Source organism: Hibiscus syriacus, unplaced genomic scaffold, assembly GCF_006381635.1.
Source record: "Hibiscus syriacus cultivar Baekdansim isolate YM2019G1 unplaced genomic scaffold, ASM638163v2 tig00113124_pilon, whole genome shotgun sequence".
NCBI classification, from domain to species: domain Eukaryota; kingdom Viridiplantae; phylum Streptophyta; class Magnoliopsida; order Malvales; family Malvaceae; genus Hibiscus; species Hibiscus syriacus.
In genome coordinates this window covers 1615913-1683655 of record NW_024063444.1, presented here as the reverse complement: position 1 = coordinate 1683655, position 67743 = coordinate 1615913, and the positions used below count along the sequence as shown (strand labels likewise).

General features: G+C 34.7%; 4 protein-coding genes and 1 pseudogene across 4 annotated transcripts; 3 read left to right on the top strand and 2 right to left on the bottom strand.

Annotated features, from left to right (window-relative positions):
• The first annotated feature begins 19060 nt into the window (after window positions 1–19060).
• On the top strand, window positions 19061–29774 carry LOC120185822 (U1 small nuclear ribonucleoprotein 70 kDa-like). The gene is made up of 10 exons (XM_039189928.1): window positions 19061–19251; window positions 19525–19639; window positions 19717–19796; window positions 20269–20344; window positions 26636–26700; window positions 26789–26851; window positions 28085–28166; window positions 28253–28403; window positions 28647–28715; window positions 28906–29774. Exons 1-10 carry the CDS (start codon window positions 19147–19149, stop codon window positions 29501–29503), a joined length of 1404 nt encoding a protein of 467 aa, XP_039045859.1. The 5' UTR covers window positions 19061–19146; the 3' UTR covers window positions 29504–29774.
• Window positions 29775–35729: 5955 nt separating this feature from the next.
• Window positions 35730–36351, top strand: LOC120185601 (annotated as a pseudogene).
• A 1236-nt stretch (window positions 36352–37587) lies between these two features.
• LOC120185730 (leucine-rich repeat extensin-like protein 3) lies at window positions 37588–38774 on the bottom strand. Its single transcript, XM_039189873.1, has 2 exons — window positions 38545–38774; window positions 37588–37657 (listed from the first exon to the last, which is right to left on the bottom strand). The coding sequence occupies exons 1-2, from the start codon at window positions 38772–38774 to the stop codon at window positions 37588–37590; spliced, it is 300 nt and encodes a 99-aa protein (XP_039045804.1).
• A 10781-nt stretch (window positions 38775–49555) lies between these two features.
• Window positions 49556–51900, bottom strand: LOC120185599 (splicing factor 3B subunit 4-like). The gene is made up of 8 exons (XM_039189774.1): window positions 51667–51900; window positions 51533–51581; window positions 51317–51405; window positions 51173–51229; window positions 51013–51075; window positions 50856–50921; window positions 50020–50106; window positions 49556–49852 (listed from the first exon to the last, which is right to left on the bottom strand). Exons 1-8 carry the CDS (start codon window positions 51769–51771, stop codon window positions 49658–49660), a joined length of 711 nt encoding a protein of 236 aa, XP_039045705.1. The 5' UTR covers window positions 51772–51900; the 3' UTR covers window positions 49556–49657.
• Window positions 51901–61737: 9837 nt separating this feature from the next.
• LOC120185655 (zinc finger protein GAI-ASSOCIATED FACTOR 1-like) lies at window positions 61738–64591 on the top strand. The gene is made up of 4 exons (XM_039189821.1): window positions 61738–62187; window positions 62286–62682; window positions 62776–63008; window positions 63433–64591. Exons 1-4 carry the CDS (start codon window positions 62058–62060, stop codon window positions 64212–64214), a joined length of 1542 nt encoding a protein of 513 aa, XP_039045752.1. The 5' UTR covers window positions 61738–62057; the 3' UTR covers window positions 64215–64591.
• Window positions 64592–67743: the final 3152 nt, after the last annotated feature.

The window sequence follows — 67743 nt, the reverse complement described above, 5'->3', positions numbered from 1 at the left end:
TGCATCGATGCACAAGCCATGCATCGATGCACTCAGGCTATTTTGAAACATCGAATGCATTTCATGCATCGATGCACTAAGGGTCCAACGATCAAAATATTTGAATTTTACACTTGATGCACCTTGTGCATGCATCGATGCACTGACGCTCCCAACTGATTTTATTAATTGTTTTCACACATAAACGGCTCTGTTGACTCCACTAAGTATCCCCAACGTTCAGAATCAATTAAAGGAGTATTTAAACAAGTTCTGAAGCCATTGATCAATAAGAAACAACGAGAAATTATTGAGAAACAAGAGAGAAAGCATCAAACATCAAGTTTGTGCAAATCAAGCCAATTTTCCTTTATTATTCATTTTGCTTTCAAGAACACAATCTGTGCTCATTTTTAATTATCTTTGAGTGTTCTTATCTTGTTCTATAATTGTGCAAACATATTACCTTGTGAGGTTTTCCTTGTAAGTTTGCAAATTTGTGTATTTTCTCTTTGAAAAAGAGTGCACAAGAATTGGGGTATAATTCTTGAGGGAGTTGTAAGGTTACTCTTTGTCCTCAAAAGAAAGAACAAATTAGTGAATTTGTTGTAAAATCCTTAGTGTGGATAGCTAAGATAGTGGACGTAGACTTTGGTTGAGAAAGTCGAACCACTCTAAATCGCTATGTAACTTCTTTCAATTTTCTGCAAAACCTTCCACCAACTTTTTAATTGTCAATTCACCCCCTCTTGCCCGATTCCGTCGATCGATTAACTCAACAATTGGTATCAGCCTCACTCATTTGAAGGTTTAATCGCCTCTTGAGTCGATTCGGGAAGAGTTAAATCGATAAAGATGGTGTCCACTTCCGGTTCATTCTCCATGAAAGAATCCAGACCAATTGGCGTGCCTCCACACTTCAACGGAACAAATTTTTGTCGTTGGAAGAGGTTTATGATGATATTTATCCACGCATTTGATATGGAAGCTTGGATGATAATCGAGAAAGGGTATTCATCTCCTACGAAAAAGTCAAAGAAGTGGAGTGATCAAGAACGGAAGAAAGCTCAACAAAACACAAAGGTTATGCACATGTTATGCTGTGCAATTGATCCTAATGTATATAAAAGAGTTTCTTCTTGTTCAAGTGCCAAGGTAATGTGGGATAAGCTTGAGGATATCTATGGAGATAAGGAAGAAGAAGAATCAATAAAGGTGATGTGACCATGAACTCCAAATATAGGAATTTGATTCCTAAATTTATAGCTAAAATGATCTTCTTTTGAAAGCTAAAACAGACTTGGAAAACAAAATGAAATGTTGAAAAGGAGTTAGAGCTTTCAAAACTAAAATCTGAAAACTTTGAAAAAGAAATTTTCAAATTAAACAAACTTCTTCTAGAAACGAAAATGGATTTTGAAAATCAAAATAAACTCTTGAAGAAGGATTTAGAGCTTTCAAAAATGAAATTTGAAAGTATTGAAAAATAAAATTTTGATTTGAAGGTTAAGCTTGAATGCTTAACAAAAGAAAAGAGATCATTTAAATAATTCATCTAGTTCATAATGACAATGTTCACATTGTCATTATGATGGTCATAAGGAACATACTTGTCCTTTAAAGAAAGGAAAAAAATTTAAAATTAGACAATTATGGGTTCCAAAAGGAACAAGGGGCATTGAAACTAACATTCACGGATCCAAAGCAATTTGGATACCAAAATCTACTTAAATGTCTCTTGTAGGTGTATGGGAGCAATGGTGATGAAGATGATGATATTCAATATGCTCTAGCCACACATGAAAAAGGAATGAGTAACCTCTAAACTTAATGTATTTATTTTTATTTGGTTGCTCATTTAGTTTATGCATGCATGAGGTTTTAAATGTTCTTAATGATTATGTGTTATCTCATGTATGTTGAAAGATATTGTATGATGAACATAGTAATTTTTTGTAATGTTTTATAAACTCTAGTTCATTATATTAATGTTTTGTCAAAATTATTTTTAAAATGTAATTGATATCTATTTAACAATTGATATCGATTCTTCAAGAACTTTGGTTTTACAAATTTTTGACCTTAAACTTTTTAATGTTTATGCATAGATTTCAAATTTTCAATGATATCAACTTTTAATGCATAACGTCTTTAAAACTTTATGCATATGCACTTAATCTCTATAATCACCATTGCATAATATTTTATATGTGAATAGATTAAAGCATAATCTTTTGAGCATTAGTCAATTTTGTGATAAAGGATTCAATGTCATGTTTGAAACTAATGTTTGTAAAGTTATTGACACTGCATCTAATCGGATTATGCTTGTTGGTCATAGAATAGGAAACATTTACATGGTGTATTTAGATTCCATAGATATGACTAATTTATGCCTAGTTGCTAAGGATGAGCATGATAGTTGGTTATGGCATCAGAGACTAGGACATGCTAGTATGAGTGTTTTACAACGGCTAATTCAAGGAGATTTAGTAAGAGGGTTGCCTAAACTAAAATTTGATAATGATAAAATCTGTGATGTTTGTGCTAAAGGAAAACAAAAGTGAATTTCTTTTAAATCCATTAATGACGTATCCACTAGTAGAGTATTACAATTGATCCATTTAGATCTTTTTGGGCCATCTAGAACTACTAGCTTGGGTGGAAAACAATATGCATTTGTTTTGGTAGATGACTATTCTAGGTATACTTGGGTTTTATTCTTAAGTACTAAAGATGAAGCATTAGAAATATTTATCATGTTTTCAAAAGTAATCCAAAACGAAAAAGGTTACTCTGTAACTAGTGGTAGGAGTGATCATTGAACTGAATTTGAAAATCTTGGATTTACTGAATTTTGTAATTCTAATGGTATTAGCCATAATTTTTCAGCACCTAGAACCCTTCAACAAAATGGAGTTGTTGAGAGGAAAAATCGAACTTTAGAAGAAATGACTAGAACCATGCTTTGTGAAAACAATTTGCCAAAATATTTTTGGGCGGAAGCCACAAATACCGCTTGTTATGTTATTAATCGAGTAATGATTAGGCTTATTTTGAAGAAAACACCATATGAACTTTTTAAAAATAAGAAGCCTAACATTATATATTTTCATCATTTTGGATGTAAATGTTTTGTTTTAAACAACGGTAAAGATAATATTGGCAAATTTGATGCTAAAAGTAATGAAGGAATTTTTCTGGGTTATTCTTTAAATTCTAAAGCTTATCGAGTGTTTAATAAAAGAACTTTAGTTGTAGAAGAATCTATACATGTTGTTTTCGATGATAATCTCCTTCCGAGGAAAGATTCTTGTGTGAATGATGATGTAGGCATTATAAATACAAATGACGTTAGACATGACGTTGGAGAACCATCATCAAAGGAAGAAACGAAAGATGAAGAAACCCATGATCCTCTCCAGAATCCAACTATTGAAGAAAGGAAAATATCTTATCCAAGAGAGTACAACTATGTCAAGGATGGTGAGATTATAGGTGATCCATCCAAAGGTGTAACAACTCGATCTTCTCTTAGAAATATTTGTAATTATGTTGCATTTATCTCATGCATAGAGCCTAAGAATATTAAAGAAGCATTAAATGATGAACATTGGATTATGGCTATGCAAGAAGAGTTAAATCAATTTGAGAGAAGTAAAGTATGGACATTAGTTGAAAGGCCTAGTAATAAATCTAATGTAGGTACTAGATGGGTATTTAGGAATAAGCTTGATGAGAGTGGTAATATAGTGAGAAACAAGGCTAGACTTGTTGCTCAAGGGTATACTCAAGAAGAGGGCATAGACTATGATGAAACATACGCTCCCGTAGCTAGGATGAAAGCAATTAGAATGTTATTAGCATTTGCATGTTTTCATGAATTTAAATTATATCAAATGGATGTTAAAAGTGCATTTTTAAATGGTTTTATAAAGGAAGAAGTGTATATGAAACAATCTTTTGGTTTTGAAGATTTAAAATTTCCAAATCATGTTCTTAAATTGACAAAAGCACTTTATGGTTTAAAACAAGCTCCTAGAGCTTGGTATGAAAGATTATCAAACTTTTTAATTGAAAAGGGTTTTTCAAAAGGTAAGGTTGACACTACATTGTTTTTAAAGCATAAATGTAAAGATTTATTAGTAGTTCAAATTTATGTTGATGGTATAATATTTGGTTCTACTAATGATGTTCTTTGCCAAGAATTTTCTAAGCTAATGCAAAGTGAATTCGAGATAAGCATAATGGGGGAGCTCTCATTTTTATTGGGACTCCAAATCAAGCAAAGAAAAGATGTCATCTTCATCAATCAATTTTTAAAGCATAAATGTAAAGATTTATTAGTAGTTCAAATTTATGTTGATGGTATAATATTTGGTTCTACTAATGATGTTCTTTGCCAAGAATTTTCTAAGCTAATGCAAAGTGAATTCGAGATAAGCATAATGGGGGAGCTCTCATTTTTATTGGGACTCCAAATCAAGCAAAGAAAAGATGTCATCTTCATCAATCAAGCTAAGTATGTCAAAGATATGCTCAAGAAGTTTCGACTGGAAAATGGGAAACCTCATGACACTCCAATGAGCTCATCAACAAAGCTTGACATAGATGAAGGAGGTAAATGTGTGGATGTTAAATTATATAGGTCAATGATTGGTTCTTTGCTTTATCTAACTCCAAGTAGACCGGACATTATGTTTAGTATTTGCTTATGTGCTAGATTTCAATCATGTCACATTTACTAACTGTTAAGAGAATCTTTAGATACCTTAAGGACACTCCTAGTTTAGGATTTTAGTATCCTAGAGACTCTAGTTTTAGCTTGCATGCCTTCTTTGATGCGGATTATGGAGGATGCAAATTAGATAGGAAAAACACCTCCGAAACTTGCCAATTCCTTGGAAATATGTTGATTTCTTGGTTTTCAAAGAAATAAAATTATGTTGCAGTATCTACCACTGAAGCGGAATACATTTCAGCCGGTAGTTGTTGTGCACAAGTTTTATGGATGAAACAAAAACTTTTTTATTATGAAATTGAAGTATGTATCATTCCTATCAAGTGTGACAATACTAGTGCTATTTGTTTCACTAAAAATCCCATCCAACACTCTAGAACTAAGCACATTGAAATAAGACATCACTTCATTAGAGACCATGTTGCCAAGGAAGATTTAGTTCTAGAATTTGTTGATACTTTGCACCAATTAGCGGATATCTTTACAAAACCTTTAGACAAGGAAAAATTTTGGAAACTTATGAGAGAATTAGGTTTAACTGACCTATCTTCACTTAGTGTTTAAAATAATTTTAGCACTTTTAAGAATAAATGAAAAACACTTATAATAGTAATTTTTTATTTCATTCGTTGCTATTAGTTAGGGGGAGTTTATGTTCTTTGGTGAAAATTAATTTTATGTTCAAATATAGTTTAAGGATTAATTTGATTAATTGAACATGATTAATTTTCAATATATGAGTTGCTAATACCACTAGAGCTAATTAATTTAGCATTTTGAGTGTTTTAAAACGGATTTTTTGACATTTTTGTGCTTCATGCATCGATACACTTAACAGTGTATCGATGCATCCCTTTGAATGTGCATCGATACACCATGAAGGTACACCGATGCACGCCTTGAATGTGCATCGATGCACAAGACCATGCATCGATGCATCCGTCGGGTTTTGGGTTTAAAAATGCTTATTTTCTTATTTGTTTCAAACCTTAAAACTAAACCCTCTCTAGCCGTACGCCTCTCTTCCTCTCTAAATTCTCTTTTTTGCTCAAAATCAACGAAAATTTGTCAGATTCTTCGAGCTTTTCATCTTTTTATCTTGCTACTATCATTAAATCGTGCAACACAACATCACATTCCTTTCAAATCCAAAATTTTCAAGGTAATATTTCAAAAACCTCTGTTTTATTGATTTTTGAACTTAGAACTAGTTTTGATTAGTTCTAGGATGAACATTATATCAGACATTGATTGTTTGATGATTACAAACTAGAGTTTACAACTAATTTCATAAAAAACTTACAAATTTTCAAAGAATCTTTTGAATTTTTGAAATAAAATAAAAAAGCGAAAATCTAAATTTAATTTTTAAATTTGATGTTTTGACTTAATTATGTTATTTTTCATGAAAAATATACATATTATGATTTTTCAAAAATTATTTTCAAATAGTTTTCAAAACCTTGCCCATTAGGATTCGGTTTAGAGAACCTTGAATTATTAAGGACTCAATTGAGTTTTGGGACTGATTATTTTGCATACATGTGTTTTAAAATTGCATGTTATATTCCTTATTTCATTCCTTAATCATGTCAAACCCTAAACGTCCTAGGACTTCATCGAGTCATTCTAACCGACCTCCTAATCTCGTTCCTCCTCTACCTAATACTCTTATAGGATCCAGTTTTAATATGCTTGAACGTCGTAGAGACGACTTGTACCATAGGTATATAAATTCTTTCAAATCTTATAGAATCCGGGAATAGCGTATTCCTTCTCTTCAAGCCATGATTAATATTGACTTCGAATACCTTCCGATTCTCAAAACATGGAAGTTTGATAAAATGTTTCACCTCAAACCTATCGTCTATCATTAGTTAGTCCGCATTTTCTACTCTAATGCAGTATGCATTCAAAACCAGACTCAATGTGGAACTATAGCAATCAGATCCTACCTTTTAGGAAAATATATTAATATTGACCCAGAAACTATAGCTTCACATTTTGGGTTAGATGAAGATGGTCTTTATAATGAGAATGAAATTGTGGATTATCCATATGTTTCAAATGCTAGTGTTAGTACTCTACGATCTCATCACGATCGTTTTCTTTATTTGATGATCTCTTGGTGGTTTAGACCATCTGGAGGTAGGTACTCAACTCTTCGTATTAGGGATTTGTGGTGGATGCATTATCTCAAGAATAAGAACAAAATAAATTTGTCACACAATATATTTAGTCAGCTAGTGGATATCATAAACATTGTTCCTTCAAAACATGTCGAAACATTAGTTTATGGATGTCTTATTAGTAACCTTTTTATCAAACTCAGTCTAAACGTCTCTCTTGACAATCCCATCCTTCTCCAAAACCAAATCAATCTTACCTCGCTAAAGAAAGCTGATTGGAAACAGGACGAGGAAACTGGTCTATGGGTCTTTCGACCTTCTAACTAAACTCCGGGAGCTAGTTCTTCTCGAGCTTCTCCTAGCTCCTCTCGTACTCTTCCGGCACCGGCTGTAGATGATGATCCTGAGCTTCAAGGATTATTTCAAGACATTGAAGATCTTGCCAATGCGCTGGCACTACAAGAGGATCAAGTGCCTCCATATTTTTGTTCATTTTTGGAGACATTTGATTTACGGTTTGCTTCCATAGAATCCCATTTGATTGCTAATAACAAAGCAGTGAATCATCGCTTAGGCGCTTTGGAAGATCAACAAATGGAGTTTCAATGACAGATGCTTGCACTTATAGATGATCTTTCTCTTGAGATACAAGCTCGATTTCCTCCTTCTCCCGATCCTCCGATGGAGTAGATTTTTCCCTTGTTATGCTTTCTTGAATTTAAAACTTGGATTGATTTTGATGTTTCTGGATTGTTTATTTTGGATGTCTAAATTTTTTGGTTGTTGGATGTTTGAACTTATTTGATATTTTATGGATTTTGAACTTAATATATATTTGGTTTGGTTGAATTTATTCTTATTTTTTGCATCATTAGACATATATGACCAATTATGCCATTTCACATTTGATTATGAATATTGAATTATAACTAATGGCTAATCTCTCTTTTGATCTTTGATCTTAGCAGCTTAAGCTATATATATATATATATATTTAATCAATTGGCTATGTTTTTCAAAACCTTGTTTAAAACGTTTTACAATCTTTTTGATTTAACAAAAAGGGGGAGAAGTGTAAAAGTGTTAAAGGGGAGAAGTGTTAGACTAAGGGGGAGTAATTTCAAACTTGATTTCAAAATCTTAAAATTACTAAAATTTTTTGTTATATCAAAAAGGGGGAGATTGTTGAAAACATTTTGATGTTTCGATATAACAAATTAAGTATAAATGAATTTTAAGATTTTACAAATGATTTTCTAAGTATATTCGATTTAATTACTCGAATATCAAAAATATTACTCCAAGTCTTTCAAGATCAATTTCAAACTTTACTAAATGTGTAAAATTGTGTTTTATACTTAAACTATTTTTTAAACAATTTTTACAAAGTATTTTGAACTAAAATCAAGCCTAAAATCAATTTTTCAAAGTGATGCACCGATGCACCAATCCATGCATTGATGCACCAATGAATAAATTGAATATCGAATGCATTTTATGCATCGATGCACATACCATGCATCGATGCACTCAATGCATTTGATGCATCGATGCACAAGCCATGCATCGATGCACTCAGGCTATTTTGAAACATCGAATGCATTTCATCCAATGATGCACTCTTAATGCACCGATGCACTAAGGGTTCAACGGTCAAAATATTTGAATTTTACACTTGATACACCGATGCACCTTGTGCATGCATTAAGGCACTGACGCTCCCAACTGATTTTATTAATTATTTTCACACTTAAACGACTCTATTGACTCCACTAAGTATCCCCAACGTTCAGAATCAATTGAAGGAGTATTTAAACAAGTTCTGAAGCCATTGATCAACAAGAAACAACAATAAATTATTGAGAAAACAAGAGAGAAAGCATCAAACATCAAGTTTGTACAAATCAAGCCAATTTCCTTCAATATTCATTTTGCTTTCAAGAACACAATCTGTGCTCATTTGTAATTATCTTTGAGTGTTCTTATCTTGTTCTAGAATTGTGCAAACATATTTCCTTGTGAGGTTTTCCTTGTAAGTTTGCAAATTTGTGTATTTCTCTTTGAAAAAGAGTGTGCACAAGAATTTGGGTATAATTCTTGAGGGAGTTGTAAGGTTACTCTTTGTCCTCAAAAGAAAGAACAAATTAGTGAATTTGTTGGAAAATCCTTAGTGTGGATAGCTAAGATAGTGGACGTAGACTTTGGTTGAGAAAGTCGAACCACTCTAAAGCGCTGTGTAACTTCTTTCAATTTTCTGCAAAAGCTTCCACCAACTTTTTAATTGTCAATTCACCCCCTCTTGGCCGATTCCGTCGGTCGATTAACTCAACAATTAGTATCAGAGCCTCACTCATTTGAAGGTTTAATCGCCTCTTGAGTCGATTTGGGAAGAGTTAAATCGATAAAGATGGCGTCCACTTCCGGTTCATTCTCCATGAAAGAATCCAAATCAATTGGCGTGCCTCCACACTTCAACGGAACAAAATTTCGTCGTTGGAAGAGGTTTATGATGATATTTATCCAAGCATTTGATATGGAAGTTTGGATGATAATCGAGAAAGGGTATTCATCTCTTACGAAAAAGGCAAAGAAATGGAGTGATCAAGAACTGAAGAAAGCTCAACAAAACACAAAGGCTATGTACATGTTATGTTGTGCAATTGATCCTAATGTATATAAAGGAGTTTCTTCTTGTTCAAGTGCCAAGGTAATGTGGGATAAGCTTGAGGATATCTATGGAGACAAGGAAGAAGAAGAACCAATAAAGGTGATATCTTTATTAGCTCTCACAGAGCCAAATGTATCTTCTAACTCAAATAAATTAAATTCAAACTCTTTTAATGAGTTACAAGATGCTTATGATGAATTATTTTCGGAGTTTGAGACCATGAACTCCAAATATAGGAATTTGATTTCTAAATTTATAGTTAAAAATGATCTTCTTTTGAAAGCTAAAACAGACTTGGAAAAACAAAATGAAATGTTGAAAAAAGAGTTAGAGCTTTCAAAACTAAAATCTAAAAACTTTGAAAAAGTAATTTTCAAGTTAAACAAACTTCTTCTAGAAACGAAAATGGATTTTGAAAATCAAAATAAACTCTTGAAGAAGGGTTTAGAGCTTTTAAAAATGAAATTTGAAAGTATTGAAAAAGAAAATTTTGATTTGAAAGTTAAGCTTGAATGCTTAACAAAAGAAAAGGAGATCATTTTAAATAATTCATCTAGTTCAATAATGACAATATGTTCACATTGTCATTATGATGGTCATAAGGAACATACTTGTCCTTTAAAGAAAGGAAAAAGATTTAAAATTAGACAATTATGAGTTCCAAAAGGAACAAGGGGCATTGAAACTAACATTCACGAATCCAAAACAATTTGGATACCAAAATCTACTTAAATGTCTCTTGTAGGTGTGTGGGAGCAATGGTGATGAAGATGATGATATTCAATATGCTCTAGCTACACATGAAAAAGGAATGAGTAACCTCTAAACTTAATGTATTTATTTTATTTGGTTGCTCATTTAGTTTATGCATGCATGAGGTTTTAAATGTTCTAAATGATTATGTGTTATCTCATGTATGTTGAAAGATATTGTATGATGAACATAGTAATTTTTGGTAATGTTTTATAAACTCTAGTTCATTATATTAATTTTTGGTCAAAATTGTTTTTAAAATGTAATTGATATCTATTTAACAATTGATATCGATTCTTCAAGAACTTTGGTTTTACAAATTTTTGACCTTAAACTTTTTAATGTTTATGCATAGATTTCAAATTTTCAATGATATCAACTTTTAATGCATAACGTCTTTAAAACTTTATGCATATGCACTTAATCTCTATAATCGCCATTGCAGAATGTTTTATATGTGAATAGATTAAAGCATAATCTTTTGAGCATTAGTCAATTTTGTGATAAAGGATTCAATGTCATGTTTGAAACTAATGGTTGTAAAGTTATTGACACTGCATCTAATCGGATTATGCTTGTTGGTCATAGAATAGGAAACATTTACATGGTGTATTTAGATTCCATAGATATGACTAATTTATGCCTAGTTGCTAAGGATGAGCATGATAGTTGGTTATGGCATAGGAGACTAGGACATGCTAGTATGAGTGTTTTGCAACGGCTAATTCAAGGAGATTTAGTAAGAGTGTTTTGTATAGTATCAGTGCATTTGATGCATCGATGCACAAGCCATGCATCGATGCACTCAGGCTATTTTGAAACATCGAATGCATTTTATCCAACGATGCACTCTTAATGCACCGATGCACTAAAGGTTCAACTATCAAAATATTTGAATTTTACACTTGATACACCGATGCACCTTGTGCATGCATCGATGCACTGACGCTCCCAACTAATTTTATTAATTATTTTCACACTTAAATGACTCTATTGACTCCAATAAGTATCCCCAACATTCAGAATCAATTAAAGGAGTATTTAAACAAGTTCTGAAGCCATTGATCAACAAGAAACAACAAGAAATTATTGAGAAACAAGAAAAAAAGCATCAAACATCAAGTTTGTACAAATCAAGCCAATTTTCCTTCAATATTCATTTTGCTTTCAAGAACACAATTTGTGCTTATTTGTAATTATCTTTGAGTGTTCGTATCTTGTTTTAGAATTGTGCAAACATATTGCCTTGTGAGGTTTTCCTTGTAAGTTTGCAAATTTGTGTATTTCTCTTTGAAAAAGAGTGTGCTCAAGAATTGGGGTATAATTATTGAGGGAGTTGTAAGGTTACTCTTTGTCCTCAAAAGAAAGAACAAATTAGTGAATTTGTTGGAAAATCCTTAGTGTGGATAGCTAAAGTAGTGGACGTAGACTTTGGTTGAGAAAGTCGAACCACTCTAAATCGTTGTGCAACTTCTTTCAATTTTCTCTGCAAAAGCTTGCACCAACTTTTTAATTGACAATTCACCCCCTCTTAGCCGATTCCTTCGATCGATTAACTCAATATTAGTGTTGTACCACCATTTTGCTAAGGGTAGCCACTTCGCCCAACTGCTAGGTTTGAGAAAACACATGCTCCTTAAGTATTGTTCTAAACACTGGTTCAGTCTCTCAGTCTGTTCGTCCATCTCAGGGTGATACACAATACTAAATAGGGTTGTGGTCCCTAATTGCCTCATTAATTCCTTAAAAAAAAGACTTATAAAAGTCTTATCCCTGCTCGAGATAACAACCATATGGGCTCCATGTAGCTTGTATACTTGATCCAAGGAGGTCCTATCTATATCAGTCACAATATACGAGTGGGATATGGCTAAGAAATGGCCATACTTAGAATACTTATATACTATCACTAGTATATAATTGGATTTCAGGAAAGGTGGTAATCCCTCGACAAAATCCATGGTAATAACTTTCCACACTTGACTAATTACTAGAATAGGTTGCAGCAACTTTGGGGTGGTTAAGTGCTCTTTTTTGTTCTCTGGTAAATCTCACACTGCCATATATGAGTCTTTACTTTAGCCTTGAGTCTTGCCTAGTAGAAATAAAGTTTAATCATATGATAAGTGGAATGGATTTCGGAGTGTTCTCCTTATGGGGAATCATGCATACTCTCCAGAATTTTCTGTCTCAATCCTCCATTATCCCCCATATACAACTTGTTTTATATCTAAGTATTCCCTTAGCAAACTTCTAACCCAACCATTCTTCTTGAAGTTCAACTACTGAAGTAATAATGTACTTCTATGTTAAAGGATCTGACTTATAGCTTCATTTCACTTCTTTAACCCATTCTGGTACTAACACAGTCGTAGTCACCGTTAATTGCCCTTGTTGTTTTGTTCCTCCTCCCATAATTTGTTATTATTCAAATTGCCTTGATAATGTGTCTGCTACTACATCAAGCTTCCATTTTCTGTACTGAATCATATAATCTAATCCCAATAGTTTGGATATGCCTTTTTTTTAATAGTAGTAGTCAATTTTTACTCTAGCAAGTGTTTCAACGGTTAATGATATGTTTTTATTACAAATGGATCATTATCCAAATAGTGTCTCCATTTAGATATATACATAAGGATGAATATGTGTTGTTTCTCGTAAATAGACATGTCTAAGTGTCTAGAACCCAACATTTTACTCAAAAAGGCTATCAATCTTCCCTCATGGCTCACAACAGCCTTTATTCCTCTAGCAGTTGCATCAATTTCCAAGTAAAAAACCTTACTGAAATTAGGAAGGACTAACACTGGAGCTTGACATATAGCTTCTTTCAATTGATTAAAAGAATTTGTTGTCTCCGTATTCCAGCCAAATAAATCCTTTTTAGCAGGTTGGTTAGGGGTTTTCTTATACTTCCATAATTCTTCACAAGTTTTCTGTAATACCCTGTCAACCATAAAAATCCTCTAATCGATTTGAGGTTCTTGGGAATTGGCCATTGTTTCATAGTGTTCACATTGGAAGGGTCTATAGAAACCATTCTCCATAAATAATGTACCCCAAATATTCTACCTTGGGCTGTCAAAATTTTTTCTCTCATTTTTGTGAACAAATTGTTAGCCCTCAAAATCTCTTATACCACTTTCAAATTATTTATATCGGTTGTAATATTCGAGTTGTAAACTAGTATATCATAAAAAAAAACACTAAGACTAACTTTCTCAAATAAGGACCAAACAACTCGTTCATAAGAGATTGAAAGGTTACAGGGGCATTAGTCAGCCCAAAAGACATCACCTTGAACTCATAGTATCCTTGATGCGTCCTGAATGTTATCTTGAAAACATCCTCTTCCTTCACTCTGATATGCCAATAGCCTATCCTCAAGTTAATTTTAATAAAGTACGCAACCTTGAATAGTTCATCTAATAGGTCCTTAACTACCGATATTGGAAACTTGTTCTTCAATGTTAGGGAATTTAGTTGTCTAAAATCTACACAAAGTCTCCAACTTCAGTCATTTTTCTTTACTAGTAGACATGGAGAAGCAAATGGGCTACTACTATTCTAAATTATAGAAGCAAACATCATTTCTTTAATTTGTTTTTCTACCTTTACCTTTTGTGAGTACGAGAATATATATGGCCTTAAATTTACCGGTTGAACACCCTCTTTGAGTACCATCGCGTGATCATGACTTCTCTTGGGTGGTAAAGCTTTAGTTCCCCGAATAAGTCCTGATAGTATTCTAATATAGGTTGTTTCTCCCTAGGAACATTATTATCTAAAACTTCAATATTCAATAGATAGGCTTCTCCCATCAACTCTGGGTCCTTTTTAGTCATCTTTTGCAACTTAGATTCATAAATAAGTCTAACAGTTATATATTATTTTCCCTTGTAGAATGATGTCTTGGTATTCCTTCTTAAATCTCATCATCATATCATTAAAATATAGAATTATGGGGTTGTACCTCTTTATCCAATCCATTCCCAAAACTATATCATTGCCCCCATATCCAGCATTCTAAAGTCATACTTGAAACTATTTCCTTGTATTTTCCAATTTAACAGATTGCTTCTTGCAGTGCTGTAAATTTTTTCTCCGTTAACTATGGTAATGGAAAAATGACTGGTTTGTACTATATCTGCTCATTCCTTTGTCCTTCTAGGAATAATAAAGTTGTGGGTGCTCCCATTATCGACCAGAATATTCAAAATTTTACCCTTAATCAGCCCCTAAATTCGTAAGGTATTATACCTTATATTTCCAGTGAGAGCGTTGATAGATATCTTCAAATTCCCTTAGGTTTTTTCTTATTCTTATTCCAGTTCCTCCTTGTTATTTTCTTCAATTTTTGGCTCCTTTCTTTTCTCCATCATGTTGAGTTGTTTTACCTTGCATTGATGGCTCAGACTGAACTTCTTCTCACACTTAAAACATAAATTGTGTGATCTTCGATAATCGATCAAGGTTTGCTTTTTTTAGGGATTGACAGTATTGACATTAAGGTTTGTTGGTGGGTTATAGGTTTTTTGGTTTGGGTTGTGCGATCCTGTGAAATGGGTTTTGATGGCACATTGTTTCCTCTTACTTTCGATCTCCAAGGCTAGTTCACATAACTTAGCTTTCCTGTAAGCTTCATCCAAGCTTTTAGGTTCGTACATCCTCACTCTATATTTGATCTCATCTTTTAACCCACTCAAAAAAATGAATACAAAATAATTTTCCCCCAAATGCTATAGTATAAATGGTTTGAGCTCTTCAAATTTTTCCTTGTAACATTTTACTGTAGATTTCTGCAATAATTTACTGGACTCTTTGATCACATCAGTATATGCTTTGTCACAGAACCTATGACACAAGTTTCCTCTAAACTCGTTCCATGTGGCCTTACTCTTTTGCATGATATACCCATCATACCAATTCTCAACTTTTCCCGTTAAATACATTGTTGTTATCTCCATATATTGTTCTTCAGGAATAACAAAAAATGGAAAAGTATTTTTGGCATTTCTTAACTCAGTTTCTCAGGTTAATTCCTTCAAACATTTGCAACTCGATTTTGGGTCTCAGTGTGTATGTTTGATTTGGTAGATTTTTCTCATACATGTATGTTTATTTAGTGAGTGATGCTTCTCCAGGTTCTTGACTATTTCCCCCCAGTTTTAACTTTTGTTTTGATAGTGGTGGTGTAAGTGGGTTAAGGTTGAAAGTTTGGTCCTTAAGATTTTTGCATAGATTTAGCAGTTACTTGGTCAACCTTCTCAGGGGAGTTTTGTGCAGATTCGTTATTTTTGTCTGCACTACTCAATATTCATTGTAAAATCCCTTGAGTCTCATCCATCATTCTCTCCAGGTTTCTCATTCTGTTTTCCCAGTCATCCTTTTGGTCTTCCCACCATTTAGGAATCTGAGATTCGTTCCTTATCTCTTCTTGACTGGTTTGTATGGTTGCTGGTTCAACAGTCTCACCCATTTGTTGTGTTTTTTTTTGTTTATTCAACTTGGCGTTAGATCTTTAAAAACAACTCTGATTACCAATTGTTATGAATAAACTTAAAAATTGAAGAAATTAGGGATTTAAGAAGTTGAGGATGTAGATTCAAGAAGAAGAAAATTCATTCAAATGCCAAATAGGATGTTTATTACATTCTCATTCATATATATGCAGCTCGTACAAATTCTAACAATATTTTTTTTTATAGCTGGCAATACTACTCCAAATAGATCAATCCTTCCCAAGCCCACATCCAGTTTCCTTCCACCTAATAACTTCAACCTCTTTCTCTTTCTTCCTATGGTCAGTCTGCTCTAATTTTAGCCCAAGCATGTCTTGTAATTTAGTTCTAACTGAAATCAAATTAGTCAATCCCTCTTTTTCGTTTAAAATCCCTAAATCATTATATATCAACCCTAATTTCCCCCTTTCCATCAAGAGCCATAACAAAGAGTGTTGATGAGAATGAGTGGAAGAAGAAGAAAAATAATGGTGTTGGGGAAAGAAGAAGAAAAAGAAAAAGAGTCAACGTTTTAAGACACATGGTTTTTTCTTATTTTATTATTTTTTAATTGCCAACTCAGACTTCCGTTAATGGGTTAACGGAAGTTAACAGCTGAGGGACCTGACCTGGATAAGTCGATAACATCAGGGACCAAGCGTACTTAATTTAAAAACTGGTAACTAAAGTCAATTAAACCGAAAACAAAAGAGACTATTAGCATAATTTACCCCAAATAGAGATATAATTTAAAATAAAGATTTTTCTATCATAAACTCAACTCCACCCCTACCCTAACTCTCTCCTTCATAAACACATCTTGACCTGCCTTAAGTATGATTTTTAATAAACAATCTCATAAGATCTAACTGATTCAAATAAAATAAAAACTATTGAATTCAAATATTTTAACTATCCTAGTATAGGTAAGAAACTTATTCTTAATCAATAAACAATCAACAAATGCAAACCAATATAAAAAATGTCTTTGAATGCAAAAGTGGCACCAAATTAAACTTATGATAGGGATAAATTATTTCATTATTTTTTTGAGATGAGAATTTCATCCAAACATAACTTGGCACAGTTAAGTTTTTTTTTTTAATTTGGATTTGAGTTTAGTTGAATAGGATTTTTAAGGTAAGATCAAGTTAGGTCATATTTTTTTCTTTTAATTTCATTTTCCTCAAGAAAAAAATATCTTAAGATTTTAAAACTTTTCTTCCTTCAAGTTGACACTTGTCGCTCTTCTTTTGTCGTCACTTTTGTCATTGTTCTATGATTTGTCCAATCGAAAAGATCATTGAACTACTCTTCTTCTTCTTCTTGTATTTCTTTCTCTATTTCTTTCTTTTAGTTCAAACTCATTTAAAAAGCCTTCCAATCTCATCAAATCTCAATTGAAATTAAAAGTTATAACTTTTTGATATGTCATTTTAACCGTTGGATCAACTTGAAACTGAATTATGTTAATCTACTAACTAAAAGAAATTTTTTCATCATTGAAATTTACCGACGACTGCTCTATTCATCAAAAACTCCCTAAGACTGAGATGAGTAGTTTTCTCTTTCTCTTATTTTTCTTTACTTCTTTGTTTATTTTTGTTATTTTTTATTGTATGATGCTAATAGTGGTTGTGGATGTAGATGATGATCAAATGATGCTATTAGTTCGTTTGGAAACGGATGGTGATGGTGTTCCAGTTGTGCTAGGTACTTGGATGAAATGATGGTGATGAATAGTTCGATGATTGTAGGAAGAGAATTGTGAGTGTTGTATGTGTTTAGTTACAACAATGATCAGAAGAATACTCGATGGTGATAATACACATGATCTGGACATGACTGACAATTTGAAAGCTTGACTTTATATGGTTTTTAATTAACAATTGGTATTTGATCTATTGATTGACTAATCTAGACCGAATTTTGCAGAGGCCCATTATGGGTGGGTGATCATCCCAACCCAGTTTGCTCTGTTCGCAATCGTTAGGTTTCAAACTTCTGACCTTAATTAAGGAATCTAGTGCCTCATCTCACTAGAACAACTTCTTTTTTTTATTTATGTTTTTAGGAGTTTTTAACGTGCCACGTTAGTTTTTCTTAGTGATAAAAACGAAAATGATTGCAACGAAAGCGAATTAAAGGTTTAATGATTATAATGTAAGTTTTAAAAGTTTAGATATTAAAAGCATCATAAAAGTTCAATGACCATTAGGGGGTATTTGGTTCGCGGAAAAGAAAATGATCTTTTCTGGAATTATATTCGCATGTTTGGTTCACGGAAAAGATCATTATCATGTAATAACTTATCATCAATAGTAGTATTTTAGGGTTAAAATGGTGAGAATGTCATTACCTCGAAATTCTTAGGTAATGAACAATTCCAACCACTTATAACATAAAAACCCCTGAAATAATAATTTTTTCCACATAGATCCTTATCAATTCTTATTCTTCGTGTTGTACTCAAAATTATAAACTTAATAATAATAATATACAAAAAGTTTAATTTAATAAAATATTAATAAATTTGAGTAGTTAAAATTATTTTATATTTTCAATATTTAGTATTAATTATTTATAATTTATGAGTTAAAATATTATTATTATAAAAATGTAATTATTTAAAATAATATTTAATTTTGAGTTATTAAAAAATAGATCTTATACATTAAAAAATAATATATTTGTCCACTCGAGATCACAATATTATTTTACATATTATATTATATTTTATATAAATAAATATGATGCTTATGAAAATTATTTAAAATTATAAGTTTGATATACTAATTATATTAATTATATGTTAAATTTATTTTTTTAAAACTTAGACAGTGTAATAATTAAAATATTTGTATAAGTTTTCATTCAAATATTTATAATTTAATATTAAATTTTTACTTGTTAAAATATGCATCTAAATAATCTTATATTACCCCAACCAAATACTGTAATCTTATATTTTTCTGTTAACCAAGTGATACAACATTTAATCTTATTCCAAAAAATAATCTTATATTCTGTGAATCAAACGTACTCTAATTATTTAATCTTAAACTTTTCCTTTATATTTAAATTTATTTATTTTGATCATTCTAATAATGTGCCATTAGACACATTATTAGTGTCCCTTGCTCGGAAAAAAAAATAGTGTCCCACGTCAATATTGGAAGGACTAAAACTTTTAGAAAAAATTATCAAGCTTTAAAAATTTGAGGACTAAAATAAACATATTATGGAATTCAAGAACTAAAATATAAATAACTGTTTCCTATTATATATATGTAACAAGTAACTACCTAACCCCTCGATTTGTTTCGGAAAAGAAAGAGACCCTAGCTAAGCCTCCTTTGATCTTCATTCAACATGGGAGATTACAACGATGCCTTCATGCGCAACCAAAACGCCGCCGTCGTTCAGGCCCGCGTTAAACCCCCTCAGAATCGCGCCAATATTCAACAGCTCAAGCTGGTTCGTTCTTTTAGCGCTTGTTTTTAAGAGCGCGATCCGATTACGTTTGATCTCGACTTGTTAGCTTTAGATTATTGTAGATTATAATTTTATGTGTGCTACTTTCCGTTTTCGAATTCTATTTGGTTAATTTAGTTTTATTTTAGTCTTTCGAAATGAAGATTTGCTGTGATTTTTGAAATACTGGATGCGGGTAAAAAATTAATGTGATCTAATTCTGAGGGGTGGGGTGGGGGATTAAGATGATTAAATACGATTTTGTTTACTTTGCAGATTGGGCAAAGTCATCCTACTGGTTTAACAGCCAATCTTTTGAAGCTCTTTGAACCACGACCTCCGTTGGAGTTTAAACCGCCTCCTGAGAAGAGAAAATTGCCTCCGTACACAGGTCATTGTTGTGTATTTTGTATTTGAATTCGAAAATTTTCATTTATTGGTTTTTTTGGCTTTGTTCTTCTTTCTTAGGGATGGCACGGTTTGTAAGTCACTTCGCCGAGCCAGGAGATCCTGAGTATGCCCCGCCTGTTCAGGAAGCAGAAACACCTGTAGGATACTTATTCTTAAGTAGAAGTTATTGTGTTTTTTATTCTGTGAAATGCTTTGCATGATTAAATTGTTTTTGGTACCGTTTCTTATGTTTCTTTCTTTTATTTTTTATTGATTTTAGAATTAATTGTCAGTGATATGATATGTCATTGGAATTACGAAAAATTAGGATTTTTAAGATGTATTTCTAACTTAACCGCCTGAATTAACCGAAATATTTTGGCTGGTTAAGTCTTGATTTTTTTGGGTAACAAGGAAAACTATAAAATTTGGTTAATCTGTTTCAGTAATAGTTTTACACTACTGAATGAACATTCCTAGACTTTAGTACTATTAGCTGATTAAACCTGTGTGAGTGTGTTGTGAAAATGAATTGTACATTGCATTATGGCTCACTGACTTAATTTGATGGAAGGATAAGGTTTTAACTTATGTTATATTTTGGAACGATTTTCTTTCTTTCTGAATTAGGCACAACGAAGAGCGAGAATTCATAAGTTGCGACTAGAGAAGGGTATGGAGAAGGCTGCCGAGGAGTTAAAAAACTGTAAAGTCTCATTTCTTTAAGTTTTTTGGATAGAATAGTGGCCTCATTAAAATCCCCCTTCTAATCCTCCATGTTATGTGAGTAACATGAAGGATTAAGGAAGAAGGAAAAGAGTGCCTAGAAAATTTTATTCATAAAAACAATAATACATAGGTAGAGCCTAATAGACTCCAAAACCACCAAATGAAGAACATAAGACTTAACTCCAAAACCTTACAACACAGAATATAACACTTCCTACAAAACAACATAACCAATATAAACCAAGAATCACCCTATCCCATCTTTAGCTAGTTTATCAGCTTCCCAGTTTGCCGCTCTCAAAATATGCTTTATAATAATATCCTTTCTTGCCAACAGCGCAACTATATCGTTCACCAAGGATAGAAACAAAGGGGGGCATAAGCCCGGATTCTTGATCCACTTCAAAGCATTAATTGAGTCAGTTTCCAGAATAAACCTCTTATTAAGAACATAACCTTGCTCTTCCATAAGACACAACCCCATTTTAATCGCTAACAACTCTGCCATTATAGGACCTCCCCCTACTGGTTCAGAGAACCACTGAAGCAACACACCTTTAGTATCCCGAACCAGACCACCAATACCTCCTTTATCCCAACCCGAAACCATCGCTCCATCAACATTTAGCTTTAAGAACCCATCCGGGGGAGGAACCCAGCAAGAAGATTGAGAGCAGTCCTATCGTTTCTTTTCCCTCGAATCGGCAAGTTTTAAATCACCTACTAGTGAATCTAAGGAATAACCACATCGTTGAACCTTGCAACAAACCAAGAAGCTACTCTAAATCGAATGATGAAAAACAGTCTGACCAAATCCAGCTTTCCATTCTGAAAGATAATTTCATTTCTACATTTCCACACTGACCACATCACTGCCCTTGGAATGAACTTCCAGATCGAATATTTAGGCATTAAATCATCCCACAAAATGAAAAATATCAATGATATGCTTTGGAATCACCAAAGACACATTCCACATTTTCAAAAATGTTGACCACAGGCCCCACACTATCTTACAATGCATAAATAAATGTGAAACTGATTCCAATTCACTACCACACAATACACATAGATGATCAATAATCTCGGTCACTCCTCTCTTCACTAATTCCTCTTTAACCGGCAATCTCTGATGTGGTACTTGCCAAACAAACGTTTCCACCCTTGGAGGTGCAATCCCTACCCAAATATATATGCTTATCCCAATTTTGCTGATTCTGCCCAGACTCGTCTTGATCAATGAAGGTGTTGATACAAGATTTCGCTGTATAGCAGCCCTCTCCATTCCCTAACCAAATCCAACAATCATCTACATCAGTAAATAGGGAGATATTATTCAACATAGCAATCAACTATAACCATTGCTTAAATTCCCAATCAGCCAAATTTCTTCTTAATTGGATGTCCCACACCCACCCCGAGTCATTATTCTCCCCAAACTCCATCACTTTGCCCTCTTTATTGTTAGAAAGAACAAAAAGTCTAGAGAACAAAACTTTCAAAGGAACTTCCCCCAACCAAACGTCATTCCAAAACTCCACAGCTACCCCATTCCCTGTCTTCAAACGCATATTCCGTCTAACACAATCCCCAAAACCATCATTGTTGAAGAAGTTTTTAACCACACCTTTCCAAATCCACGATGCACGACCTGTCCAGGAATTCCCCATCATAATGGAATTTGAGTCCAGATTATAAACACCACACACCACTCTCTTCCACCAAGACCACTTTTCTGATGCAAACTTCCATACCCATTTCCCTAGCAAAGCTCTGTTCAACAGTGATAAGTTTGGGATCCCTAAACCCCCCAATTTTTTTGATTTAGTAACCAACTTCCAGTTGACCCAATGGATTTTTTTCTTATCCGCCGAACCCCCCCACAGAAATGCAGCCATGATAGAATTAAGTTTTAGTAACACAGAAGCTGGAATTCTGAAAATGGACAGAAAATAGACGGGGAGAGAGCAGAGTACCGATTTAACCAACACTACCCTTTCTGCTAACGACAAGGAATTAGCCATCCACCCACTCAATTTCGCAGTAAATCTCGTCACTATTGGCTCCCACATAGTAGCCGAGTTCCTCCTGTACCCCAAAGGTAAGCCTAAATAATCTGATGGAAGATAACCCACCGAGCAACCAATATCATTTGCCCAAGTAGCCAACTCTCCATCCTCAACATTAATACCATAAATCCTACTTTTAACTAAATTTAACTTCAACCCCACCAAAAGCTCATAAATTAGTAGAACTCTCCTAACATTCCTCAAATCACGGGTGGAACCCTTATTGAAGATTATAAGATCATCCGCGAATTGTAGATGTGATAACTTGAATGCCCTGTCTTGAACTCCTAAATCAAAACCCGAAAACAGTCCCATTTCTACTGCTTTAGTCAACAAGTGCAACAACTCCGCAGCCAAATTGAACAGCAAAGGCGAAAGCGAACATCCCTGTCTTAGTCCTCTAGTTGTTTTAAATTTCTCCGTAGGTGACCCATTAACAAAAATCGAAATCGTGGCTGTTGACATACATTGAAACATCCAAGACCTCCACTTGTCACCAAACCCCATTTTGCTCATTACTTGCAACAAAATTGACCAATCAACCGAATCGTATGCTCTCTTAAAATCCACCTTGAAGACAACTCCCTTCAACCCTTTCTTTCTCCAATAGTCGATACTTTCATTTGCAATAAACGAATGGTACAATATGTTTCTACTCGGAATGAAAGCGAATTGAGACGGACTAATAATATCATTAATACACAAACTCAATCTTCTCTCTAAGACCTTAGAAAGAACTTTATATAATCCCCCCACTAGGCTAATTGGCCTAAAATCTTCCAACCCCTCTGGATTTGCTCTCTTAGGAATAAGGGAAATGAAGGAATAATTCACCTCCGACTCCCACTCCTTTCCCTCAAAAAAATCCTTAAAAAACAGCATCACATCTTCCTTCAAGAAATTCCAGAACTTCTTAAAAAACCCTAAATTCAGACCATCCGGACCCAGAGCTTTATTACTATCCGCATGAACAATCACTTCCCAAACTTCCTCTTCAGTAAATGGCTTCTCCAATGCTGAACACTGACCTTCTGAAAGTTTAAGAAATTCCAGATTTAATTCCTTTGCCCCCAGTGTATTTTTTTGACTAAACAACTTCTTGAAGAACTTCAGCACTTCGGCTTTAATTAATCTTGGATCTTCTATGACTTCATTATAAACTTTGAGGAATTTAATGCAATTTATCCTCCCTCTAACTGCTGCACTATGATGAAAATACCTAGTATTCTTATCACCCTCCGAACTCCATTTCAACCTAGACTTTTGCAGCCAAATCGATTCTTCCTTCTTTTGTAGCTCCCATAATTCTCTCTTTGCTTCCACAATAGCTTTCATTGACCCCCTGGAAATCCCTTGTTGCAAATCCATTTCCATTTCCTGAATAGCTTTCTCCAACAATCTGATTTGCCCTGGTAGCTGAAGATAACCCTTACTAGACCATTTCTTTGCCTCGTCCTTCACCCGATTAAGAATTTTGGAAATGGACAATGCCTTCTCCTTTGTACCGAATTTGAGCAGCTCCTTTGTACCGAATTTGAGCAGCTCCTTCTTCACCATCTCACTAAAACCTTCCTCCTCCAACATATAATTAAACAAACGAAACGGCTTTGGACCCCAATTACATTCCTTATTCTCCAACACAATAATATTGTGATCAGAAACGAACCTTGGTTGAAAAATTTGACTCATCTTGGGAAAATAAGAAAAATATTTCTGATCAACCAAAAACCGATCCAACCTCTCAAAAGTGGCAGTTTCCCTATTATTACACCACGTAAACTGTCCTCCGACTAAAGGCAAATCAATCAAATTTGCTCTAGAAACAAAATCTCGAAAAAGACTCATTGATACCGAATTCACAACACCTCCCCGTTTCTCTTCCTGAGTCAAAATGGCATTAAAGTCTCCACCTAAGCAAACTAGACATTCCACCTGATCCAGAAAGGAAGTTAGTTCCCTAAAAAAACATCTCCTTATCAGCCTCCACACTTGGACCATAAACATTTACAAAACAACAAATATCTGGTCCACCATCCATCCATCCCTTTATTGCCACAAATCTACTATGGATAACCTCTTCCTTAACCATAAATACCTTCTGATTTCACAGAGTTATTAAGCCACCAGCAGAACCTACAGCAAGCACAACCACCGAACCAGTAAGAATTTTGCCTCCCATTTTCCTTACTAACAAAGAATTGACCTTTTCCAGTTTTGATTCTTGAAGAAATAAAAATATAGGTTTTTTCTCCTCCACAAATCTCCTAATAGCTCGGGCTTTGACCTTCCTACCCAAACCCCTAACATTCCAACACATAATAGACCACTCTACCATCATACTTAACTTATTACCATAATCCCATGATCTTACCACCTCCTCTTAATCATCTCTATCTTTCACCATAGAAGCAACTTTGGACACAATCTTTTTCTCCTTTAAATTTGACCCCCAATAATTTCGAGACATTCCAACATTCCAATGCTTCTACCACCCCCTGTTTCTCATTTTCAGAATCATAATCAGCATCCTTACCACCACAACTTTTAACATCCCACCTCCTAGCATAAACCTTGTTATGAAAACCTCTATCTGCTTTACTAACCGACGCACTTCTCCCAGAAGGATGTCGCTGAGTCAAAGAAACATGTCCAGTCTGTATACCAAATTCTTCCTGTGTGACTTTTTTAGAAACTGCAGTCTTAGTCCCATTTGTATTTGATATTGGACTTTCCTGCTCAGGCCCAAACACCTGTAACCCACCCTTGCTGGAAATCAGCCCATCATCTTGGACAACTTTATCTTGCCCCAAGGTGTCTCCTGCTAAGCTAGACACTCTTTTTCTCCCTTCAGAAAAAACCCCTGACATTTTCTGATTACTGTAACCTTCCCCTAGTTCTGTCCCCTCACTCCCAATGTCAACATTAAAACTCTCATTGCCTTCAACCTTATTTTTCAAATTTCCCTCGTTAAGTGAACCACTCCCCTGTGAAGTACCTCAAACCCACTCCTCAACCCTATTCAGAGATTCTGACATCGGCTGGATATTCAACTGCCCTTGCAGACCTCCTCGATCATCCCCTTTGCTTCCTTCCGACGAGGACTCCTCCCAAGGATCCACTGTTCCTCCTCCAGAACCGTCTTCTCCATCCCCATCATCAAGCTGAGGAAAGAAGTCATCGCTACTTTCCACCTTAATCTTAATAATAAAAGACCTTCCATAAGTATTAATGGTTACTTGGGGAGGAATGTCAAACGGACTCTCCCTTAACAACATCTTAGCCACCCTGCAATCTACTCTTTGTGCCGTTTGCTCTTGAATCTTCACTAATTTGCCCCATCTCGACGCCAAACTGGTAAAGAATGAAACTGACCAACAATTTAATGGAACACCGATCATGGATACTGCACAATAAGGTAATGGAACACACTTCTCCTCCATCACAGGCTCCAACCTTTCAAACCAAAAGGATAGGGCCTCCCACTTAACTTCCACTGCTACATCCTTCTCCTCCACCAACTGGAATACTATCAAATATGCATTTTTTGCATATCCCCATCTAACCACCTTGACATTAATTCCTTCATTACTTAAAGCCCTCTGCACAAATTCGACCTCAAAAATCTCTTTGCAGATACCAGTTAAAGACGATCTCAACCATGACCTTTCCTCCATTGGAATGAAGACTTCCAAAGGCTTCTTCTCCTCCCTCTTATCTCCAAAACTTCCAACTGTATTGCCCTCAACTTTTTTCACACCCACTACCGTATCCTTGTATGTTCTACCATCATGGAACCTGTTCAGCATCTCTTTCTTTCCTACCTCAGCCTCTAGACATACTGCACTTTTCCTTTTCAATATCCCCACACCTACACTTCCAATCTCTGCAACACCATTGCTCTTCAAGTTCCCCGGAAAACTATTCCTCTGATATTTCGCAGTCGACACTGATATTTTCATCCCATCAACGAAGACGTTGTTCATCTTCTCCTTGGCGTTAACCAAATCCTCCTTGCTTGCAAAGTGCACAAAGGCAAACGTCTTATCCTTATAATTCGGTCTCCTATTAACAAATGGAATGAACACTTTAATCACCTTGCCATGAAGGCTAAACGATCCCATAATACACTCCTTTGCACTCTCCTACTAAGATTATCTACGGATGCCACCCACGATTTTGAATCTGTGTCCTCTATGCAGATGATCCAAATAACGACCCCAACATTTCAGGTGATCCATACAAGACATTGTTTGTTGCTAGACTTGTAAGTGAATTTGCCTAGTTTCACATCTAATTTCACATATCAATTATTACTGCTTGAATAAGTTACTAGCTTATATTATTTTTTGCAGAATTATGAGACATCCGAGAGTAGAATTAAAAGGGAGTTTGAGTCTTATGGACCGATTAAGCGGGTAGGTATTTTTGAGAACCCTCATGCGGTTTGGTAAGAGGTTATGCAGCTGCTTTATCCTCTCTGTTCCCTTGACAAGATTTTAGTTTCATGATATAAATTTAAAGCCTTAAAAAGTTTTTCGTTTGCAGTATTTTCAAAACAAAGATATACCTTTTTGTGTAAAAGTTGATTTTTTGACATATATGCATATTTGCTTAAGCATACTAAAGACAAATTCTTTATATGTTTGCTTAAACTTGGTATGCTGTAATTTGTCATTGTCTATCTTTTTAATTTTTTATGGTACTTTTAAATGCAATGTATGCAACTACTCATTAATATTTACGAGTGCACTGAGCTTCTGCCTTTTCCGTAATGTATCATGTTTGAGTGTCTGTTCAAGTTGTCGAAAGTAAAACAGGTATCACTGGTAAGGGGGAATTTGTAAATTTCACTTGACCCATTGACAAGTTGCTTGAATATGGTAGGATGTAGAAATCATCTCCAGAAATAGGTGAACTTTCCACACTTTAGGTATTGTTCTACCATTAAGAAGCTTCTATAAAAGGTACCTATGGTAAGGGGCTGATTATTTTGTTTCTCGTTCCCCACTATCTTACAACCCTATTCCAAACATGTTTTTTCATTCCTGGAAAGCAAAGTTGAAAAGCTATGTTGAACGGAGCTGTCGTGCATTGTGTACCTTTTGGCCTTTATTTTCAAGCAACAAAAGATGGCTGACATCTGTTCTTTTCATGCCCTGGGTAAAAAATTGGGAGTATTAGCATCTCTTCCTTTTGTTATCTAAGTTTTTAGCTCATTCTTTTCCTGCTAATAAAAGCTTTACTTTTGGCTTTTAAAGGCTATCAAAAACATATCATCGGTTGAGAAGGTGTTCTGGTATTTTCTAGTCTCTTAACTATTTTCTATTTTTTTTTAAATATTTCCTGGTAAGGGGAGTTTAGTTTGTTCAACAATTGGTAAATATGCCATGATACATCGGTTTATCTGCAACTCTAGCAATGGTGGTCATCGTCTCACAACGGCAGCCCTATGATTAAAAGGTGAGCACGGCTTTTGAGGCATAATGCCTGCCTGCCGTGCCATTTAGGAATTTTCTATTTCTAACATTTTGTACTGCTAGAACTTAGCTGTGGAGATCAAGCATCAACAATTATAATTATGTGATTCCCATGAGACTGTTTTTCTTCTGTACTTTCAACCGTGTTAATTATTTCTTTGTTGTGACCAGGTTCGGTTGGTTACTGATAAATCCACAAATAAACCAAGAGGCTATGCTTTCATCGAGTACATGCATACTCGAGACATGAAAGGTTTGCTTTGCTTTGATTATCTTGTTTTCTTTTGAGCCGGAAGTCATAGAATGCATTTTTAATATATGCTTTCAAACATCTCTCAGCTGCTTATAAACAAGCTGATGGGAGGAAGATTGATGGAAGAAGGGTTCTTGTGGATGTTGAGCGTGGTAGGACAGTCCCAAATTGGCGCCCTCGGAGGCTAGGTGGTGGACTTGGAACAACCAGGATTGGAGGTGAAGATGTTAGTCAAAGGTACTTTATATTGGTGGTTATACATCATATTGTAATGCTGATGAATAAATGTTGGTAGGCCACCTTCAATTCAGGTTTCTTCGGAGAGGTAAGCTGAACTCCAAAATTTTTGCTTGGCCAATGTTCTCATAAAACTTGAAGTCTACTATTATCAAGCTTGGACTGAAATACCTGTTTATTTTCCTGAGATTAAATGCTATGTTTGTTTTTTCTTGAAATTTAATGCTATCGTTTGCTACTCAGGGAACAAGTTCAATCAGGACCATCTCGTTCCAAGGAGCCAAGGATTCGAGAGGATCGACCTGGTGACCGGTAAGATTTAGCTTTGTTGTTCCACCAACTTTTATCTTTACAATCTCTGGTAAATTTAAATGTTGCTGGCTGAATACTTATTTCAGCATAATTGGGAGAATTCATTTTGCCTTGAACCATTTTCTAGGCTTTTGTGATTGTGTCAATCATAATTATATTATAATTATCTGTTTTATCTTGGAAATCTTAGTGAAAGGGAAAAATCCCGTGATAGAGGAAGGGAACGGAAGAGGGAGCGTGAAAAGTCTCGTGAGCTCTCCCATGACAGACCGCGCTCCCATGACAAACCAAGGGATCGGGATAGAGAGGATAGACACCACGGAGATCGTGAAAGAACTAGAGACAGAGATAGGGAAAGAGAGAGAGACCGTGGTCGTGATCGTGGCCAAGCACGTGAACGAGGCCGGGATCGTGGTCGTGACTATGAGCGTGATAGAGAAAGAGATCGTGAGAGGGATAGGGACAGGGATTATGATGTTGGCGACTATGACCATGACCGTGGGCGTTCCAAGGATAGGGATAGGGAATCTGATTATGACCTTGTTGAGTCCAAACATGAGAGAGAGAGGCACAGCGAGAGGGACTATGATCATGGTGAGCCAGATGAGGATCTCGGATGGTATGAACAGCATGGTCATGGGCGTAGGCGTTCAGATGTAGATAACCAACACTACTATGATCATCATCGAGGTAGAGCAGAATACGATTTGGATGCCCATGGTGATCGTTATGATCAATATGGTGGCCGTGATCGTTATGATGGGATGGAAGAAGATGATCACAGGTGATTTCGATAATAAGACAATCAGGTTCTTGAAATTGAGCCACTGCTTTCTCTGTCATTGCACCTGGTTTACTTTATATCCCAACGGAACTGTTTCCAATCTGCTTTCAGGAGTGTTTCTGGAGTTGGAACCTTATAATCGTATTCTTATTTTTATTTTAATTGCTTTGTTGGTTTAAGATCTATGCGACTGTCCTACATTTTGTTTGCATCCGTTTTGCTTAAGATGCTTTAATTGGGCAATTTAATGTTATTGTATTGTTGTCGTTTTGATCGATGTACTCGTGTAGAGTTGCTTTTTGGATCCTGCAATCGGTATTGGGCTTAATTTTTTGGCGAAGGAATTATTCTAGGATTGATGTAGAGTGTAGGCTCAAATTAGTTCTTAGACAATGTACTAAAAAGGATAAAAGTGGTTGCTTGGGATCAATCTATGCTTTTAGGGTCCGATATAAACCATTTTAAGGTTAACGGAGAAGCTTCTTCCACGCAATTAGGGTTATAAATGAGATGAAATATATAACGAGTTATATGAATTTGACTCGGTTAAAGTTTGTTGAACACTTAAATTGAATGGACTTAACTCGACTTGAGTTCTTGATAACTGAATATATGATATTTGACTTGAAAAGTTTGCTAGTAATTAAAAAAATAATATATGAAAATCTTAATTTTTAAATTAAATTATTAATGATATTAACATTTATATGTATTGCAATAAAAGGTTTTTATACATTTAAGGTTCATATTCGAAGAGTTTCAATTGAGTTAAGTTTGAAAATATTTCAAGTTTTTTTAAGTTAAGAGTTTAGTTTCAAATTTTGATTTCAAGTTCGAGTTGAGTTTGATAATTTTAAGCTCATGGATTTTTTAGATGAATCAAACTCAATTTTAAACTTTTTGAGTTGAATCGAGTTCAATATTACTCGAATTTGATTTGATTAGTTTACTGCAATTAACTTGGGGTGATGGAAATATGGATTCCAGCTATGTGAATTGCTTCATTGGCTTATGTGGTCAATATATACGAGGCAAGGACATGCTACTAGAGATGACAATTTGTAAATGAAATGAAAATTCAAAACAAATATTACATCTGTGTCCCATAAGAAATATGTCTCCAACGTAGAGGTGGTTAGAGGGTACGTTAATTCAGTCGTGGACTCCCATGAAGAATAAGTGTTGACGCCTAGCCGAATGCGTATTCTCCAATCCAAATAATATGGTCACAGCCAAGCCATGTGGACATGAACACACCAGCTAATGCTATGAAGATGAATGCGAGGTCACAAATCTAAGCCATTTGAAAACATTGTTTACCATTAGAGATGCCAAATGAACCTAAAAAAGGGATAATAAACTAACCAAATATGTTGATCCCCAGATGTAGAAATATCCATCGATAAAATGAATGAGCCACAACGTTATATACGACGTAATTGCTGTAGGGAGTTGTAAAATAACGCTACAATAAACAATGTCATCCATAAGTCAATTTGATCTGATCTGCAATAATGCCGGCTTAATAGGAAGACATACATATATAGAGAGAGAGCTTTTACTCAAGTAAAAGACAATCGGATTATTAGAATGTGAATCTAAACCATCTAATCAAATGATCATATTAGATTATAAATGGAATTTAAGTTGCTCATTTTTGGTAATTTTCTCACGACTGGAACATATTTTAAAAAAAATCAAAGTTAATAATACAGGGATAGACCCACGTAACCTGCTAAAATTTAATTTATTGCTAGCTGGCTATATCCACTTAGTTTTGCAGTCATAATAATCCTACTGCTAACATCGTTACTAAATCATTATAAAATATTTTCAACGTAAACATTGAACTTTAATTTTAGGTTCAATTAGCGTATTGAGTTATTAAATTGTTAACATCATGGTGACATAATTATTTCTTTCCCATACATTTTAATTTGTGTATTAATTTTATCATTATACTTTAAATGGCTTCAATTTTAGGGACTACATCTTTTTTAAGTATTAGTTTGATTTGCTAAAAAAGTTGTTAACTTTTTTTACCATCACGGTTGGTTAGTCATAATCCGACAACAATCGTCATTCGTGACAATATCGGAGTATCAAAATGTTCACAAATCAATAATCTTTCTTCTCCTCATATCGAATTTTTCATAAAATCCACTTAAAATCGATAAAAAAATCACTTAAAGATTCGATATTCTAAAACTTCGATCTCCTCCGACAATCATTTGATGAGACTAATATCAACGTATGTTGTAAGTCTTTTCAAAAATATCTCACTATTTAGATTTTGGAATAAAGAGCCGAAACTCTAAAAAGTAATAGATTTGTGAATTTAAAAAAGATTATGTGAAAATCTAAATCAGTAAAATGATAGAAAAATATAAAACTAGTTCATTAATGTTTAAAATAGTCATAAAAAAAGTCAAAGGATATGATTTTCGATGACGACTAAAAATTAATGAAAAAACCCAACATTGATGAGAGAAGACGATGGGATAGAAATATAAAATATTTTTTGATTTCTAAATGAGTATACAATTACATATCAATGTCAACCTAACACATTATTCGATTATTAATAATTTAATGATTCAATATTTTAATTAAATTCAAATTTTATTATTTAAAATAAAATATTAAAAATCTTATTAAATTCTAAATTAAATTTTAATTCTACCTAAATGAAGGGGAATGGAATATTCTAAGAAAAAAAAAGTATTTCTAATAGATATAGATCTCATTATTGGGGAAATATGAAAGAATAAAGTTGGAAAATTTAATCAATGGACAAATGTTATTTGCTCATAGATATTGGGAGTGCCTGGTCTAGCTTATTATAAATTCAAAAGCATTATTTATGCAGAAGAACGAGCAAGGTGAAAAGGGGTGACAACTGTTGTGGGCATCTTGTCGATATCCTCTTCAACCCCAATCGGAGAGGAACATTCAGCTACTCACCTCAGTCACTCCAAAATCATTGAGAATTCACCGTAAACGAAAGCGAACCCCGAACTTCACTGCTTGCTCCCCAATCCTCCGCTCCTTTCCTGCCTTTGATTCAATTTATCATACAGTTCCAGTTTCGGCAATACCCAAACAAGGAAGACACTCTGGTTCGAGCGATTGCTTACAAAGATCGGAGGAGAAAGATACCCGTTTTTCACGAAATGATAACTCGGTCTAAACTCGTTGAGCAACTCAGAGATTACCAGATCCGATCTCAAAACACCTACCCTGCTCTTATCTTTTTCTCTCCCAAACCCCATATCGCTTCCCGGTACGTTACTCTTTTTATCTTCCTTTTCATTTTCGTTTATTTATAAGTATTTTAAAGTGCAGATTTTGCATTTTATTGTATTTTTCAGTACACGAGTGTTTGTTTGATTGATTTGTAATCAGAAAGAGTAATTTTTTTTTCATTTGTCTTGATAAAGAGAGTAGTTTATGAAAACTATTTGCTTTTTATGTGAACTCCACGAATAATTGAGTTTTTAATATTGGGAATATGTTATTGTTCCAAGTTACAACTTCAATGATCATTTTGCTGGTTAATAGCTAATTTTGAGTTCAAGAAATCGACAAATTTTGCAAATTAAGCTTCTAAGAGTTCATTGTCGAGAAAATTATTGTGCTCTATTCAGCAATTGGATAGAATTTATATGTTCTTCAAATGCATTTAACTTGAAACAGACTATGGAATCTGGTTTTGAAGTTTACTGTTATATCCAAAGAATGGCTTTAAGTTAATCATCTTGAAGTTTTCTGTAAGAGATTTAACTTTTGAGGATTTGGGGTTGTCTAGGTAGGTTGAATAAAAATTTCCTCTTAACATTCAAAACAAACCATCCAAAATTACTGTTTTTGTTAAGTTATTAAGATGGATCATTGCACGTAATTTCTTCAAGCTTTAAACATTGTGAAAGAATCATTGTTTTGTCGCCGTCCATTGATGGATTTCATGCAATTGAATGAGGACTCGAAGGGTGTTAGGTCATTTCTGCTATTTTCTAGTTATTGTGGTTTTATCTTCTAAGTGTTAATCGAGTCACAAGAGTTTCAATTGTCACAGATGTAAATTGCTGTCTTCGTTAAGTAAATATCCATTGGGTTTTGCAGTCGCTTTCACTGGTGAAAAACAACTTAATAATAGCCCAGGAAAAAAAACTAGACCTGCCTACATTGGTGCTACTGAAATATATGGGAGGAATGAACTTATTTTGAAGACAGTCGAAATGGATCACCCGGATTTCTGTTGAGAACACTGGTCTTTTCTTGATGATATCTCAATGTGCCAGAACATACAATTCATTGCTTAATCTTACACACTGTCCTCATCTTTCATCGGATTTCATCACTGATATGAAAGTATTGTCACTGTCCTCTGAATTACACTGGTTATCCTCATCCCCAGAAAAAGGGTTTCATGTTATTCACACAAAAATTCCTCATGTGAACATTGTAACATATCATGTCTCCTTTTTGCCTTTCTCTTGCGTTACTTCGGTTGCAAAATGAACTTTTACATGTTCTTGATGTGATTCTGTTCGCTTTATGCAGGGCAGATGTAGCTGTGGCTATTTTTTGTGCCTTTGTATTTAGTGTGTTAGTCCTATTGTCCTATTTGTCGCTTTATTTTCGGCACTTCGGGCTTTCCTTGATCACTATATGTCTTGGTATATTTCTTCCAATATGCTTGAGAGGTTATAGGCAGGCTCTGGTCAAGAAGAGGGAGAGAAAGTTTCTATTACCCTTGTCTATGTGAGCCTTTTATGGCACTGAAAGTAGTTTGATTCATCATACGAGCTGCTGGCGAATGGCTTATTACCTGTTTCCGCAAACGGGGCACATTCGGACATCCTGTAAATTGATCTTGGTCAGCGAACTAGATGGTACAACTTCACAACACCATACATGAAAGCCCGTGGTAATTTGGCAGACACTTTGAACCTGTAACATTTCACAGTTCTTTGTACAACGAAACAAACAGTATGCCTATGAAATGAGGGCATTGAAGAAGAAAAAGAAACCAATTTTAGATTGAAACGGCAATGGAGAAATAACTCCATATTTTCGGCCAATATACCTTGTTTGGTGTGAAAGGAAAAGAGAGAATAAATTTTATATATTATATTCAAGGGTGCATTTAGTTTTCTTTGTCCTTATGTTTTTGCTTACGGTTCTTTTTTGTGTTTATATGTTATTGTCATATAACTAGTCGTTTTCTCAAACCATCTAGGTTAGTACTCATATGGGAAGTTTCATCACGAATTAAACAATCTCAATGTTTAAGAGATTTATTATAATTCTTTACAATCTCAGATTCGAACATTGTATACATTCGAAGTATGACTATTTATTGTTAAATGATATGAATACTGTACACGCCAAAAGTATGTGTATTCCTTAGATTATAGGTTCTAAATTCATTAATAGTATCCTCTTCTTTTATCTAAAATCTTCTTTTCTCTTCTAAGTAAAGGTTTGATTTAAAATTTATCCAAAAAAATTTAATAATTTAATAAAATATAATTATAAAAATAGTTAAAAAAAATTATATATGTGTGTGTGTATTACTCTAAAATCTTAAAATCTTACTCTAATTGGTATGGTTGATATGCACTAACACAATGTTAATCGAACTATATCCAGTACACTAAAATGATAGTAAGATACTAAAATTTAATGGAAATAAAAATTAAACTATTTGATATCGATCCAATTTAAACCCAAAATAGTATACATTATAAGCAACTATTCACATATAATTATTTTTTAAGATTTAGAATTTGAACACCGTAACTATTTACTTTTTTTTTTTTTTTAATTTGACTAGGACATTTTATCTTAATCTTTAAAGATTATAATAGTTATCAGAATACTACAAAACAAAGTCATTGTTTTAACCATTAGAAAAACAGAATTTATTACTCAAACTAGTTATTACTACTAAGCCAGGCTATTTTTTCATTGTATATATATATTTTGCCGTAACCTTTGACATGCACGACTGAATGGTGTCGAAATCATAGAGGCGTATGAATAGCGGCAAAGTAAAGCCATTTGGTTGTCCCTCGCCGATTGGTGGGCCTCGTCGTCCACCTAATCAAAGCTTTTACCGTTGCCGGTGAGAGAGCACGGAAGCTACGTCCCACTCCACACGTGTCCACCAACATTTTACACTTGTCTTCAACTTAACAAAGGCACAACGTTTCTGGTATCCTCTCAACCCCTTGCTTAAATTTCACAACCCGAATGAGCAGTAGTGCCAAAATGATCGCAATCCGATCAATTCGAGCTCAGCCACCTTCAGTTTTCACCCCATCTCTGAAATCTTCTCTAAGCCACCGCAGAAACTCGTTGATCAGCTTCAGGCCTACCATCACCACGAGCTGTTCTTCCAAGCAACCAGAAAGCATGAACCGGAAAGACGACAACCCTAAAGAGAAACCCGGGTTAGTATCAACCAAACATCATTTAGTCAAGATTTTGGTTTAAACGGTTTCTTTCTTGATGAGCTCCGAGTTGTTTTGAACTTGTGTTTTTAAGGGACGTGATGTCTGATTCATTCGGAGAAGGATATGCCACGAGGTCAGAAGAAGAAGGATTTGGAGGGATTTATGGAGGGAATTATAGGTTATCTGATAAAAAAAACAGAGAACGAGATCCATGCAAATCATCCAGGTAAAACTTATTTCAAGGCTAGGCACTAATTTGATTCTTCCTTGTGTGTTTTTAATGGAAACGAGTTTTTTTATTTTGTCTGTGCATGGAGATTATGACAAGAGTCAGGGGAGTGAAGTGAAGGAGAAGGAGAAAGCCAGGCATCAAACTCACATACCCAATTAACTTGGTGGAAGGGAAGATGTAATAGTTGTGATGAATTTCTATTATGTTTTAAGCAAAAAAAACATTTCACTTTCTGTTCACTCTTAATCTTTCTTTATATGTACATTAATGGCCTGTTGCCCATAAAATCTTTATGTTATAAGTATATTATTAATTATATGTTATCAAATTAGAGGCCGTTTATCATATTATTATTACTTAAACTTTAATTTAGGACCTTTTTTTATTAAATTTTGAAATGACGTCTTTTTTTATGTAGCGAAGGGCAAAGGAAAATAATGTACTAAAAATTATGAGAAATGTTGAAGATATGTTGATATGAAATGTGTGTACATTTCAAAGATGTGTCAAACATCAATACAAATCAAACATTTTAATGACGATATCTTGTTTTCCATTATTTAGATAATGTGATATATAAAAAAAATTATCCACATAATTCAATATGATAGTCGTCTAAAGTAGAAAAGTTCAACAGATAGATCAATCATTAAAATTATAAATAAAAAATAATGATATTTTAATCGGTCTTTCAGATAGTAATGTCATCTTAATCGGTCAAGAAGAAGGACAACGTAGATACCTGTTGCGCTGAAGATAACGAAAATTTGGCCACGACTGATTAAAACCGAAAAGCTCCATGGTTTCATGTCAATGACCCATGAGGAATGGTTGGTTACAAACTTGAAGAACCAAGGTGGCTTTGAGTTAAATGAGATGCACTGGGAGAAGCTATTTGTTGTCCATTGTTGGAAGATTTGGAAACGCCGGTGCAGGATGCTGTTTCAATCGGAGCATAATGAGCATGATGATTTGTTGGTTTCAAGCTTTCGTTTTCGGGATGAAATAGTGGCAGCTGAGGGAGCAATCCATAGAGGTAGAACGCTGCACAGGGAGATGGTTGGTTGGAAACGACCGCCTGGGGATTGGGTTAAAGCTAACACTGACGGGGACGTTGCGGGGCCAGACGGTAGGGCTGCAGTAGGTGGAGTGATCAAGGATGCTGTGATTTTTTGGTTTCTCAAGCAGCGTCGGTATCTGCTCGGTTTTAAACACTTATGGGTCATTTATGATGTACTTTTGCATGCTTGGGACCTTGGTTTCAAGAAGGTCCTTGTGGAAATAGATTGCCGTCGATCTAATCAACAGGACTGGCCGGTCTGCGGATAATATGGTGATCTTGATGCTGATTCGCACCGTTATTAATAGAAATTGGGAAGTTAAGGTCGGTCACATTTATCGTGAAGCCAATAAAGTGGCAGATAAGCTGGCTGCCATGGCGACGGATCGCTCCATTGGAGTGACGCTGCACAGAGTTAAATGAAAAATAATGGTTAAACGGTTTAAAATACATCAAAAGATAAGGGATATATCAATATATAGACAAACACGTGTAATAAATATAGATAAAAGTATGTCATGATTAAAATCATAAAATAGACTTATTAAAAATTAAAAATGAGGAAAAAATAAAGATTCAATATAAAAATAAAATGATAATAAAAAACTGATCTTCGACAATTAATATCAAGGTTAAGACTATTGTTGATAAACAAAAATGAAAAAAGAAAGTATGAATGACACATTACAAATGAGAGAAGCTAGAAAAATTAAGGTGTGAGGAGCTAAAAATGTAAACAAAATAGAACTTTTGATTAGATTTTTTAATATTATTTTCTTATATTTGTTTGTATCTATCCTCGATTACATTTTGACAAGATTTTTTTTCTTATATAGGGTCTTTATATATGATATTAAATTTTTAATTTAATTAGAGACTTTTATCAAAATAATAATAATGTAAGAGTTATTATAGGCTTGGTAATTTAAATTTTATATTGTTTAGATTTTTATTTTTTTCAAGTGTTTATAATATCTTTTAAACATTTATTTATTACTGAAATAAACAAAAGGTGACAATTGAGAATCATTGCTTTAAAAGAATGTTTCCTGTGAATTATTTTTCACTGGAGGGGAGAAAAGAACGGATATGGATTGGGAATGATAAACGATGACGTCATTCAACAAACAACAAAATTATGCAATCAAGGAAGAGGGCATCCCATTGAAAATCTCGTTTTCAGATATTAATACATCAATAGAGTACAATATCATATGTATCACCACAACAAACAAAAATGCACATCATCTGGTTAATCAAGAAAAATCAGATATTAGGAGAATTCAACTTACAGATGGAGGTGGGGGAGGGGTGCCATTGACCTTTGTGGCATAGGAGGCCTTCCACCCATTTGCTGTTGCGGTGCTGCTGCTGCTGCATATTGTGGCCAGCCGTGTGGTGCTCCCATCAACATTGCTGGTGGAGGCCTTGAAAGACCGGACATTGCCTGTGGAGGTGGAGGCATGTTCAGTGGAGGGGGCCTGTACTGCATAGGTGGAGGTGGCATGACTGGAGGTGGCATTTGGTGTCCGAGATGCTGTGGTTGACCCTGCCATGGTGCTTGTCCACCAAGCTGCATCTGTGGATAGGGAACATTTTGAGGGGTAGAGGACGAGCTACTGGGACCGGGCTTGGAGGGACAGTACCATTCAAGAAAGGTCGTGGAGGCACCGGTGCACTCATACCACCATTGGCCTGGGCACCAGAAGGTAGCGTCGGAGGTCCGCTTGCAAACAAAGTATGGGGTCTACTCTTCTGGGAACTTGGATTACTTGCGGCCAACACTCTTGTCAATACACCTTTTTGTCCTACTAGGATTTAAACTCCTAAAAATAAGATAGAATTTTGCTAGGATTCAAACTCCTAAAAATATGATAAAGTTCTACTATTATTTAAACTCCTAAAGATAAGATCCACAAGCATTATAAATAGTCATTGTAACTCACTATTATAACACATTCGGAGGAGGATATACGAAATACCAAACAAAAAATTACAAGCAACTCGTAGCCATTTTTCGAAGCATTTATATTTTGAAAGGTAAAGTTCATACATTCGCATATTATTTTTCCTTACCTTTGCTGTGTTTTGATTTCAAAAGAAAACTGAAAGAAGTGTTTTTGGCCGATGAACGGGGGCGTTTTCGAGATCTATTTTTGTAGATCTAGTCCATGATGCTTGTGTTTTTGAAAAACTATTCGCATTTTTATAAACGGGTCGTGTGGATCCGCTTGTTTTGTCGTTTTTTTCTTCGAATGGCTTTTAATTTTGACCTCTAATTTATTTTTTATTTTAATTTAACCCTTATTATTTATATGTATATATGTATATATTTAATTATTTTATTTATTTATTATTATAATTTTTTTCATTTTTCTTTGCGTTATATTATATTATTTCCTATTATTATATATATTATTATTAATTTTTTATCTATGTTTACTTATTTACTATGTTTTTTTTATATTTTCCTAACGTATATATATTCTTACTTTATTTATTTTATATTTCTATGATTTCTATTTTTTTAGTTAATATTATATGTATATTTATTTTTCATTTATTTATTATTATTATTACTATTTAGTATTTTATTATATTATACATACATTTTTATATTTTTATATATATATATATTTTATTATTTTATTTATACTATTTATTTATTTTCATTATATTTTTAGTTTTTTTTGCTCTTATTATTATTATTTTTTTTAAAAAATACTTTACTTTTTTTATTCTTTTTGTATATATATTTTATCTTCATTTATTTTATTTTATTCAATTTCATTTTTTTTCATCCAATTATTTTATGTTTATTATTATTGGTTTCATTTATTTCCTTGGTTTACTCTTTAGTTTTGTCACTTTATTTTATTATTATTATTTTCTTTTAAAATCTTATTTTTTAAGGGTATTTCCGTAAACTCATTAAGGGTAAGTAATTCGGATCAAATTTTACCTTTTAATTTAACTTGCAATTTTCTTAATCAAAGACAACTGGAAATTACGTAATACCGAAAGGACGGTTCAAGGGTGCTAATCCTTCCTTGACCGTAACCGACTTTGGAAAGACGCAGATCAGGTAAGAAATAGGGTATCCGATCAACCCATTTGTTTTAAATAAATGATCGGTGGTGACTCCAATCCACATTTTTCAAGTCGAAGCCCAATTCCGGGGCCCAACCGAAAGACGGTTGCGACAGCTTGGCGACTCCGCTGGGGACAGGTAAGTGAGTCAAGCTAAGGTAATTTTAGTTGTCTTTTTAACGAAAAGGGTAAGTTTAAATTTTAAGGTAACATTTCGATCTTTTTTTATTTACTTTTGATTATATTTTCGGGTAAATAGTTGTACTAATCGTTTTCTCGTGATTTCAACCTTCAAATCTTTTTCATTTAAGGTTCTATACCTGAGCTCTAAACACTATCTTAAGTGGGGGTAAAAGCGACGCCTTCGTGTGAATTTATTCACCGTGCGGGCCTAGCAAGTAGCCTTCGGGATTCATATACCTTATGTCTTCGTGTGAATTTATTCACCGTGCGGGCATAAGGGAATGTGTCCTCTCGAGTTTAACTTAGTCCACACAAGCCTGTGATGGGTTTAGGACTAAGGGTCTGGCAAGCCCAAGGGGGCACCAGCAAGGAGAACTCGAGTACCGTTTTTAGAACCTAAACCGGGAAACCATGGAGAATTAGAGCCTACCCCGAAACCACATTTCAAAACCTAAGATATTTTTACCCTAACCATTTTCTTTTTTGTGTTTTTTTTCTTTCGTCATTTTATTTTTATTTTACTAATCTTTTTGCCTTTGTGTTTGTTTTCTAGCATTTGCATCATAACAAGAGGTTATTGATCCTTAAAAAATGTTTGTTAAACACAAAATAAATCCGAATTAATGGACAAAGGTGTTGTAATACAAGAGATTAAAAACGCTGAGGCATGACTATGGTCCGAGAAGACTCAGAAAGAGAAGGGAGACAGTCTTCAGGGAAATTATGTGTCAAAGCTTGTTAGTTATGCATCTGTCAGCCTGAAACAAAATGATGTCCAAGAACTGCGAAATATTTGGGACAGTTAGGGGAATGACAGAAAGTAGAAGTTCAGCCAACGATATGGTGATATTGCCCTCTTACTCCATGTCAAGACTGATGAGCCCCTGCTCCGAGCATTAATTCAATTCTGAAACCCGGGATATAGTTGTTTCACCTTTAACCGGGAGGACATGGTGCCTACAATTGAAGAGTATACTACCCTACTGCACTGCGAAAATATCAGACTAGAGAGGGCATACATCAAACACATCAAGAGTCAGCCTTTCAAGAATGAACTAGCTAAGATTGCAGGGGTTGATGAAAAATGGGTGACTGATCGACTTCGACACAAAGGTAACAGGAAAGGAATCGAGTGGATCCATATAAAGTAACTAATGAAGAACCACCCTGATGAATGGAAGACTATAGATCTTTTTGCACTGGGTCTGTACGGTTTGATTGTCTTTCCGAAGACCTTGGGGTGCATCGACACAGCCGTAGTAGAACTATTTGAACAACTTCCAAGGCGAGTCAACCCAGCACCGATCATCTTAGCCGAGACCTTTCGGTCTCTTAATCATTGCAGAAGAACTGATGGAGGAAGGTTCATTGGATGTGTTCAGCTCCTTCAAGTCTGGATTCACAGCCACTTCTGGAAGACTAACGGGGTTGCCTACCGCCGATTCAACACTACCTATTCACTATTGGGAGAGTTCATCACTATGAAATGGCATGAAGGCGCTTCGAAGGAAGAATTGATGAAGGTATTCACTCATCTTCAGGACCGGGATATCACTTGGAGAGCCCCCTAGTTGTTTCTCAGTGACGTTCTTTTCTGATTTGGGGATTCTGACACTATGACCTTACTTGGACTTTGGGGTACAGTTGGGTATGCTCCGTTGTTGGCACTTAGACAATATGGGGCACGTCAGTTTATCCTAGCAACATACGGATTATCTACATCAGAGTTTGTGTATCACGGTGACAGTTATAAGAAGAGGATCAAAGAGGCAGCCGAGTCATGGAAGAAAGTATCCCGGATGGATGTCGTGGCTGCCAGAGATATGCTTACTCCGGATTATATAGAGTGGCGAAGATTGAGAAAGAATGATAGCATCCCGATGCCAGACTGTGAAGACACCCGGACCATGGAGGAACATCTCAGGCCTGTCCCTTCTGAACTTGAGATAGTCAAGGCAGAGTTTGAAGCTGTGAATAATGAGATGAAACAGAGAGTTAAGGAACTTGAAGTTGAATGTTATCAATGGAAACTAGATGCCGATTCTCAAAAAGATAGAGCAGACAAACTAGAAAGAGAGCAGAAAAGAGTCTATTTTAAGCTTGAAGACTTGAGAAAGGGGTACCAAGATAAGGTCAAGGATAACTCCTGAGAATCCATATGGTTGATCTGGAGAAACAACATGAGAAAGATGGTAAAGCAATAGCTTCAAAAAGCGAGCGAGTGAGCTTCAGATATTGCCCTTTCGATAGGGGTTTGCAGTGGTGTTTCTGTTGGGAGCAAGCACAACAAAAAGTGAAGGCCAGAGACGTAGTCATCCGAGATTTCCTGGATCGAGTACAGAAGGCAGCTCGACATCTACACGGCCTGGCAAAGGAAGCTGGAGTGGTCCAACAAGGCATACAACCAGTAACAGATGAAAACAGAAGACTTGTTAACCTGCTGGAAGCTGTTCGGGGTCTAGAGGATTTAGTCCGAATGTATCTTTGATTGTTTTTATGTCTCTTACAAAATAAAACATTTTTGTCGAAATAATGATTATTTATAATAATGGGCACTTTTCTGGATCAATGCCTCGAACATTTCATGCATTTTTTTCATTTTGTGTTGTGCATCTACATTTCATTTTTAAGCATTTTCATAAACATGAAATTTCTTCATGGAGGATTCGATGAAGTGGTTTTAACCACATGACACCAAATGGAAGCAAGATTGTAACATCAAAAGAAAAAAATTGAAAACAATACAGTAGGAGCCTGATCAGCTGATTGTAGGACAAAGCCTGCCAGGATGATCTAAGAAAAGAATCCCCATATTCTAAGGGCTACGATGTTGAAGCTGTTAGCAATTACCACATAAGAAGCCCCAAACATTCCTCTGAAAACTATAAGGCGCTTGCCGAAGAAGGGGGCATGGCATATACCATTTGCACTTAGATGATTGTTTTGTTTGAACACATCTTTGATCTTTCATGTTTGCTTAATATTTTAAATGATTGAATTTATGTTGCTTTCTAAGGTGGAGCAATTGAACAAATTTTAATCTTTAGTTCTTCGAATATTAAATGAATTAATGATTCTTTTAATTCTTCAAGAATTATAGATTTTTGACATATGAAAATATTAGACATTTCTTACCCTATCTCAAACCCATAATAAAATACCTTGATTTTTTGCCCAAAACAACTCGTGGTCATTACCAAAAGACGAAATTTTGACATTACCTCCTTTTGAAATTCTTGAACATTGCATTTATCTTTTTTGATAAACTCATACCTTTCTTTGAGTCAATAAGATCACACCACTATCTTTTTTAGACTCAAAAATAACATTTCTTACCATTAAAACCCAAGGCATTGAGTTGTTCATTTTAACATGAGCATTCTTCTAAAGAACCAACTTGGAGCATCTCGCGGGGAGCCTGAACATTGAGACATCTGGGAAAAAAAAAGAAGAATTCGTTCGAAATAATTCTATCATACATTAATTACATTGTTTTCATGTAAATAGAATTAATCTTGAAAATCTATCCCCCTGGGGATACCTCTTCTGTGAAGATTTACATGTATAAAATGATGAACGACTTTCTTTCTTTATCCCTTCACAACAAGAGAAAAAATATATCCATTGTGTCCCCTTTTGAGCCTGTAGTATTTTTCTTCTGATTCAACCCTAACCAAGGATCACCCTCTACACTGGGGGGCAAGGTGGAAGAAATATGCTCACATGAGCGAAGACATTGATTCAGATGAGATACCAAAAGGTGAACCAAATGCCAAGTGCGAAGATTCAATCAGAACAAAAAGGGCAAAAAACAAAAAAGAAAAGAAGCAAAAAAGAAGAAAACAAAAAAAAGAACAAAAATCAAAAAAGAAAAAGGGACAAAAAAGCACATGCAAAGATTCTCTAAAGACAAATGGTACATCAAGCTTCAAACTATGAGATTGATCAAGCACAATCATTCCCGAATCACTGAATCACTTCACTCGAAGATCATAGAGCATCAAGAGATAGAAACATTTTGAGCAAGATTGAAGGCATCAGAATGAATTGATCATTGGTTCAACACCCTGAAGCACTTGTTTGGGCCTATTTATCCTTTTCTTTTATAACCATGAATATTGGCCTACATTACGTGCCTTAAAAGTCTCTTCTAATCATACATGGATTTCTAAACAAAAGAGAATATCTTCAGATTTCATCCCGCCCATCAGGATTAATCTATGTTTGCAAAAAACAATATAATTAATGCATGGTAGAGAAAAATAACAAAGGGGAGTTCAAGACGTAAATCCTGAATAACGTCTTGAAACCAAAGGATGATTCGAGTTGAAAACCTGAGAAGGCGGCTCGAATATAAAAATTGTGCAACTGAGACGATCACACAAATTCCTTGATAAGGCATCGCACAATCCAAATGTGACTATGAAAGCTGGGAGTCAGAGAACACTTCCAGTAGAGGAGCATGCAAGCTACCCTATCAAACCTTTGAGCATCAAATGCCAAACCTTTGACCAAACACAATAACCTGAGACCTTTTTATCTTTTCCTTAACCATTTCCCAAAGATAACTTTGATCTTGGCACATGTCAAATAGCTATAATTTATTGAAGGATTAACATTGTAATTAAACATTTGATATCCAATAAACTCTAGTTTTATGATTCGTCTCAATTGTAAAACCGTGAAAGAGACAATATTTTCAGAACTTTTGATTAAACATTTTTCGAAACTCTTTGTTGATATTTTCAGAACTTTGAAAATAAAAGATAAAGAAAAACATTGTTTTTCAAACAAGACAGTCTCTCTAGAGTGGATCTTGGTAAATGACATGTGACTCTTAGACACAAAACTCATGCTCATAATCAATGCTGAAGCAAGAAATGAGGAACATTTGGGGCATCTTCGAAGATTCAACATCAAATATTGGGGCATTTTTGGATATTAGGGCATCATTTGGGAATTCAACATCCTAATGCAAATTATCAGACCTTTTTCAGGAGATAAAATATAACCAAATCATGTTACATGCATCTTATGCATACATTTTAGAGTATCATATTTATTCTCCACATAAATTCAACATCCTAATGCAAATTATCAGACCTTTTTCAGGAGATAAAATATAACCAAATCATGTTACATGCATCTTATGCATACATTTTAGAGTATCATATTTATCATTCTCCACATACATAATTTTTTGCAGCTTTTAGAGTCAAGTTTCAACTTCAAAACGAAGGATACTCGACTCAAAAACACCTTTAAATATTCATGTTGGTTGCTTAACTCAGCAGCAAGAAGCTACACTTCGACCAACTCGACAGATTGAAAGTTTCTCTCGAAACAACACAATTTGCTCGAGAGTGGATTTCAACTTCACGACGAAGGATATCTAGCTCGAAGCCAAACTTCACAATTAAGGGGTCTCCATGGTTTCAACTTCACGGCGAAGGGAATTGTGTCCACCCGCAACATACAATACTTGGATTTCAACTTCACGACGAATGATATTAAAGTCAATGCTCAACTTCACAACGAAGTGACTATCCGCGATTTCAACTCCACGACGGAGGATATCGTGCCACTCGAGACAACACAAGTTCAACTTCACAACGAAGGGACGGCTGGTTGTCAACAAACAACTTCTCAAATTCATAGCCAATTTCAACTTCACAGCAAATGATATTAGACTCCATACAACACAAGTTCAACTTCACGAGAAGGGACTGCTGGTTGTCAACAAAAAAATTCTCAATTTCAACTTCACAACGAAGTATATTGGACTCCAGACAACGAAAGTTCAACTTCACGACGAAGGGATTGCTGGTTGTCAATAAACAATTTCCCAATTTCAGAGTCAATTTCAATTTCACATCAAAAGATATTGGACTCCAGACAACGCAAGTTCAACTTCACGACGAATGGACCGCTGGTTGTCAACAAACAATTTCCCAATTTCGAAGCCAATTTCAACTTCACAACGAAGGATATTGGACTTCAGACAACGCAAGTTCAACTTCACGACGAAGGGACTGCTGGTTGTCAACAAACAACTTCCCAATTTCAGATCCAATTTCAACTTCACAACGAAAGATATTGGACTCCAGACAACGCAAGTTCAACTTCACGACGAAGGGACCGCTGGTTGTCAACAAACAACTTCCCAATTTCAGAGCCAATTTCAACTTCACAACGAAGGATATTGAACTCCAGACAACGCAAGTTCAACTTCACGACGAAGGGACCGCTGGTTGTCAACAAACAACTTCCCAATTTCAGAGCCAATTTCAACTTCATAGCGAAAGATATTGGACTCGAGACAACGCAAGTTCAACTTCACGACGAAGGGACCGCTGGTTGTCAACAAACAATTTCTCAATTTCAACTTCACATCGAAAGATATTGGACTCCAGACAACGCAAGTTCAACTTCACGACGAAGGGACCGCTGGTTGTCAACAAACAATTTCTCAATGTCAGAGCCAATTTTAACTTCACAACGAAGGATATTGGACTCCAGACATCGCAAGTTCAACTTCACAACAAAGGGACCGCTGGTTGTCAACAAACAAAATTCTCAATTTCAGAGCCAATTTCAACTTCACAACAAAGGATATTGGACTCCAGACAACGCAAGTTCAACTTCACGACGAAGGGACCGCTGGTTGTCAACAAACTTCCTAATTTCAGAGACAATTTCAACTTCACAGCGAAGGATATTGGACTCGAGACAACGCAAGTTCAACTTCACGACGAAGGGACCGCTGGTTGTCAACAAACAATTTCTCAATTTCGGAGCCAATTTCAACTTCACAACAAAGGATATTGGACTAGAGACAACACAAGTTCAACTTCACAATGAAGGGACGGCTGGTTGTCAACAAATAATTTCCCGATTCCAAAGCCAATTTCAACTTCACGACGGAGGATATTGGACTCGGAACAATGCTACTTACTTGGATTTCAACTTCACGATGAAGGATATCCAATTCCAGGCTCAACTTCACGACGAAGGGGCCACCAGCGATTTCAACTTCACGACAAAGGGAATCATGCACACAAGCATCATCCATCTTCAGATTGGATTTCAACTTCACGACGAGGGATATCCAACTCAAAGAAGGATTATCTGTCAACAAAGACCTTCGAGTTCGACTACGCTCAGCTCCAAGGCACATCATTTACAGCATAACTCAAGGCTAGAAGGGTTATCTGCCATCAAAATTGTCGAGTTCGATTCCATTCAGCTCGATGACACATCAATCGCACTACTTTCCGGTTACAGTCGAGGTTTTCAAGTCGAGAAGAGGACCTGGGTTAGCCGCGCCTGAGTGACAAGCAACCATTTTCAAGCAGCATAGCTTCAGTCAAGAAAAAGCTATCTGTCAATGAAGATTTTTTAGTTCGATTTCGATCCAAGGTCTTTAAACCGAGAAGAAGACCGAAGGGCAACAAGAAACCACATGCTGATTCAAATTCCGAACTACGGCTTCAATTTCATATCATTTCAAGATGAACTCGACTTCACGATGGAGGAGTCATCCGTAACTCAATTCAACAGGGAGTTATTGAAACATCAAAGTCAATTTTCAACTCCACTGAACGAAAAATGCGTCTTTTAATCTTTGCTCTATCCCCGTTATACGACTATGGGCAAAGAAGGGCAACTATCAACACACTTTTTCATCCTACTAGGATTCAAACTCCTAAAAATATGATAGAATTTTGCTAGGATTCAAACTTCTAAAAATATGATAGAGTTCTACTATTATTTAAACTCCTAAAGATAGGATCCACAAACATTATAAATAGTCATTGTAACTCACTATTGTAACACATTAGGAGGAGGATATACGAAATACCAAGCAAAAAATTACAAGCAACTCGTAGCCATTTTTCGAAGCATTTATATTTTGAAAGGTAAATTTCATACATTCGCATGTTATTTTTTCTTACCCTTGTTGTGTTTGATTTCGAAGAAAACTGAGAGAAGTTTTTGGCCGATGAACGGGGGCGTTTTCGAGATCTATTTTTGTAGATCTAGTCCCCGAGGCTTGTGTTTTTGAAAAACTATTCGGATTTTAATAAACGGGTCATGTGGATCCGCTTGTTTTGTCTTTTTTTTCTTCGATTGCCTTTTAATTTTGACCTCTAATTCATTTTTTACTTTAATTTAACCCTTATTATTTATATGTATATATGTATATATTAATTATATTTTTTTATTTATTATAAAAAAAATTTCATTTTTCTTTGTGTTATATTATATTTCCTATTATATATATATATATATATTATATATTATTTTTTATCTATGTTTACTTATTTACTATATTTTTACTATTTTCCTAACGTATATATATATATTCTTACTTTATTTATTTTATATTTTTATAATTACTATTTTTAGTTAATATTATATGTATTTATTTTTCATTTATTATTATTATTATTACTATTTAGTATTTTATTATATTATATACATTTTTATATTTTTATATATATACTTTTATTATTTTATTTATACTATTTATTTATTTTCATTATATTTTTAGTTTTTTTGCTCTGATTATTATTATTTTGTTTAAAAAAATACTTTACATTTTTTATTCTTTTTGTATATATATTTTGTCTTTATTTATTTTATTTTATTCAATTTCATTTTTTTTCATCCAATTATTTTATGTTTATTATTATTGGTTTCATTTATTTCCTTGGTTTACTCTTTAGTTTTGTCACTTTCTTTTATTATTATTATTATTTTCTTTTAAATCTTATTTTTTAAGGGTATTTCCGTAAACTCATTAAGGGTAAGTAATTCGGATCAAATTTTACCTTTTAATTTAACTTGCAATTTTCTTAATCAAAGGCAACTGGAAATTACGTAGTATCGAAAGGACGGTTCAAGGGTGTTAATCTTTCCTTGACCGTAACCGACTCCCGAACCCAACACATCTTTAGAAAGGCGCAGATCAGGTAAGAAATAAGGTATCCGATCAACCTATTTGTTTTAAATAAATGATCGGTGGTGACTACAATCCACATTTTTCAAGTCGAAGCCCAATTCCGGGGCCCAACCGAAAGATGGTTGCGACAACTCTCTCTGTATTACAAAGAAAAGTTTTAGAGCTACTTACCCATAGCTACAGCAAAGACAGCCGGCATAAAAAATAATAGCCCAAAAAAGGGGACATGATGGAATAGTTGGCTGCGGAGAAAAACGTAGAAATGAACCTGCTGGGGTGCCATGACGCTCCCCTTTCGTGTCTTTCTTATATGCATACGAAACTGTTATTTGGCGGTTACAGAGATACTGGACATTCGTTGCCTGTAAAATCAAATAGAAAGTAGACATATTTTGCACGATAGAATAAACAAGCCAATGATGTATAAGATAGCTGTCACATCACATATTCACATTCCATTATAGCAGTTATAACAACAAAAAATGCCCTTTAATGAGCAGATAACATGCGGGTGGCAATGCGAACATACCTCAATAGCAGCATCGGATGCCTCAAAAGAATCATAGCTGATGAATCCAAAACCGCGTGAATTTCCAGTATCAGGATCTCTCATTATCTGATGTTAGAAAGCTATCATTAAGAACCCACAATTATAGTGCATAATAAACAAAATGTTGAAAAAAGAACTATCTTAAAATTACTTAACCTTCTTATCAAATTTCCAAACCCACTATCAAGGGATTTCAAGAGATAAGCAGAAAAAGACTAGGACTTACTCTCAGTTCTAATATCATTCAGTTCTCCAGAAACAAAAATTAGTGAATAAGCCATATAAGCATCCAAATCCATCTTATATATTATGCCATTTCATGACGATGCAAATATATAAAAGCCAACATTAACTTGGAAAACCTGGCCGCTCATAAGAAAAGCGCAAAACCCTCAATTATTCTCACAGGTTTCAACTTCATCTCATCATCAATCACAGATAAAGTTATGATAGCAAACACTTTAGTTAGTATAAGTCAAGCAGCAGCAGAGCATTAATAAACAAGCAAAATGAAGAGATGTAGAGATGCATTTTCACATAAAAAATGACCTGTTATTAACCAATTATCAGTTGATCTAACAGAATAAGATGTTAGCTCCCTTAAACAATGTCAAGGATTCAAATTCTGACGTTACAAACAAAGAAAATTGATTTAATAATTTTTGGCTCCATAATGAACCTCTAGAGTATTCGATACAGATTAATCAATCAACAGATTGAATACCAATAGTTATAACCAAAGAAATTGAGCTCATTAAGCAACTGCATGGCATCAAATAAAATGAAAAAGAAAAGAGCATCTGTAGAGTCAGTACCTTGGGCTTTGTAACAATGACTCCAAATGCACTAAAGGTATCATACAAAAGTTTCTCTTCCACATCCTGCAAGTATAGTCCGATAATCACAAAGTTAAAACAGGAAATCTATGACTTCATAGCAACTCTATAGTTCTAATAGCATACTAATACTTACTGGATCAAGGTTCCCTATAAAAAGATTTGCACCAACATCTAAACTCTTTTTATCCTGAGATGCCTGAAATCAAATTAAAAAATAATAATAATCAACACAAATAATGGTTACTTTGATTCAAGAAAAAATGCAATAGTATTCAAATTTCGGAATTTCTTACCTTATTTACACGAATCGGTTTTCCATAAAGCTTAATCATGTTGAGCCCCTTAATAGCCTAGAAAACCAAACAAATAAATCTAATTATTTAAAAAGGAAAAAAACTGAAACCAAGGGCTAAAATACCTGAAGGGAAAAGACATACATAATCAGCATCTTCTTCACTTCGGAATTCGACGAATCCATATCCTTGATGCAAGTTGGTCACTCTATCTTTCGGCACATAAACATTAACTGAAATGATAGATGGAAACCCAGGCATTTGTAATTAACTCAATTAACATAAGAACCCATGTTCGAAACAAAATTAAACCCCAGAAGCTTTAACAGTAACAAAAAAACTTGATATTATTAGGCGTACCAACATGACCGGCTTGAACAAATAATTCCCATAATAACTCTTCAGATAACTGGAAAGTAAGTAAAAGATTTCAAAATTTAGAAATAAACAAAAATTAAGGGGAAAAGGGGGGGGGAAAGGAAAATAGCGAGAACCTGAGGATCAAGATTGCCGACATACGCAGTGGCGTCTTGGTTCCTCTCAGCGGAGTGTTGACCAAGCAAGTTTGCTCCAACTCCCGGAGCGATTCGCGTTGTCATTTGCTTCCTCCCCCTTCCTTTCCTTTCCTTCTGGTTCTTTCGCCAAAATCCCTGATTAAGCTCTGCTCGAGTTTTCTGGAGATCTGTGACCTACGTACGGGATAGCAAGCGGTGGGCGGCGTTCGTGGGTGGACTAAATTGGCCTACTTTTTGGTAACGGGTTCTCAATTCTCTAGCGTCGGCCTTGCTATAGGTGGGTTGAAATTTGAGGCCCAACTTGAAAGTTTTGATCCCCCTCCCTTTTCTATTTATATATTTATATTTTATTAAATATAAATATAATTGCAATTTACATTATTTGAAAACTCTATAAAAATGAATTTATTGATTGATTTTAATGATTAAATTAAGTTTCATTTTCTCTAAAAGATTCGAGTTTATATATAATTATATCTGTTAAGGTATATGTATTTTCGATGACTATAAATTTTGAGCATAAATAAAAAATATATATATATATTTTAATTTAAGGCCAATTATGCATAATATTAACATATTTTCATCATATTTATCCCTCTAAATGCATTTAATCGCTCAACGGCATGTCAAAAAGATAAACAATTTTTTAACACAATCAACATTAAAAGATCATAGTTTAAACACGCCAAATAGATTTAAATGTAAAAGTACGTTCTAAAATCTCCTCTCGGTTAAATTATGCATATTTGGTCTTTTAACGATTCAACAACATTCAATCACCTAAACCATCATTTGAAACTTGTCTATGCAAAGGAAAACACATGATCATGCATCATATCATGATAACCAAGCCAGCATACTTGAAACATCACTTGAGCATTCAAACATTCATGAATCTTACATACCAATGTCCAAATCAAACCAAATGGTTCAAATATACCGATTATATAGTTTTCAGAATACAAATTTTAAATACAACAAAGTGTACGCGAAATCCCTTACTAGTACTCCATGCCAAATTACTTGAAGTAAATAGGGTTTGTTATAATTTTTTAAAGGTTGGTCAAATTCATATCAATATCTCACGCCTCTTTAAGCTTATGGCATTACTAACTCCTCGTGCGTGTGAAACTACATATTAATTTAACTTTTTTTAGTAGAAGCAACTAGTATTATTAAAAACGTGAAAATATTCGAAATTATAATAAGAGTTTTCAATTATTATTGTAAACTAAATATATAATTTGAACTTTTATTATAACATTAAAACTAGTCAATTGAGATCATATAAGGATCATATATGGAAAAGATTAAAACCCCAACTATAAGACTTGAACAAAAATATATACAAATAAATATGATTGCATCGACAAACAAACCACAAAAGGGAATTAAATTATTGAAATACCATCGAGAACTGCATTAAAGTCGAGCATCATAAGAAACTATCCACAAACGTAAAATCACGCATCCAAATGTCCATATCAGGGAAGAACACAAAAGTGGAGATAAATGTGACATAAACTATAATTATTCTTATATATAAAAAAAGAGAACATGTGGTTAACAACCAGCATTAAAGTCGGACAAAGGAAAGAGTGGATAAGGGTGAGCGGCTAGGGTTTCACAAACTAAAATATAAATATTACATATTAACTTAACTTAATTTGCGCTTAAAGAGCAACACATAATGAAATAAACAATAAATAAATGAAACTAGACAAATTATCGGGCCACTTGTTCAATATGAATTCAAATTATCAAATACATATAGTTAACATCTTAAATTTTATGACATGTGAATTATATCTAATAATTTCATGTACATTACGAAGACATTTAAGTTCATTTAATCAAGTGTTCACACCTACAATATGTCAAACTTTAGAATTCTACTCATTTCTTAATTTAAATGGATTTTTGGTTTGCAATATGTGAAAGAAATTTAATATTAATTTACAAAAAAACCACATGATTATTATTGTTATTGTAAACTCATATACTCCAATAGAATGTTGTATTACTCTGTTTGGTTTACTTAACAGGAATGTAAGATTATAGTGTTTGGTTAGAGGAATATAAGATTATTTTGATGTATATTTTACCAAATTATTCTTGTGATATATATAATTTTTAACTAGTAAATTTTAATATTAAATTATAAATATTTGAATGAAAATTTATAAAAATATTTTAATTATTACATTATCTAAGTTTAAAGAAAAAATACATTTAACATATAATTAATATAATTAGTATATCAAACTTTTAATTTTAAATAATTTTCATAAGTATCATATTTATTTATATAAAATATAATATAATATTAAAAATAATATTGTGATATCGAGTGAACAAATATATTAATTTATAATGTATAAGATCTATTTTTTAATAATTCAGAATTAAATATTATTTCAAATAGTTATATTTTTAAAATAATAATATTTTCACCTCATAAAATTATAAAATAATTAATATACTAAATATTAAAATATAAAATAAATTTAATTACTCAAATTTATTAATATTTTATGAAATTAAACTATGTGTGTATTATTATTAAGTTTATAATTTTGAGTAAAACACGAAGAATAAAAATTGAGAAATATCCATATTAAAAATTTTATTATTTCAGAAGTATATCCAAGATGGTGATAATTGTTCATTACCTAATAATTTTAAGGTAACGACTGTCCTATCATTTTAACTAAAAAATATTACTATTGATATTAGATTATTATATGATAATGATATTTTTCGTGAATTAAACATTATAATATAATTCTGAAAAAAAAATCATTTTCTTGTAATGATCTTTGCCTTAAACCAAAAAAGAGAATATAATTCCTAAAAAAATCATTCATTTTAGTAATAATATTTTCCATGAACTAAACAACCCATAATCCTAGGCGATTTTTCTCGATATATCACCGGTGACTGGTAATATTACCGATCTAACACCAGTCAGATTATATTTCCCGATCTAACACCCTTAGCAATAAAGCGCGCCCTCTGTACCGCGCTATATGATGATTTGGCGCCACGTGGGTATAGCGCGCGCCCTGCACCGCGCTATACGGTGAGCTGGCGCCACGTGGGTATAGCGCGGTCCTTGCAGCGCGCTATACCTGTATATCTGACACGTGGGGTATAGCGCGGTGCAGGGGGCGCGCTATACCCCTAACTACCGACCCCTCCTCCCTATAAATACCTCCATTTTCAATCAATTTTATCACACCAAATTCTCTCAAATTCTCTAAATTTCTCTCAAATACTCTCTTTTTAATGTATATTTTATAATATTTTTACTATTATATTTTTACTTTATTTAATATTTTACTAATATAATTCTTTTGCAGATATATAATGGAAGGCAGTCTACTTCGCTCGGATGGAAATCATATATCTCTACACTTTGCTGATACGGTAACATTTTAACGTTTTAATTTAATTTAAATTATTAGTAATATTTAGTTATTTATTTAATGCATGATTATTATATTAATAATTAAATATCTCGACACTTTGCTGATACGGTAACATTTTAATGTTTTAATTTAATTTAAATTATTATTAATAATTAGTTGATTCATTTAATGCATGATTATTAGATTAAGAATTAATTTTTGTAATCATTTATTTTTAGGAGAAGGACTGTGTATTAGATCTTTTTATTAGGAATCTTAAGTTAGTGATACCCAGTCGTGTCTTGGCGTATTTAGTAGAGGCTGGATTCGGTTACATAGGGTAGATATCAGGGTCATTGTAAGATAGAGCCAGACCTGATTTCTGCCTTAGTAGAGCGGTGGAGGCCGGAGACCCACACATTCCATCTTCCGTGCGGAGAGTGCACAATCACGCTTGAGGATGTTTCTATGCACCTGGGGCTTCCGGTGGATGGAGATGTGATATCGGGGATAGCTTCCGGTTCTTGGACTGGTTTGTTTCGGGATAGTCTATGACGTATCCCGAAAAATTTTGTCGGAGGTAGGATACCGTTAAATTGGTTAGATGCCAATTTTCGGGAGTTGAGCGCAGACGCCTCTGAGGAAGAGGTTAAGATGTATGCACGGGCATGCATACTGCAGTTGATAGGAGGGTTGCTGATGCCGGACAAATCGCGCAACCTAGTTCACTACATGAGGAAGATAGCCCATTTTTACTGACTTCTTGATGTATGCTAAGGATTATTATGAGTGGTTCAACAGTAACGAGAAACCGTTTCTACTTTCCGAGGATGCACGAGGGCATATGTAACACCCCAACCCGTATCCGACCCAGATACGAATCCGAGGTGTCACATTAACCTTTTAAAGCACGTACTTGTATAAAATAGTGAGTAAATTAAAACTTTTATAACATATAAATGACTAATTTACATAAAAGACATTTTTATTATTACAAAACCAATCAGAGCGTGTATATTTCACTTATTTATTTACATATAACTATTTGAAACATTTATAAAACTGTTCATAGCTTAAACAATATATTCTTTGAAACATGCCAACAGAACTTTATATACTAAATACATATTATTCACCTCTTTTCTGATCTGACCTTTAGTAAGGAGAACTGACATGTCTTGCTCCACATTGCTCTTTACTCTTCTCGAAACCTATGTGTAAATCACTTACACGCTAAGTCAAAGACTTAGTGAGGCATATAAACATATAAGGTAAACGATAACTAATAATCATACCTAAACAATTACTACTATCTTTCATATCACTCATACTTTATGTAACGAATATATGCATACATATATGTCATTATCATTCATATCTCTTACTCATGTTCCTATGATCTCTTATGCCATATCATATAACATATACCATAACCAATTGCACATACATATCATGTCATGTAAACCATATATATATATACTATCATAAAACACGTACACCCAAGCAACTATATTATCATCTTTATTTTTCTTATTTTATCACTATCATTGATTCCTTTCATCATGGTCTTATAAGTTACCATTTGTACAATCAATATCACACATGAAATACACAAGGAAACAAACATTATCATATCACTTTATTAATATTATCTATTTAATAGCCCATGATACACATGTGAGAACTAAGATATGCGAGTACATAGAGGTTGTGCACTAATACTGTCACCACAGCTCATATAATTGCACCGAAGTGCCACGTATATTGCACCGGAGTGCCGCGTAGAATTGCACCGTAGTGCCATAATAATGTCCATAAGGACCACATATCATTCCTTAAGAATCATATACATATACTAGGGATCAAGTATGTGTCTCACCAGACTTCACACATGTTCCAAAGAATACATATATGTCCCGAAGGACCACATATCATTCATTAAGAATCATATACATATGCCAAGGATCAAGTATGTGTCTCACCAGACTTCACACATGTTCCAAAGAATACATATATGTCCCGAAGGACCACATAGACCCTCGACTCTTGGCATGCCAACTATACCCCTAGCTCTCATGACACATAACATGGGCATTATCTTTTATATTCTTTTACATATTCATGTAACCATATCATATATTCATATAAGCTCATGGTTTCATTCACATATACATGTAATCACGTAGTTCATGTCAATTCTCATATGAGTTCATATTCATATAAACATAGGATTCACCCTCATGTATCACATATACTTTCTCTTTCATATGGCTCATAACATTTCTCATGTGTTCATATGACATGTAAATCATTGTCATCTTATCATGTTGTCACATAAACATATCATCTTACAATACATACAAAAACATATCAATACCTATATTCACATATACATATCATTTCATTATCCTTATTATTATTCTTATCATCACCATTAATCCCTTTTACTCACCATATTCATATCAATAACACATATACTCATGCACACATATAAATCATAACCAATACATACTTCTATAAATTCATGTTTTTCACTATTGTAAATAGACTTATCGCAAGTCTTATTTTCCATTGAACCTCATATACTAAATAATGTGCACTTACCTGAGCCTTGTTTGCTTTGAATCACTATTAATCCTTAGATTGTTCTGGAACAAGCTTTATTCTATATCTACATCATAATAATACATTGATACATATCAGTATACTAATTGATATCTTCTAAATTGTCACTTCTTAGGCTAAAAGAAAAGCCCATTTCATCTTTTAATGAAGGTATACATCGATGCACTGCACAGTGTATCGATGCATTCCCTATCGGTGCATCGATGCACTACCTGTGCATCGGTGCATAAAATACATTCGATGTTTGTTTATTACTGGGATGCATCGATGCATGCCTTATGCATCGATGCACCAATTGCATTCGATGTTTTTAGATTAAAAGAGTGCATCGATGCACTACTTGTGCATCGATACACCTTTAAACAATTTATGGGTTTTAACCTTGATGCATCGGTGCACTATGAATATGCATCGATGCACTCTGCCCAGAATCCTCTTTTTGAACCCGAAAATTCATTCTTTTTGGATTAAATCCTTCATATTTCAACCCCTTTCATATTCATAACTTACATATACATACTTAAACTCATTAATATTCATTTATCTCATCTTTAACCTCTAAATTCCATCTTTCATATGGAAATCAATAATCATACCCAATTTTCCATGTTATCCAAACTTAATTCTAACACTTCTAACTTCTTATTCTTATAGATGACAAGTCAAATTCATCCTCCAAATTCATTTAAACCTTCTTATTCAAAATTTCACTTAAAAACCCATTTTCTTTAATCTCTTCTAACCTCTTCATCTTTGAGTTTTCACTTATCTTTAGACTTCTTTAAGCTTTCTTACTTTCCAAAGAATCAAAACCAACTTAGAATTCAAATAATAATCAACTAATAAAAATTATCACCTTTGCTCTTGGCTTCCACGCGTGAAGAAGAAAGGAGGAGAAGAAAACTCTGGAAACTCATTTCCCTCATTTCCCACATTTTTATATCCCCTAAAAGAGAAATAAAAATCTTCTCTTAGAAAAGACCATAATACCCTTATTACTTTCAAACTTTACTATTAAATCCAACCTCAAATTCTCCAATTAAAATTCTGAACTTTTAACTTATTTCGAAATTGAACACAATGCTTTCAAAATTCACCTTTAGGTCACTAGCATAATATTGAGGATGTTACAGTAGACCTTTCCACGACATCGACAGAGACGTTCACCTACACAACACCATCGTCCCCCGACTCGTGGATGGAGAGCAGGTGCTTCCGATTCATCCTCAACTGCACCAGCAGGACCTTCCCAGCAGACACCGTAGCCATATATGATGCCGCCATCGCCTTTCCATTACCAGATGTCGCCGCCGCCGCCTTCACCCGGTTTTATGATCCCGCCACCGCCACCGCCACCGTCACAGATGACCCCTCATGGAGGCTATTATGAGTCTATGTTTGCAGACCCGACTTGGGGTTCATATGCTGGATATTTGGCATGTTCAGCCTCATTACCCATGGTCGCAGCACAGACACCGCCTCCTGTACAGTTGAACCATAATCAACTTCATACATGTGTGCAGGAGGGTCAGTTTGTGCCACATTTCCTGGAACTTCATCATCATCGGAGTTGAATTGCGGTGATTCTGGGTCAATGAACAGTCCAATCTCAGCACCATCCGCACCAGGCTCACGAAGCTGTTCTTCTGGTGGAGATGATGGTTCCTCCATGCTCTTCCCATTTAGGTCAAAAAACCTACTACTTGCACGCCTTCCCCTTGAACTAGAAGGCATATCGACATTGAGATCGAAAAAACTCGCAGTAGAATGCCTCCCCCTAGAGCTTGAAGTCATCGCGTCAAATGGAAACTGTACAGATGGTTGCGTCGATGGCATCTCCATATTAAGGTCAAAGGGATTTGCAGATGAATGCCTTCACCTTGAACTGGACGCGATGTTGCCATACAGATTGTTCGTCGACCTACCTTGGTACATATCGTAAGGAGTTACGGATGAATGTCTCCCCATTATGGCATTAAAATCATTACACATTACTGTCGTTGGGTTGTCAACTTGATCAATTTGTTCAGTCAGCCCATAGTGGGAGCTTAATGATTGACCCCGAACAACACCACTTGACAAAATGTGCATACATCTCAATAGCGGCGTCTGAATAATTACTTTGAGCTTCAACCATCATTTCAACATCATCATTGTTCGAAAGTTCGAACGCTGTATAAGTTAATGGCAACAATGATGTTGAAAATCTATACTGCAACGACGACACTCTTCTACTACTTCCAACATGAATCTTCCTCGAAATCTTCGTTATAAGCTCCTCAAGAGTTATGTTTCTCTTGAATGATATTTTAACACGCTCATTTGATACGAAAACAACGCCGATTTCATCTTCTCGAATTTCACCATCATAATAAACAATAGCTGAAAGTCGCGCCATTATTTGAGTTTAAAAGTGCGGCACTATTATATTTGAAAAAAAATGAAACAAACCTGATTTAATAAATTATATATGAACGAACATATAACACAATAAAATTTTTACACATCAACGTAAAAAATTAAATAATATAATTTAATATTATTACCTGCACCGCAAAACTATTTCGACGTATGCTCCCGCTTTCCAATTTTACAAACACAAAAATTAATTGAAAAAAATTAGTATAATATTTTTTTCAAATAATCCTAATAAATAATAAATAAATAAAATTATAACAAAATTACCTTATAACGAAAAATCGCACGAATTTCTAAATAAAATATGAGAAGATTACCAGAATTATTGACTCGTTGACGGAATTGTTGTATTAATTTATAAGTTAAGAGGAGAGATGTGAGAAATTAACCGGCGGAAAATGGTATTTATAGCGAGGAAAGTTATACAAAACGCGGTACCTGCCCCGCGCTATATAAAATTATGTCAGAGTAAAGGTATGTCGCGATACATGCCCGCGCTATATAAAATTATTAGGAGTAAAGGTATAGCGCGGTACCTGATCTCGCTATACCCCTACGTGGCGTATAGCGCGCTGCAGGGGCCGCGCTATACCCACGTGGCGCCAGCTCACCGTATAGCGCGGTGCAGGGGGCGCGCTATACCCACGTGGCGTCAGCTCACCGTATAGCGCGGTGCAGGGGGCGCGCTATACCCTACGTGGAGCCAAATCATCGTATAGCGCGGTGCAGGGGTGCTTTACTGCTAAGGGTGTTAGATCGGGAAATATAATCTGATCGATGTTAGATCGATAATATTACCAGTCACCGGTGATATATCGGAAAAATCATCCTAATCTTAAGTCCCAAGACACGTGTCCAAAAGGAATTGGCTAAAATAACAAAAAGTTCCAATCAATGACAAAAGTTGTTTGACTTTACACTAATTTAAAGCAAACCACCTCTGCACCTCACCTCTTGTGTCCGAAAACAATGCACAATTCAGAACACTCCATTGAACGACAAAACAGCACCCCCACAAATAAACTGTAAAACTTTAAGGGTAAATTCAGTATTTAACCACTTACTTATTCTCATAGTTTTATTTTTGTCATTAAATTATTATTTTTAAATTATATCTACTAGTACGTTTTATATTTGTTTTAATCATCCGGCATTAAAAGATTAATAATGATGTTGAAGCATTATCATAAAATGATTTAATGTCATCGTTGAAAAAAATTAAAAAGCTATCACGTCTAAGGACAAATTAGTTAGGTGACCAAAACAGAATCATGAAGATAGGTTGGTGACTAAATACGTGGTTTACCCAAAATTAAATTAAAAGTTCTAATCTCTTTATCTTATTAGTTCTTAAACACATAATCTAATTCTAATTAAATTGACACTAATATTTAAAATAATTATTTTATTTTTCTTCCATGAAAAGTAATCCAGCTAGGGTAGGGACAAACTCAGACCAAAGGAACTTTAGCAAGATCTCTCTTTCTCCATTATCTTTCTTCCTTTTCTCTAAAAAAAAACTCTCATGAAGTTCCTCTGTTTTCTTTAAACTTATCTATATCTGGGATCTTTCTCTGTTTTGATTTGGTATTTGTTTGATATTGTTATTTTATGTTTTTTTATTCAGCTTTGACCTTCTTTCAGCTTTTTGGGTTTTATTAGATTTGTTTTCTGGGCTTTTGGATTGAATTTCAAAGGTTTTAGGGGTTTCAAAGTTTGGGTTTAATCATTAAGCTTCTTTGGGTAATGTGAATTTTAGTGAGGAACTGAGCAGAAAAGCTGGTTGGTGGCCTAAAAGTTCAATAAAAGCAGCTTGACTGGTAGATGAGAAAATAGAGAGAGAGAGAGAGAGAGACCTCAAATAAGAAAAATCGAACTTTGTGTATGCAAAAATAGTTCTTTCTCTTTAAAGTCATGCCGGTTGAGTTAGATAATTCCTCCACCACCGCTTCTGGCGGTGAAGCCAGCGTCACTTCCTCCGGAAACCAAAACCCACCTCCCAAAACCACCGTCAAGAAGAAACGTAACCTCCCTGGCATGCCAGGTACCTGTAAAATTACTCTCTCTCTATCAATAAATGCACAAACTTCTTTTCTTCTGTTAGTGACTGCAATTTTCTCTCTCTCTTTTGGGTTGCTACAGATCCAGATGCGGAGGTGATTGCTTTAACTCCGAAAACTTTAATGGCTACAAACCGATTCGTTTGTGAAATTTGCAATAAAGGGTTTCAAAGGGACCAAAATCTGCAGCTTCATAGACGAGGCCATAATTTACCATGGAAGCTTAGGCAAAGATCGAGTAATGAAGTGAAGAAGAAAGTTTATGTTTGTCCCGAGCCGACTTGCATTCATCACGATCCGTCCAGAGCTTTGGGCGATCTCACTGGAATTAAGAAACATTTCTGCAGAAAACATGGAGAAAAGAAGTGGAAGTGCGATAAATGTTCCAAAAAATACGCCGTTCAATCCGATTGGAAAGCTCACTCTAAGATTTGTGGCACTCGCGAGTACAGATGTGATTGTGGAACTGTGTTTTCCAGGTACTCGAAAACAATCTAAAGATCCCATTTCTGCTGCAAAAAGATCGAACTTTTGTGGGGTTTGGTTGTTGATTTTTCATTTTATGTTTGCAGGAGGGATAGTTTTACTACCCACAGAGCTTTCTGTGATGCTTTAGCTGAGAGTGCTAAAGCTCAACCCTTGCCTGAGCCTCCGAATCCCAAATCAGACTCCGACCCTAAACCACAAGTTCCTAAACCTGAACCGGCAATGGCACCGGTTCTGGTGCCCGTGGCTGCAGCTGCACCAGCTCTGTCTCAGTCAACTAGTGTGATATCTTCTTCAGTTTTGCCGATTCAAAGTTCTGGTATGTTTTTATATGCTACCCAATATGGAAATTTTCGATTTCGTTAGTTTTAATTTTGTCGGTTGTTGTCTATGTATAAAATCAAACATGGACCAATTGTTTTTGTTGTTATTATGTCTTTGTATTAATCTTGAAGCATAGTAGTTTTTTTATCTGTTACTGATCTTTGTTGTTTTCTTGAGGCTTTTAGTAACTTATCTTGTGAGACTGTGATTTGTTGTTTTTTCTTTATATATAGTTCCAAACTGATTCAAAAGCTAATGGATTTAGAGAGTGGAAATTATTATTGATTCTGCATTTCGCTCTAAAGTTCTTTCATAAAGATCAATCTATTAACTTTACATGCTACTTTGTTTTAGATATTTTAAGTCTGGTCCCCTATTGGGTTTTTTCGTCTGCCATTAATGTCGGTTTTTTGTTACAGAGTCGCCTGAAAATCCCACTCCTGTTGTACAAAGAGCTCTAGCACCGGCTCCAGCACCGGTACAGGCACCAGCTAGTGTGAATGTAAATTGTAGCAGTAGCGCAGACTCAGTCAGCAATGGTAGCTGCAGCAGCAGTGTGTTTGCTAGCTTATTTGCACCCTCAACTACATCTGCTAGCTTACAACCTCCGCAACCTCCGGCTTTCACTGACTTAATTCGATCTATGAGTCGACCTGATCGTCCATCTGAGCTTGAGCTATGTACATCAGCTGAACCGATTTCTCTGTGCCTCTCGACCAACCATGGCTCGTCAATATTCGGGACTGCAGGGCAAGAACGCAGGCAGTATGCGCCACCACCGCAGCCTACTATGTCTGCCACAGCACTACTACAGAAAGCTGCTCAGATTGGAGCAGCAGCCAGCAATGCATCATTGCTTCGTGGTCTCGGTATCGTTTCATCTTCCTCACAACACAATAATTTGCAGTGGGGTCAGAGACAAGTTGAGTCCGAGAATTCCTCGATTGCAGCAGGTCTTGGACTTGGACTTCCTTGTGATGAAGGTTCAGGATTAAAGGAATTAATGATGGGAACTCCTGTATTCGGTCCTAAACAAGCCACTCTTGATTTCCTCGGACTAGGGGTGGCCGCTGGTGGCACCCCCAACAGTGGCTTCTCAGCTCTAATCACCTCCATCGGTGGCGGACTTGATGTAACCGCAGCATCCGCATCCTTTGGAGGTGTGGATTTTACCAGCAATGACATCGGAAGGAGCTCATAACTTGGGAAACAACAATCATTCCTCAAGAACATACATTGAACAGATCGGCGATGCAGAAGAAAACAGCGGTAACTCATAATTAGCCCAAAGAACCGCCATTGCCGAGGTTAGCAGCAAGCCGTTAAAATAGGCAGTTGCGAAAACGGACGTTGTTGTGGCAGTAGTAGTCTCCTCTAGTACAAGGTAAACTCGAAAACCAGACCAGATGCTTTTAGGACATTAGCTGTCCAAGGAGATTGACATTCTCTGTCTTGTTTATCAAGCTTGTAAAGATTTGTAGTTGCAGACATTAGTGGTGGAAAATTAGCTCTAAAGTGGAATACCCCCAACATTGGACTGGCAATTTTGCTGGATTAGACTTCCACTTTGTTATTTATATTGACAAATTAATTTAAATTTTTTGTTATTAGCTTTTCATGGACTCATCTGTACACATTATTCCATCAAATTATGCTCTCTTTTTTAGATGAGATGGAAATTAATGCTCCTATACATGGGAGTTGAGCCATTACAGAAGAATCATTTGGACCACCAAGAAAAGAAAGCAATGTGTAGTAATTTTCATGTTCAACATCAAATTGAAGATATTATTGTCCCCCCTCCCTCCTCCGCACATTAACTTTCCATGTCCTAAACCCATTAACCCCATCGAATCTTTATTTCAATCATCCTTTCCATATTCGGGAAAATATGTGAGATTGATGATCAAGCACTAAACAGAAATCAAAAGAAAAATGCTTATATTCCTTTTGTTTTGGACCAATGAAACTATTAGTGGCCATTTTGTTTTGGTATTTGAGTACATAGGTAGGACAAGTTTGTCAATAATTCACTAAATTATCCCTTTGATTATAAAAATGTCACTTGTCTACTTGTGCTTAAATTTTAGATAACAGCTCCAGCTAGGGGTGCACAAAAAATCCGAATATCCGATTTTGTGAAAAAAAATATCCGAAATCGGATTTGGGAAAAACCGGTTTTTTTTAACCGGATCGGATTTTTTTAAACCGGTTATTTTAACCGGTTTGGAGAAAAAAACCTAGACCGGTTTTTTTACCGGATAAAAAACTGGTTTGAAAAAAACCGGTTAAAAAACCGGTTTTTATCCGGGAAAAAAAACCGGTCTGGGTTTAAAAAACTAGCCGTTAATATAGCCGTTGGGGGGGATTTTGTGACCGTTTTTGACCATTTTTTTCTTTAAAAAATTACCATTTTACCACCCTAAACATGTATAAATAGGTTGGGGATGTATTTGGTTGATTACAAATTTCTCAAATCTTATTACACAACACTTAAACATCTCTCAAATCTTATTTTTTGTAATTTTTTGTTCATCATGAGTAACACGGCTGAATCTTCCGTCGGGGGAAACCTTGAAGTCGTGAGAGTGATCGAACACACTCGAAACAAAGACATTTGGGATCACTACGATTTATGTGAGATGTCAAATGGCTCGAGAGGGCGCGTTGTAAACTTTGTCTAAAGTTTCTTGCATCGGAAGGAAACACAACGTTGAAGAACCATTTGACAAAATCATGCAAGGCACTTCGCTCAAGATCGGATCCTAGTCAATCGAATCTTACACCGCAAGGTGGTGTTTTTGTTTACGACAACGAAAAATTACGAGAAGCGTTTACAAAGTTCGTGATTACAAAAGCATTGCCGTTCGACCACTTTGATGATGAAGATTTCACGACAACAATTCAATAACTAATGCAACCACGTTATACTCAAGTAAGTCGTACTACCCTTAGAAGAGATGCTATAAAAATGTGGCGTACGGCGAGAGAAAAAATGATTTTAGGATTCCAAGAACACCGTTATGGTGTGTCGCTTACATGTGACGTTTGGAGTTCCCCTCATAATACCGGAAATTCTTTTTTAGCCGTTACGTCACATTGGTTAGATCAAGATAATTGGCAAATGATGAAAAGAACAATCGCGTTTGAATTATTCGGTGAGCCGCATACCGGTGCTAATTTATTTACACTTTTAAAAAGGGTAATTTGTCTTTATAAATTAGAAAATAAAGTTTTTTCTATATCCTTTGATAATGCATCGAATAATACAAACGCGGTTCCAAGATTGAAAATATTACTTTCACCGATTTTAGACGGTGCGTTTTTTCATACCCGTTGCGTTGCACACATAATTAATTTATCCGTGCAAGCCGGTTTGGAGGTTATTGAGCCGATTAGATTAGAATTTAAAACAATGATAAAATCGATTCTTTGTAACAACAACAAAAGACTAAATGATTATAAACGATTTTGTTAGTCCGTTAATAAAAAAGCTTTGGGTCTTAATTTGGATTGTCCAACTCGTTGGAACTCAACTTGGATGATGATGCATACTGCCTTAAGGCAAAGGGAAACATTGCAAACATTTCACGATCGGCTTTTCGAGAGGGGTCATGTCCCAAACATTTATCCGGATTCGAGTTGGGAAACTATAGCCAAAATAATCGATTTGCTTGAGGTTTTTAAAAATGCAACAACTTTTTTATCCGGTGTTTATTACCCTACTAGCCCGTTGGTTATTAATCAAATATTTTTGTTGGCTACCCGACTAAATGACTTTGAATTTGAAACCGAAGTTTTTCAAGAAATTGGCTTTGCAATGAAGGAAAAACTTCTAAAATATTTAAGGAGATTCCCCCCATTTTTACTTGTGCCGCCGCTTTAAACCCAACATTAAATGTTGGTGGGGTTGAAACACTAATTGAACAAATTGCGTTTGCTTTTAATCTAACCGATGATGAACCCAACTTTGTCCAAAACCAAATAAATTATTTTAACAAATGTTTTCGAGACATGTTTGCAATTTATTTAACTAAATACGGATCAAGTAGTGTAATACACGATCAAATGAATGAATGCGGAATCATCTAGTAGACGTCCAAGTAACATAATTTGAATCTTTTTAACACTCTTGTAAATTCCCAATCCAAACGATCACGTACTACCACCCCAAGTAGCGAGTTGAGAAATTACATGTCATGCGATTTTATATCAAAAATGACATTTGAAGAGTTTGAAAGTTTGGATATTTTGGCTTGGTGGAAAGAAAATGAAGCACAATTTCCGATTCTAGCCGCCATGGCCCGTGATTTACTAACCGTCCAAGCTTCTACGGTAGCTTCGGAATCCGCTTTTTCTGTTAGTGGCAGGGTTATATCGTAACGGAGATCAAGACTAAGTCCCGAGTCGGTGGAAGTATGCATTTGTTTAAAGGATTATTTGGATGGAGCGGCTTGTAAGCAACATATCACCACCCTAGAAGATGCAATTGATGCCGATTTGGAAGCAAACTTACACATTGAAGAAGTCGAACTTGGAATATCCCCTCCAAAAGAAGGCGAAGATGATGAAGAGATGGCAATGTAGTTTATTTTATAACTTTATTTCAATTATCGTATTTTATAACTTTATTTCAATTATCGTAAACTTTGTTTCAATTATCGAACTTGAAGTTTTTAAGTATTTGAATTTATCGAACTTGGAAGTTTTAAGTTTTGAATTTATCAAAA

Coding starts and splice junctions, on each gene's coding strand:
- LOC120185822 (XM_039189928.1), top strand. CDS start 19,147: ATGGGAGATTACAACGATGCCTTCATGCGCAACCAAAACGCCGCCGTC. Junction 26,701..26,788: donor CATTGTTTGTTGCTAGACTT/GTAAGTGAATTT, acceptor TATTTTTTGCAG/AATTATGAGACATCCGAGAG. Junction 28,404..28,646: donor GGTGAAGATGTTAGTCAAAG/GTACTTTATATT, acceptor TTTGCTACTCAG/GGAACAAGTTCAATCAGGAC.
- LOC120185730 (XM_039189873.1), bottom strand. CDS start 38,774: ATGCCACCTCCAGTCATGCCACCTCCACCTATGCAGTACAGGCCCCCT. Junction 37,658..38,544: donor CCCCTCCCCCACCTCCATCT/GTAAGTTGAATT, acceptor AACTCTGTGCAG/CGTCACTCCAATGGAGCGAT.
- LOC120185599 (XM_039189774.1), bottom strand. CDS start 51,771: ATGACAACGCGAATCGCTCCGGGAGTTGGAGCAAACTTGCTTGGTCAA. Junction 51,076..51,172: donor AACCGATTCGTGTAAATAAG/GTAAGAAATTCC, acceptor ATTTGATTTCAG/GCATCTCAGGATAAAAAGAG. Junction 49,853..50,019: donor CATCCGATGCTGCTATTGAG/GTATGTTCGCAT, acceptor TTGATTTTACAG/GCAACGAATGTCCAGTATCT.
- LOC120185655 (XM_039189821.1), top strand. CDS start 62,058: ATGCCGGTTGAGTTAGATAATTCCTCCACCACCGCTTCTGGCGGTGAA. Junction 62,188..62,285: donor TAACCTCCCTGGCATGCCAG/GTACCTGTAAAA, acceptor GGGTTGCTACAG/ATCCAGATGCGGAGGTGATT. Junction 62,683..62,775: donor TGTGGAACTGTGTTTTCCAG/GTACTCGAAAAC, acceptor TTATGTTTGCAG/GAGGGATAGTTTTACTACCC.